At 34.6% G+C, this 65,888-nt stretch overlaps 4 protein-coding genes across 6 annotated transcripts in view; 2 read left to right on the forward strand and 2 right to left on the reverse strand.

The window, feature by feature from the left end:
* Positions 1-16,780, forward strand: part of ints8 (integrator complex subunit 8) — a 27,882-nt gene extending 11,102 nt beyond the window's left edge. The window contains exons 13-28 of the mRNA XM_055017600.1: positions 389-564; positions 647-777; positions 2,275-2,385; positions 2,480-2,684; positions 3,961-4,082; positions 5,503-5,687; positions 5,786-5,819; positions 5,917-5,976; positions 6,470-6,531; positions 8,008-8,126; positions 8,405-8,508; positions 14,410-14,460; positions 14,576-14,649; positions 14,728-14,792; positions 15,175-15,218; positions 16,556-16,780. Of these exons, the coding sequence (XP_054873575.1) occupies positions 389-564; positions 647-777; positions 2,275-2,385; positions 2,480-2,684; positions 3,961-4,082; positions 5,503-5,687; positions 5,786-5,819; positions 5,917-5,976; positions 6,470-6,531; positions 8,008-8,126; positions 8,405-8,508; positions 14,410-14,460; positions 14,576-14,649; positions 14,728-14,792; positions 15,175-15,218; positions 16,556-16,672 (1,660 nt within the window). The 3' untranslated portion in view covers positions 16,673-16,780. The remainder of the gene's footprint in view (positions 1-388; positions 565-646; positions 778-2,274; positions 2,386-2,479; positions 2,685-3,960; positions 4,083-5,502; positions 5,688-5,785; positions 5,820-5,916; positions 5,977-6,469; positions 6,532-8,007; positions 8,127-8,404; positions 8,509-14,409; positions 14,461-14,575; positions 14,650-14,727; positions 14,793-15,174; positions 15,219-16,555) is intronic.
* LOC111569250 (zinc-binding protein A33-like) lies at positions 8,700-11,268 on the reverse strand. Its single transcript, XM_023271277.3, has one exon. The coding sequence runs from the start codon at positions 10,910-10,912 to the stop codon at positions 9,488-9,490; it is 1,425 nt and encodes a 474-aa protein (XP_023127045.2). The 5' UTR covers positions 10,913-11,268; the 3' UTR covers positions 8,700-9,487.
* LOC111569251 (G1/S-specific cyclin-E2-like) lies at positions 16,698-26,086 on the reverse strand. The gene is made up of 12 exons (XM_023271278.2): positions 26,033-26,086; positions 25,049-25,080; positions 23,900-23,957; positions 23,748-23,801; positions 22,970-23,106; positions 22,611-22,740; positions 21,967-22,113; positions 21,686-21,781; positions 20,212-20,346; positions 18,939-19,050; positions 18,559-18,716; positions 16,698-17,400 (listed from the first exon to the last, which is right to left on the reverse strand). The coding sequence occupies exons 2-12, from the start codon at positions 25,060-25,062 to the stop codon at positions 17,329-17,331; spliced, it is 1,113 nt and encodes a 370-aa protein (XP_023127046.2). The 5' UTR covers positions 25,063-25,080; positions 26,033-26,086; the 3' UTR covers positions 16,698-17,328.
* Positions 26,087-30,255: 4,169 nt separating this feature from the next.
* LOC111569253 (T-cell differentiation antigen CD6-like) lies at positions 30,256-60,076 on the forward strand. 3 transcript variants are annotated; one of them, XM_055017604.1, is made up of 14 exons: positions 30,256-30,386; positions 31,649-31,738; positions 37,477-37,761; positions 39,708-40,022; positions 42,051-42,362; positions 44,330-44,392; positions 44,488-44,625; positions 46,688-46,807; positions 46,968-47,090; positions 47,216-47,287; positions 48,755-48,928; positions 49,501-49,578; positions 49,663-49,691; positions 59,595-60,075. In XM_055017604.1, exons 1-14 carry the CDS (start codon positions 30,335-30,337, stop codon positions 59,841-59,843), a joined length of 2,100 nt encoding a protein of 699 aa, XP_054873579.1. In that variant the 5' UTR covers positions 30,256-30,334; the 3' UTR covers positions 59,844-60,075. The 3 variants fall into 3 exon arrangements, with proteins under 3 accessions (XP_054873579.1, XP_054873580.1, XP_023127050.2); XM_055017605.1 differs by lacking the exon at positions 46,968-47,090 and having other exon boundaries at positions 59,595-60,076; XM_023271282.2 differs by lacking the exon at positions 59,595-60,075 and having other exon boundaries at positions 49,663-51,213.
* The last annotated feature ends 5,812 nt before the right edge of the window (positions 60,077-65,888 follow it).

The raw sequence follows: 65,888 nt of genomic DNA on the forward strand, positions 1-65,888 counted from the left end.
TTTTTGGATCTTTTTCAGACAAGGAAACAGTATTTTTTGATTCCCGTAAATGAAGACAACAGGAGGATTAAACTTTTTAACCGCCTTCGCCACCGTGGAAAAGCCAAGTAGAATCCCCCTTGGATGACATGCATTAAATCCATCTGCTGTCTTTCAGTTTGTCCATCCTTCTCGTCCACTGAGGAGTCCCAGTTCAAGTCTTTCTTCTTTCGACAAAGCCATATTTAATCAGTGGAGGCAAAAAAATGACAGTTAATGAGATTTGTTAGTGTCCAGACTTTAGGGACACCCTGTACGATACAGAATGGGTTGGCTAAGCAGATTAACATTCCCTAATTGAATTCTTTAGTCTAAGATTGTGAGGTTTCTGTTTTCTCTGGTTCTGCAGGACTCTGTGTGAAAGTCTGGAGGATTTGTCTCTGGTGTTCGTGGTTTCGTCTCATAAGCTGTTCATGGAGCTGCTGAAGGAGGAGGAGAGGAAGGTTCTGGTGGAGCAGATGAGGAAAAGATCAGCCACCATCAACCTGAGCGCCAAACCGCTGCCTTCCTTCTACGACATTCCAGGTAAAGAGTTTTCTCTCCAACCAGTGAAGCCACATGTTACTGCTCAGTCTAAAGTTGGACTTGTTTCGGTTCATCTCTGCAGCTTCAGCGAGCGTGAACATCGGACAGCTGGAGCAGCAGCTGATTCTGTCACTGGAGCCTCGAAGGATCAGACAGATCCTCATCGAACTGCATGGGATGACAGAACGGCCCTTCTGGAGGGTCAACAGCAAGGTCAGAGGTTAAACACAGCCACGCTGGGAGACTAATGCAGGCAGCTTTAATGTATCAGATTAGTATTTGACCTTTTTATATTACAATATCCATAAATAAACATCGTAATAACACTCCTGTTAGGACTAACTTACAATATATCTATATATGTCTCACTTAAATTAATACTTTGCAGAATGATGGACAGGAAAATTGTTGGAAATTTCCATGTTGAAACAGCTACAATCAAGAATCCACATTTATCACTGAATATAAAACATTACTGACACAAAAGCTATGTACAGAGGTAATACAAATAATTGCAATATATAATGTGCAAAATATACAGTACAGAAAATATGAAATGTGCAAAATGTAGAAAATACATCATGTAAAAGTAATTACATAGTATGCAAAATGACTTGTACATCTAAAATTACATAGAATAGAATAAAATAAAAACATATGGAACTGTCCAAAAATATATGTAACACATATATAGAAAAAACATTTGTATCTGTATGTTTACACAATAATTCCCTGAGAACATTAAGATTTAAACTACTCAGGTAAGTTTGTATAGTAAATGATATTGTACGGCCCTTAATCTTAATATTAATTATATAAACTTGTTTGGTACATTTGCAATATTGGTTTTATTTCTCTATTTGACAACACTTAAAATATTTTATAGAATAAATAATAATTTTTATGATAATAATATAAATACTTTATTGATCTTTTGCAGAAATTACTTTATTCCAGCAGCGAAAATCCCACTGAAGAAGTCAGATGTGACACTGAACATAAAACATGTCTGGTTACAAAAACTATTCACAGAATTACCAAAACATACTGAGGTCTTAGAGTGAGGTAATAAAAAGTATTTGGAATATTTAATGCCCAAAATATACAATACAAGCAATTATTCAGTGTGCAAAATGACTTTCATATCTACAATATCAATATAAGATAAAATGGGAAAAAAATCTAAACAAATCAGTACTATGTGTAACATCTGCTTAAAAATAATAAAAAAAATAAACTTTTTATCTGTATTATACATATATTATTCTTGTAGATGGAGTCCACCAGACTAGTTCTTATTTCTGCCTTTTAAACAGTCTGATGGCAGCTAATTTAATGAACCTACTGTAGTATGAAGTCAGGGTGGAAAATGTGACATTTACTATTAAATATAATGAAAATATCACGCTGAATTAATCTGTTTTTTATTTAACTCATATTCACTTCTTGCAGTAACTCCCTGTCTGTGCTAGAACAGTTACAGCTCTATTATTATTCGTTGCACTGTATACTTATGTTTATATTTTCCTAACATAATGTACATTCTACATTTTATTCTCATACTTTCCTACTTGTGTTTATATTTTTAAGAACTATTTAGTTTATCATATTTGTCTTATTTTAAAATTTCAATGATTTAAATGGGAGTAATAGTTTCCCCCCATTAAGTATTCCTGACTCTGAATATATCAGTGTCTGTCTGTGTTTCAGTGGGAGGTTCCTCCAGACTACATCAACGTGATCCTCGGCATCAAAGACAACTTGACCAAGGACCTGGTTTACATCCTCATGGCCAAAGGACTCCACTGCATATCAATAAAGGTCCTCAGAGCTCAGAGTAGCTAAACTGAACGCTGAATAATAATTCTGTGTTGAAATCTGAGCAGTGATCAACGTTCGTTTCCTGTTGTCTCAGGACTTCGTCCACGCTCGGCTGCTGTTCTCGGCCTGCCTGGAGCTGGTCACTGAGTTTTCCCCGAAGCTGAGGCAGGTGATGCTGAACGAGATGCTGCTGCTGGAGGTCCGAGCTCACGAGACGATGGCGGCCGAAGGCAGCAAGGAGAGACCCCCGCCAGACCTGGTCAGCAGAGTCAGAGGTTATCTGGAGATGAGGATCCACGGTGGGTGGACCATAACTCTGACGATTTACTGTACCAACTTGTACTGGCTGGTTTTATAAGGATAGACTGTTGGCTGTAGTTGGACGTCTACATTAATCTGATGCACAAACACAACCGTTCAAGAGTTTGGGGTCACTTAGAAATGTCCTTATATTTGAAGAAAAGCATTTTTATTTCAATGAAGATAGCATTAAATGAATGATAAATCCAGTGTAGACATTGTTAATGTGGTAAATGACTATTGTAGCTGGAAACAGCTGATTTTTAATGGAATATCTCCATAGAGGTACAGAGGAACATTTCCAGCAACCATCACTCCTGTGTTCTAATGCTACATTGTGTTAGCTAATGGTGTTGAAAGGCTCATTGATGATTAGAAAACCCTTGTGCAGTTATGTTAGCACATGGAGAAAAGTGGGAGTTTTCATGGAAAACATGAAATTGTCTGAGTGACCCCAAACTTTTGAATGGTAGTTGTTTAGTAGGACTAAATTGCTGTAGATTCTGGGTCAATTAGATCTTTTTTCATTCCATTTTTAATTGAATAACCACAATAAACCCCTCAGCTTCCTTCACTCTTGCAGAAAACCTCTACCTCCTTGATAAATTTCAAGTTTTTTTGGATATTTTACTGTGAAATTTAGCCAATAGTGTCACAAGAAGACTGTATTTATGTGGCAATCCCAGTCAGTTTCCAACACTTTCTATTCTGTACAACATTCTCATTAAACTACAAACTATAAGTTGTGTTTTTCTTGTTTTTGTCAGTCTTCTTGGCGCTAAGTTAGACTGATCTAAATGGCATAGTCTGGTCTAAAATGTCTGATGTGTTCCACTGTGGGGTTGAACATTTAGACTCTGGTGCTGCAAGATTCTAAATATTTGTTAAAAGAACATATTAAAATACTTCTGCAGTGGATAAAGGGTTTATTTATAGAGTTTAAAGTCCAAACGTGTGAAAATCGCCGTGTAAAATCTGTTTACTGACCTGAAATGGTGCAAACATGATATTGTTCATAAATAAAGCAGGAAAAAGTCTCAATGTGATTCTGTTTTTCTAGATAATACACCCTTCCATAGCATTAAAGTTAATTAATCAATCCTATGTATGTGCTTGACAACTGAATATCATTTCTGCATTCAGGCTGTTCCTTAATGTCACATGAACCTTGTTTTAAAGCTCCAACATGTTGTACTTTGGCTCCGCAAGCTCCAAATGACGGCATGGCTCAGTTTCTGGAGGTTTACTAACCTGAATCCTGGTCTTTGTCTCCAGATCTTCCTTTACGTCAGGTGGTTGGAGAAGAATGTGTCGCCTTCATGTTGAACTGGAGGGAGAACGATTATCTGACTCTGCAGGTTCCTCCGTCTCTGGTCATGAACAACCCATACATCAAGGTAACACGACGCCATTTTTAAACACTTTCGAGCATTTTAGTTCCTCTATGAAGAGCCTGTTATGCTCTCTTACACCATGCTTGAGTAGCTATCTGTGTTTTATGTTTACAGATTGTTAGCATACAAGAAAGCAAGAGAACTTTTTTATTGCATGTTTGCATGTTGTCCCTGTGCCTGGAAAGGATAAATGTAAATAAGCAAGACAGGTTAACTTAAACATCTTTCTTATTATTTAATAACCCTAAATAATCCTTTAACCCTCGGTTTCACAGAGCTTAGAGCTTCACTGTTCATCGTGTCTCACAGGTGCTTAAATCTGTCGTCACTATTTCAGTTATTTCAGATCTTTACTTTCTGTTTTAGTTTCAAAAATACTGATACATTACAGTCCTGGGAGACCGACGTCAAAAGCTTTTCCTCCTCTGCAGGTTTAAAGATGGAATTATTTATTGTTCATGTTTGCCATGGGAACTAATTTAAAGTAACACACTATCGGGTGGTTTAGAGGTTTTCTGTTGAAATTTTGAAAGAAACTGACACAAATTTCTTTATGTTTTCTGTTCACTTAAATTCAGCTCCTCCTAAAATAAGACGATGTTCAAAGTCAGAAATATAACAGATAGTTTTGTAGTAATAAGTTCTGTGACTATTAAATTAAACATTCATCTTCTATTATGCAAGATAAGACTGAAATAGTGTTTAGTTTTAGATAAGATAGGGATTTTTTTTTCCAGATTTTTCCAGATTTGTTTTAATGAATTTTTTAGGAGTTTGAATATAACACAAATAACTTGTGCTTGAAATGATTGAAAATGACATTATATCAGAAAAAAAGTTAATAAATAAAATAAATAAAATAGACTGTATTTGGAATAAAAACTGCTAAAAATCATATCTTTTAACTTTATACAATATGCAAATTAACTAATTTTACAAAAGCGATTGTCTTTTTTCTTTTCAGATGGCATGAATTACCTAAAAATCTCGTTGTAAGAAGAAATAATAAAATGTTTGTTACAGTAATTTACTCCTGTATGTTCAATACTCATCAAATCCTGTACATTTATAAATTAGCTGCAGCAGTAAAGTTGATTTGTTTAGATGCAAATCAGTCCAGTAATTGACCCAAAACAGCAAAAATTTGAACATTAACACGGGAAATTTAGTTTTCGTACATCTTTTTTTAAACCATTAAAGGTTATTTATTATTTTTTGCTTTTAATCAGGATGAAATTATAGAGAAAACAGACACTGAACAAATATCAAGATCTGAATTCTTGAGCCTCATTTTATTCACATTTTTATTTAGTTCAACATATTTGGAGACTCTAAGATCATCATTAGAGTAAAAACAACATTCTTCACTTTGACGTACTTTGTTTTTCTTTTATAAATTCATCTTTCTGTTCCTTCCCGGCAGCTCGGTCAGCTGCTGGCTTCAACATGCAAAGAGCTTCCTGGTCCTAAGGAGAGTCGTCGAACAGCCAAGGAGCTCTGGGACGTTGTGGTTCAGATCTGCAGCGTTTCCATCCAACACAAGAGGAACAGCGACGGCCGAGTGGGTTTAATCAAGCAGAGGGAGTCGTCCATGGGCATCCTGCAGCGGTACGATGCAAACATCACTTTTTACAATCACTACAACACAATAATATGATGAATATACAACCGAATTCTGCTTTGTTTTCATCGTCTCAACCATTTAGGAGCAAATTCATCACATTTGTCAAGAAACTCAGAGTAAGTATTGGTGCTTAAACACTCAATGTGGGAATATGAAACACATTTAAATTAGCTAAAGCTGCTAATATGATGAGTTTTATCTTGTTTCTTTCAGGAGCCGCTGGTGCTGACGACACTCATCTCCCTGTTTGTGAGGCTCCACAGCATCGTGAGGGTGAGTCTTTAATGGATCTAATCAGTACACGGTAGAATATGGAGAACAAAAAGGACTCCTATGTGCTCCACTGAGGCCCAAGCAAGAGCAAAAACTGTTGTGATGGAAGTGGAGTTGTTGCTGCATCTTTACTGCCCATACTACCAATTCCTACTTCTGCACTTTGTATTTATTTCTAAAACACAGAGAGATTAATTCTGTTGCAAATTTGCTGTGACAATAAAAGATATTCTAAACAGCACAAAAAGTAAGGGAATTTGTGTTTGGTAGATTATTTCTTTGTTGCAACGATGCTTCTTGGTCCACAAACGCATGTTCTTTACAAATGTGGCACCATTTAAAAGGGAACTAAACAGTCCTTCCAATGGTGTAAGATTAATTACCAAGAAGCAGCGTAGTTGCAACAAAGAAATAATCTACCAAACACAAATTTCCTTACTTTCTGTGCTGTGCTTACTTGACTTCTTGTTTTGTGGTTTTTCTTCGTCTTCAGGATGACATTGTGAATGAAGTGACGGCTGAACATCTCTCCATCTGGCCGTCTACTCTCCCCAAGTGAGAACTACTTTTATATTTTATCTGTTAATGAAACCACTGAGTGACTTTATTTATACTGCATCTTTCATACAAACATGCAGCCCAAAGCGCAATAAAACAGCATGGTGCTTGTAGAATCATAAACTATGAGCAGAGTACCAGCTTTACACCAACTCCTCCGTTAGATAAAAGAAAAAAAGGTGTTTTATTTAATGTGCTTTCCGTTGTACAAAAGTAAACGTGGTACGTACATGTTTTAACCCAAAATGATGACGATTGTGGATGAGTTCGGTGCATCTTTTGGAATGCAAAATCCAATATCACTCAAGTTTTATAGCTTTTAGTTTCATTAGCAGTGAAAGTTCTACCTTAGATTAGATTCTTTATTGTCATTGTATAAACATATAATGACATTTTAGGTGCACCGTGCTCAATGAATATATTAAAAATAGAAGTGGTGTCCAAATATTCGGATCTCTAAATTAATATTTGGATACCACCACAACGACCAAATATTTGGATATTTGGTTTTTTGGGTCCAGCCCTAGTTCACTTGTTGTCATAGTTACAGTGATGCTGTGCTGCTATCTCACAACGATACAGAAATCTTTAACAAATCCATGGATCCAGACTATAAGCTGCATCACTGCCAGAATCTAATCACTTGGTCCTTGTGTCATTTCTGACCTTCCCTGAAAATGTCATCCAAACCTGTTAGTCTGTTTTTGAGCAACGTCGTGCACAGACGAACAGATTAGCAGACAAATGTACACTGATTGTTACATACCTCTGCAACGTTCCTTGGCGGAGAAATAAATAGCACACATTAAGCAACACGCATCCAGTGTGACACACTGCAGATGACTTGGGTTGAGAGGAAGGTTTACTGACATCAGGAGAAGTGACACCAACAGAGCAGCAGTTCATGCCAGCATCAGCTCTGATGATGATCCTCTGATCTTCAGGTGTATTTTGTAGCTGGGAGAAGGTCAGATTTAGACTAGAGACCAACATGGAGACAACTCGTCTGCTTAGTCACATCAGAATAGACGATATCCAATCTTAACCAGAGCAGAGAGTCCTGGCATATCTTCCTCCTACAGCATCTATCTGTAGGAAGATAATTTAGGATGATGTCAGCTAACCGCTGCAAGGAAATACCTTAGAAAGTCATTTTTTCCTTCACAGTAATTTAATTATTATTCATGAATATGAGTGAGAAGTTCATCTGGTGTTGTAATTTTCAGCTCTCAGTAGCTTTCTAACTGAATCTCTGAAGTTTAGTTTCAGGTATCAGCCTCATTTTACTGTTTAATGAAGCTTCTGAGGCTGTTTCACAATAAAACTCTTCCACTAGCACCGGAAATGCAGGTTTTCTTGTCTGAAATATGAAGCGGTAATCAGAGCTGATCGTTCAGGTTTGTCTTTCTGAGCGGTTCTGATGTGACACTGAATGGAAAAAACACCCTAAAAGTGAGGTTTTGTGTTGATCAGCATCCAGGCGGTGGACGTGGAGGCCGTGGCCGTGACGGTCAAAGAGCTGGTGTCTTACGCCTTAACTCTGAACCCAAACAACCAGTCGTGGCTCATCACACAGGCTGACATCTACTTTGGTAAGAAGCACCTCTGACTCAGGAAATACACTTTTCCCCCAAATATGAATCAGATTCTACTTTTTAAAAATGCCTGAATGTGTTCAAGGCAGACTTTGAATTCTCCCGACAGTAAAAGGTTGGGTTTTTGTTGTTCAAATTAACATAAATGACTGAATTAAAGTTGCCTTTTAACAGTTTATAGCGGATATCTGTCACTTCTTTGCTCCAGAAAACAAGCTGTGAAGGTGTTTGTGACCATATTTATTGAGTATTTCCTCTGTTTTGTCTCTTTGCAGTGACTAACCAGTACTCTGCAGCTCTGAACCTTTACCTCCAGGCTGGAGCTGTTTGTTCAGACTTCTTCACCAAAGCTGTTCCTCCTGACGTCTACACCGACCAGGTAGAAGAACAGGCTACTGTCACTATCATGTTAAAGCTCATCAACACACCCTGTACAGTTTTTAGGGCTACATCCACACTCATTTTCAATTTAAAACACATCATTTCTGCTACTTTTACACCTACTGGTCATGCTATTCTGACATTTTAGTACCTGAAAGAGGACATTTTAGGAGCTCTGTGGACCCTGTTTTAGTTTAAAATCTCATAGTTTGCATTTTAATCTGTACAGACAGAAAATTTCACATCGTTGTCACTCCAAACACAGAGGTTTCTTGTCTTACTTGTCATGATAGCCATTCTTCCTACATAGTATTTTCTAAAACAAAACAACCAACATCTTAAATCCCAGTGTATAAATATGGATTTTGTTTTTTTTTTTACTATTTTCTAGACCCCACTTTATAGGTATAAACCTTAATTTAGAGAAGAATTGTCGTGTAGAAAAAACAGCTAGAATTTCAGGTTTTTGTCTTTAATAGTTCCTTAAAATACTAGAATCAAATACAGCCTTAAATTTCAGTGTGTACTAGAAGTAGAAACAGTTAGATTTAAAATGTTCTGTGATGCTAAACAACAAATCAGTTCCACTGTAGAACAAAACAACAAGAGAATGAAAGCTGTTTGATTCACTGATCCTCTGACTGTAAAATGTAAATAAATCACATTAAAACATTTTCAAGACTAGAACACCTCAACAATAAATGAAGACATCTCACAAACTTACAAACATGACTCAAACAACCAGAATCAAAGTATTTTATATAAATGATAAACCAAGATTAAACATTTTTCACTTTTAAACTGATGATATTTCAGTGTTTAAAAGATCTTTAACTTCTCTGGATTATCGGTTCTTTACCCTGCTTCTCCAATTTAATTTAAACAGACACTGAAAAGTATATACAATCTAGTTTCAGTGAAATACTTTTTATAGTTGTTGGGTAAGGGTTTGGAAAATGTATTAACTTTCCTGATCATCACAGGGAAATCTCAGTGTGACAGATTTTAATATCAGTAGTTTTGGCATCACCAGACTGTCCAATATTAAAATATGGGAAGAGTTTCTCAGTAAAAGTGTCTCTGTAAGTGCAGATGGGAGTCATGTCTTCAGGGTCGTAGAAGGAAACTTCCCCGCTGTCATAGTCCAGCTGGACTCTGATCCTCTGGAGATTCTTCCTCACTCTGACAGTCTGACCATCACCATCAGTGTATTTCCCACTGCGATGCAGCAAACACAATAATCCAGATTTTGGTGAAGCAGATTTTTCATTCTTGTCAGCTGACTGTTTAACCAAACCTATAATCCAGAGAGGATGATCTCCCACCTCCACCTCCCAGCTGTGTTTCCCTGAGCTGAAGCCCTCAGAGCCCAGAACAGTGACTTGATAAGTGTATCTCTCTAGATTATCAGGAAGTTGCTGCTTTGTGCCTCCATATCTCACACTGGTCAGATCATCAGACACATAGAGACGGAGGTTTGCAGTGTTTGGGTCCAGAATGACAGGACTGAAGTGGACCTTCTCCTTCATCTTCTCCCAGACTCTGAAGGACAGGTTGCCCAGATGTTTGGCCACATCTATCAGAGCTCCTGAGAGCAGCTGTGGGTCTGACAGTGAGTTCTGGGCTCTGGCTCTGGTCTGAGTGTCTTTATAACCTCTGAGGAACGACACGTTGTGTTTCTGCAGCTCTTCTTCAACAGCAGAGATGCTGTCTGACAGAGAGGAGATCTGCTCCTGAATGCTCTTCATCTCTCTGCTGATAGTCTTCCTCTTCTGCTCCTCTTCCTCCCTCAGAGCTGCCAGTCTGGACTCCTCTTCCTCTTTCAGGAACTGGTGGAGCTTGTTGAACTCTGCTCTGATCTGCCTCTCTGTGGACAACAGCTGCTCTTTGGAGTGTTGATTCACTTTGTTGTACGTTTCCTCCATTTGTTTGTATTTGTTCCTCTTGTCCTGCAGAGACTTTAAGTCAGATTTCAGCTTTTCCTTCAGTTCAATGACTGCTTGTTCTATAGGAACCACTTTGTGATTCTGGTGGAGAGAAAACTCACAGACAGGACAAATAGCTCTGTCTTCATCTGTACAGAACAATCTAGGTTCTTCTGGATGTTTACTACACACCAGCTCCACTTTCTTTTCTACTTTTTCTGCATCACATGATCCAGTTTTCTGTCTCCCAGCAAAGGAATCAGCCAGTTCCTTCAGTGTAAAGTTTACTGCTAGCTTGTCTTTCGAGGATTTTCTTTTGCAAATGGGACAGTTTTTGTTTTCAGCTTGTTCCCAGAATTTTTGCAGGCAGCTTGAACAGAAACTGTGGTTGCAGCTCAGAGACACAGGATCTCTGAAAGTCTCTGAACACACATGGCAACTCAGGAAACTTTCTAAAAGAGCAGTGTTCTCAGCCATTTTGACCAATTTCCAAATTTCTTTTCAATAACAAGACTCACCAAAACACAGTCCCTTTGACTTCCAGTCCTCCTAGTTAGTGTTCTTCTGAACAGATCCCACAGTTTCATGTAATGGCGTCTGTTCTCTGATCAGGAAAGTAAACTTCGTTTCCTTGTCTTGTGGGTGGAGCTGGTTTCAATAAAACTTCCAGTTAACTGTGTCTCCACAAGTTGGTGGTGTTTGAATGAATTATCCTTGAACAGTCAGACTCACCAAACACCGGTGTTGTAGAATTGCAGTTTACAGTCTTTCCAGTTCATGTTTTCTTTAGATATTCCGCAAAGGCGTTTCACCTCCAATAATGACAAAGTGAACTTTCAGTTTCATTTCACTTCCTTTTAACTAAATGATCAACAGCTGATGTCTCATTTTCTCACCAGCAGAGGGTGCCATTTGACTTATGAAATACACTGGCTGTCCAAAAAAAAGTTGCCACCTGGATTTAACCAAACAAATACATAAGAGCCTTCCACTGGATAATTACTGCAGTGATGAATACGTTCCAACTGCAACAACTTATTTAACTCTAGCTGATGCAGTGAGGAGGTTCTCATTTCTTATACAACCATGTAGGAAGACATGTCCTGTGGTCATGGAAAGGATGTTAATCTGTCTCAGAAGGGTCAAATTATTGGCCTGCATCAAGCAAAGAAAACAACTAAGGAGATTTCTGAAACTACTAAAATTAGGTTTAGAACCATCCAACGCATTAATAAAACCTGAAGGATAGTGGAGAACCATCATCTTCCAGGAATGAATGTGGTCGGAACAAACTCTTGGATGATCCTGATCAAAGATCACTTAAACGTTTGGTGAAATCATATCATAGGAAATCAACAGTAGAACTCACGACTATGTTCAACAGTGAGAGTAAGAGCATTTCCACACACAATGTGTGGGGAACTGAAGGGATGGGACTAAACAGCTGTAGCTCTAAGAAAACCACTGATCCGTGAGGCTAATCAGGAAAAAAGAATTCAATTTGCTATGGAGCATAAAGATTGGACTCTGGAGCAATGGAAGAAGGTCATGTGGTCTGATGAGTCCAGATTTACCCTGTTCCAGAGTGATGGTGGCATCAGGGTAAGAAGAGAGGCAGATGAAGTGATGAACTCATCATGTCTAGTTCCTACCAGTCTGTGGAGGTTAGAGTTATGATCTGGGGTTGGTCAGGTTCACCAACATTATGTTCCCAAAGAATGAGGTCAGCTGACTACCTGAAGATACTGAATGACCAGATCTTTACATCAGTGGAGTTTTTCTTCCCTAAAGATTGTTCCCTCAAGATAAGGAGTTTTTGGTACCTAAAGGCATGGTCATGTTCCAAGACAACAATGCCAAGATTCATGGGGCTCATATTGTGAATGAGTGGTTCAGAGAACATGAGACGTCATTTTCACACATGGATTGTCCTCCATAGAGTCCAGTTCTCAGCCCTACTGAGAATCTTTGGGATGTTCTGGAGAAGACTTTGTGCAACGGTCCGACTCTCCCATCATCAATATACACACGTTGACAAAATTGTTGGTACTCCTCGGTTAATGAAAGAAAAACCCACGATGGTCACAGAAATAATTTGAATCTGACAAAAGTAATAATAAATAAAAAATCTATGAAAATTAACCAATGAAAACCAGACATTACTTTTGAACTGTGGTTTAACAGAATTATTTTAAAAAATAAACTCATGAAACAGGCCTGAACGAAAATGATGGTACCCCTAGAAAAGACTGAAAATAATGTGACCATAGGGACATGTTCAATCAAGGTGTGTCCTCTAATTAGCATCACAGGTGTCTACAAACTTGTAATCAGTCAGTCGGCCTATTTATAGGGTTACAGTAGTCACTGTGCTGTTTGGTGACATGGTGTGTACCACACTAAACATGGACCAGAGGAAGCCAAGGAGAGAGTTGTCTCAGGAGATTAGAAAGAAAATTATAGACAAGCATGTTAAAGGTAAAGGCTGTAAGACCATCTCCAAGCAGCTTGATGTTCCTGTGACTACAGTTGCACATATTATTCAGAAATTTAAGATCCATGGGACTGTAGCAAACCTCCCTGGATGTGGCTGCAGGAGGAAAATTGATGACAAATGGAAGAGACGGATAATAGGAATGGTAACAAAAGATCCCAGAACAACCTGTAAAGACATTAAAGATGAACTCCAAGGTCAAGCTACATCAGTGTCAGATCACACCATCCATCATTGTTTGAGCCAAAGTGGACTTCATGGGAGATGACCAAGGAGGACACCATTGTTGAAAACAAATCCTAAAAAAGCCAGACTGGAATTTAACAAACTGCATGTTGACAAGCCACAAAGCTTCTGGGAGAATGTCCTATGGACAGAGGAGACAAAACTGGAACTTTTTGGCACATCAGCTCTATGTTCACAGATGCAGAAATGAAGCATATGAAGAAAAGAACACTGTCCCTACTGTGGAACATGGAGGAGGTTCTGTTATGTTCTGGGGCTGCTTTGCTGCATCTGGTACAGGGTGTCTGGAATCTGTGCAGGTACAATGAAATCTCATGACTATCAAGGTATTCTAGAGAGAAATGTGCTGCCCAGTGTCAGAAAGCTTGGTCTCAGTCGCAGGTCATGGGTCTTTCAACAGGATAATGAGCCAAAACACACAACTAAAAACACCCAAGAATGGCTAAGAGGAAAACATTGGACTATTCTGAAGTGGCCTCTATGAGCCCTGATCTAAATCCTATTGAACATCTATGGAAGGAGCTGAAACATGGCGTCTGGAGAAGGAACCTTCAATCCTGAGACAACTGGAGCAGTCTGCTGATGAGGAGTGGACCAGAATACCTGCTGAGAGGTTTATTGTGGTTATTCAATTAAAAATAGTATGAAAAAAACCCTAATTGACCCAGAATCTACAGCAAATTAGTCCTACTAAACAACTACCGTTCAAAAGTTTGGGGTAACCCAGACAATTTCCTGTTTTCTATGAAAACTCCCACTTTTATCCATGTGCTAACAGAACTGCATAATCATCAATGAGCCTTTCAACACCATTAGCTAACACAATGTAGCATTAGAACACAGGAGTGATGGTTGCTGGAAATGTTCCTCTGTACCTCTATGGAGATATTCCATTAAAAATCAGCCGTTTCCAGCTAGAATAGTCATTTACCACATTAACAATGTCTACACTGGATTTATCATTCATTTAATGTTTTCTTCATTGAAAAGAAATTAAGCTAAACAAAAAAAATCAGTTTTGTACAAAATATCTCCAAGCAGACGAATGCAAAACATACTGAGCCAGTCTACATCAATATGTCAAAAACCAGAGAGAACCATTCTGCCACTTCATAGTTTTACTAAATATTAACGTGGACGAGGCTTTAGAATAAGTTCAAACACTGGAACACATCAGAGTCTCTGCAGTTTCATCCCATTAATCCCTTAATGACCCCAGGACTTTTACTTTCAGGTTCTCAAGAGGATGATCAAGTGCTGCTCCATGATGAACTGTCACACCCAGGTAGAGTCCAACCACACGTCTGACAGTCTCATTTAACTACCAGCTGATAAAAATCACAATTTAATTAACACGACGCTCCGAAATCCTTCTAAACGAGGCTGTGTTTGATCATCAGGTGGCCGTTCTGTGTCAGTTTCTGAGAGAAGTCGACTACATGACGGCGTTTAAAGCTCTTCAGGAGCAGAATAGGTAAAGAAAGACACATTATAATACATTATATTACCAGCAGAGTTATTTCTAACTACTGGAACATTCTCCTCTCTGCAGTCACGACGCCATGGACTCTTTCTACGACTACATCTGGGACGTCACCATCCTGGAATACCTGACTCGTATCCTTTCTTACTCATGTTACCAAGTACAGATCTTGAAAAACAGTAAACATTTCAGAGTCATTTCAAACAGGTTTTGTATAATTCTAGACAATTTCAAACAATTTCATTGTCATTTACAACATATTTTTGTCATTTTGGTAAATTTTTTGTGTCATTGTAGACAATTATAGTTTTATTTTTGACATTTTTTTGTCACTTGGAACAAATTTTTGTAATTGTGGACAATTTCTACCTCAATATGCACAACTTTTGGGTCAATGCGGACAGTTCTAAACTCATTTTAGACCATTTTTGGGTTATTTTGGACAGTACAATTTACACTAAAACGCTTACAGGAGATAACTTCAGAGTCTGTTTTGCTTCCTGACTGCGTCGTCAGATATCCACCACAAACGGGGAGAAACTGAGAAGAGACAAATAGCGGTCAGTCGTCAAAACCTCACAATAAATACAAATACAAACGTATACAAATCACAATGTAAAGTCATCTCAGGCCTTAAGATTATGTTTCTAACAACTAATTTCCTAATTGCTTATACAGAAATCTAAATTCAAACTAGTGGAGTTGCAGCCTGAACCACCTACAGGTCACTGATCAACTGGCAAACTCAGGTTTAATTCTGTTGCAGTTCAATTAAAATTGATTTCCGCATTACTCTCATTATTTTATAGCCACACGCCTGTTTTAAGTTGCACTTTAAAATGTGTTTTTCAGGCATACTGTACAGTCATCACTTCATTTTATCTCATTAAACATTTGTGTAGAATTCTGTCATAACGCTTTTATTCCGACAGGCTATGTGGTTATTTTATTGTTTTTGATGCACTGTATTTTAGCTGTTGCTCCCTTGTTTTAACAATTTATTACCTTTATCATTATTGTTAAAGCACATTGTGATTTTGTATCTGTGAAAGGTGCTATATAAATATATTTTACTTTAACCCTCCTGTTGTCCTCATTTACAGGCACCAAAAAATATTGTTTCCTTGTCTAAAAAAAATCCAAAAATTCAGAAAAAAAAAATCCCCAAATTTCTGAAAATTTGCAAAACCTTCAGGAAGAAAATTCCAATAATTCCTTAAAAGTTTCCCTTAAAAGTTTTATTTATAAAAAAAAAAAAAAAAAAAAAAAATCCCCCAAGTTTGGCAAGAAAACTCCTGTAAATATTTTCAAAAAATGAGTAAAAATCTTCCAAAAAAAATCCTAAAGGTATCTAAAGTGATTCCTTATATATCAGTAAAACTTCTAATATTTTCTTGAAGAACATTCACATAAAAATCCAGCGAAATTTGCTGGATTTTGGTTGTTTTTTTTGTGAATGTTAAGAAACTTTAACATTTCCCAAAAATGTTGAAAATGTGGACATCAGAAGTTTCATTGTGAAAATATAAATTTTTTCCACATTTTTAAACTTTAAAACGAGTCAATTTGACCTGCAGGACGACATGAGGGTTAATGATGACTGTCATCCACTATACCCGTTTTAAATGAGCAAACTGCACAAAAAGATCTTTTATTTCCAAGAAACGCAGTCCTATTTATCTATTATTACGTTATCAGCTGCTGGTTTTACATTTACAAAGGATTTTTTAAAAAGATTTAATTCTAGGCCACCAACATAGTAACTTATTACATTATTGGCTGTTATTACTTCACCCGTTGCTCCAGCATGTAAAAATACAATGAAGAGACATTAAGCGAAGGAACAACCTGAAACATAAAACCCAGTTTTAACCTGCCGTTTCCTCGCTTTTTTCAGATAAAAGCTATCGGACAGACGGAGCTGAACACCAGCAACCCGGAGGAGGTTCTGCAGCTCGCAGCCCACAAGAGGAAGAAGAGATTCCTGCAGGCGATGGCCAAACTCTACTTCTAGTAAAAAATAAAAACACAAAGCAGCGTTTTGTTGAGGTGGGAATTTAAATTTTTTTTATTTTGTGGTAGAAAATAAACCTCTAAATAAATACAGCTGTTCATTTGTTCACTTGAGGTCATTTGTAATGCAGTGAAATATAAAACACCCTGAGTTACACAATAATGCATCGGTTTTAGCAGATAACTGACCCATTACTCAGCTCTGTACAGTATGTTTTCAAGTTATTGTTCAGGTCATTTAAAATAGCAGGCAGCTAAAATCATCTGACCCTGAAGGAAGCAAAACATTTCCTCTGAACATTTTAAAAGTAAAAACGATTGCACATCACATCATCATTTCCCAGAAATGGTTTTCAGCTTAAACCTTGACACTTGTATTTTTTTGTTGTGACAGTTTCTCATTTTCTGCAGCATAAAGCTAAAAAAAAAAAAAAAAAAAAATCAAAAAAACATTAAGACAAAAAAAGCTTTGGCCAAGATTTAAGTGTCTCTTAAAACACAGAATCGTCATCCTGAATAATGCTGAAGAGTCAGCAGTTGTGACGTTTTCTCCCGGTCAGACTGGCTTTCATTTTTCTTTCTCTAGTAAACAGAATCAGTGTTTGTGGTTCTTTAACGCTGTTCGTTCGTTCGTTCGTTCATCCGTCTTCCTTTGGTTCAGTGGTTTTTCTCTGTGCTGTTGGGTGGAGTCGGAAACTGGCCGCTCAGGATCTTTTCACTGGCAGCGTCCTAAAACAAAACAAAAAAAGACAGATTAAGATCTTTTTTCTGTGAATTTCTTAATTTGTGTGTTTAAATGTTGCGTTAGCATTTTAATTATTCAAACAACATTTTTCTCCTGGATTTTATAAAACATGAATTTGATTGATGACTACATTTTATCGTGATAAGGGTCATTCCACAATTGGAGGACATTTCACACGTCAAATTTCAAATAATCCACGTACAAAATACAGAAACATGCAGTTGTTGTGTAAATGTTCTTGTCAAGAGACCAAATCTAAAACAAAAAAAAAACTAGGAGAAAAGAATGTTTGAAAATATTTTTTTAAATACAGAATAAGTCTAGAGTTCCTCCTAAAATACCATTTTTCTTTTGTCTCACCCCCTGATGACCAAACTGAATCTCAAATAAACAGTAGATGTTTGGATTTTTTAGCCTATTTGGTGACTTCTGAGAACACAGCTACTCCACAAGGACAGAAACATGTCGTTTGTTGTCTTCTTCACAAGACAAAAGCCCTAAAATGAGTTCTACAGAAGCAGTTCTTGGGTTGTTCCAGAATTAGAGGACATTTTACATCCCACCCATCAAATCTTGATGATTTAATTCTTTTCAAATAGAGTTATTCAAGTGAAAAGTCCTGAATTTTTTTTCATATTGCAGAAAAATACCAATGTTAATGTATAACAACCCTGTTGCCACTGACATTTCGTTTCTCAGAAAATCCTCAAAAAATACTCAAAAAAATCCACCGAAATTCGCTGGATTTTGGTTGATTTTTTTTGTGAATGTTCTCAAAGAAAATATTAGAAGTTTTACTGATATATATGGAATCACTATAGATATTTTTAGGATTTTTTTGAAGATTTTCTCATTCTTTGAAAATATTTACAAGAATTTTTTTGCCAAATTTGGGGGATTTTAAAAAAAAAAAAAACTTTTAAGGGAAACTTTTAAATAATTATTGGAATTTTCTTCTTGAAGTTGTTGCCAATGTTCAGAAATTTGGGGAATTTTTTTGCAGAATTTTTGGATTTTTTTTCAGACAAATGAGGACAACAGGAGGGTTAACTTTACATTAGATTTTACCAGTGGGAATCACAGGACAGGCTCTAAACATGACATTTTTTTCCTTTAACTTTGTGGGATCAAACAGCACTAACCAGCATGGCCATGTAGTCTGAGTGCGTCTGGATGTTGTGTCTGTCTTCCATCTTTACGTTGGTAAACTCCTTCAGCACCATGCTGCCAGTACAGCCGACCGTCTCCACGAAGGGAGCCATCCAGTTCAGACAGGGCTGGAGGACGTCTTTGGACAAGCCTGAAGGAGAAAAACAAATGAATGAACTTCATCAGGTTTAGATCACAGCAGAGCCACTAAATGTGATGATGTGGATTGACAGCTGCATTTGGACATCAATATGTGATACACGCACTTAAATATTTAAGAATGAATTGATTTTTTTGAGCATTTTCGATGTTATTCTAGTTCTTCAGCTCAGGTTTTCCTGCTCTCGTGAAGGTTATCGATCCAAACTCTAACCTGAAGCTTTCTCAACTCTCTCCAGAGGTATGAAGTGACACAGAACCGAGGCAGCCAACACTCGATACTCGAAGTCCAGAGCCTCTATGTTGAGGATGCACAGATCTAAAAGCTGACAAACAACATTTAACATGAGCCATGGGACATAAATTTATTTATCTAGTACCGTTAAGAACAACGTTCACAAGGTGCTTTAACAGTTTAAACATGCAACACAGACAGTCAAGCAAGATATAGGAGACAAGTCAGAGCAGTCAACTAACAAATGGTAAAAATGATAATTAAATGAATAATTAACCCTCCTGTTTTCATTTACAGGCACCAAAAAATATAGTTTCCTTGTCTGAAAAAAATCCAGAAATTCAGCAAAAAAAAAAAATCCAAAATTTCTGAAATTTTGCAAAACTTTCAGGAAGAAAATTCCAATAATTCCTTAAAAGTTTCCCTTAAAAGTTTTATTTCAAAAAAATCCCCCAAATTTGGCAAGAAATTTCTTGTACATATTTTCAAAAAATGAGTAAAAATCTTCCAAAAAATCCTAAAAATATCTAGTGATTACATATATATCAGTAAAACTTCTAATATTTTCTTTAAGAACATTCACATAAAAATCAACCAAAATCCAGTGAAATTCACGGATTTTGGTTGATTTTTATGTGAATGCTCTTAAGAAACATTTTTAACATTTCTTTTTTCCCAACAAAAAATGTTCAAAAATTTCCCAAAAATGTTGAAAATGTGGACATCAGAAGTTTCACTGTGAAAATATATTTTTTTCCCCACATTTTCAAATTTTAAAACGGGTTAATTTTGACCTGCAGGACGACATGAAGGTTAAGAAGATCAGCCCTCATGTTAAACAGGGCAATTAGGGAGTTTCAAAATTAAAGTATAAGAAGAATCAGGCAGCTACAAGTAAAATAAAACAGAACATTTAAAATAAACAGGATATAATGTGAAATAGAACATTAAAACTAAACAAAGCTAAAAGTAAACTTCACATAAAAGCAAGTCTATAAAAGTGGGTTTTCAGAAGTGATTTCAAAGACTGACTGCAGGTCGTTCCAAAGTCGAGGTCCTGATGGAGAACACTCAGTCACACTTAGACCTAAACCTGGACTTTGGAAGGCCCAGCTGAAGATCTGAGGCTGGCAGCAGGATCATACGGCCTCAGGACATGATTTCACCGTCTTAGTAAGATCTGATACAGCAGCTCTGAGTTGAGTCCATTTGTGAGGCTTTAAGTATTAAAAAGCTGAATCCAAACACCTACTCGTGTCATCAGCAGGTAAGTGTCTTGAGGAAACTGCGGCTCCAGCAGGTCAGAGTTTGGGCTCATGGATGCGATCTGGAAGTAGAGGTTGAGCCACGACAGCGCCGTTTCAGGACAAAGGTTCCACTTCAACGTCTGCAAGACCAACAAGAAACTCAGAAGATGGTCAAGCTTTTTTATACATGGCTCAATATGTACTTGAAGGCCTTTTGAAGTCTATGGAATATAGCTTTCATACATTTTTATTAAAAGTACAAAACCTAGTATTTTTATGTTCATTATGATCATGTCTTTACAAATTCCATAATTATTTATTATGGAAACAATCACTTATTAATAAAAATGACTGGATATCACTATAAGGTCAACTATACAACTGTCTGAATTTAATAATAACCACCTTCTAATGAGCTAAACAATAATAAAATCAGCTGATTCAGAAATTGCTTTGATTGTGTTCTTTTTATTAAGTTGAGATAATCATGACAGATATTTCTTTTTTGCAACATATCAAATTTTATATGGAAAGTTTGTTTTTGGTCATTTTCAGTCCGTTTTGTGGGCATTTTAGGTCTTTTTGTGGTCATTGTGTGCATTTTTGTGACCATTTTCAGTCTGTTAGTGATAATTCTGGGTGTTTTTGTGGTTAGTTTGCAATTTTTTGTAGTTATTTTGTGTCTTTAAATGATAATTATCTGTCTCAGTCATTTTGTTTTTCTGTGGTTGTTTTGTGTGTCTTGGTGCTCATATTGTGCATTTAGGGTCATTTCCAGACTTTTGTGGGCATTTCAGGTCATTTTGTTGTCATTTTGCGCCCCTTTATGACCGTTTGCAGTAAATTTAGGTGGTTTGTGGTCATTTTGTAACTTTATATGATAATTATGCATCTCTTGGAGTCATTTTGTATCTTTCTGAGCCTTTTGTGGTCATTTTGTGTTTCTTGGTCAGTTTGTGTCTTTGCTCGTTTTTGGTCATTATCAGTCTGTGATCGTTTTGACTCTTTTTATGATAATTTTGTGTCTCATTGAGTCATTTTGTGTCTCTGTGGTCATTTGTTATTTTGTATTATAAAATAACACAAATTGTATCTGTGTCTGAGAAATGACTTTCAACTAAGTTCCCCATTACAGAAACAGCTCACTTAAGTGTGTTGATTCCAGATCACATGACCTGCTCCACATGATGTCATTTCCTCCTGAAGAAAAGTCTGGCAAGACTCCAAGGCTTTCTGACTTATTTAATATAAAGTAATCAACAGGTTTACTGCAATATCTTTAGAAATAACTTTCAATGTTACTCAGTTGTATTTATAATATTTAGAAGAATCTTTCTGTAAAAATGCCATGTGGTGTTTGGTTGGAGGCAGCCATGTTGATTTTAGACCTGAAAACAGTAAAAATGTCAACTATGATACAAAAAGTCTCTCAATTCTATATATCGACTCTAAATGTTAATGTGCTTTTGACAGCAGTACCTTCAAAATAATGAGCTCCATCTGAAGAACTTCCTCTTCGTAGTAGGTTCCTGCCGTCACATAGGCCATCTCAGAGACCTTTGGAGGACAAGTTTCCTGGAAGGAAATAAGATCAACTTTATTGATCCGTCATCAGGGAAATTTAAATGCTGCACAACTTATCGTTTCAGCATCGATAAACATTTTTTAAATTCTCTTATCACTGCTGAGCTTAACTTTATTTATTCTTTAGATACTTTTGAGGAAAAACACACTTGATCCCTTCCAGTTTTCGTTCTTACCTCCATCTTTGACGCTATAAACAGGCAGGTGATCCCGATGAGCTGCAGAATTCCCTTTTCTATGTTGTTCTGCTTCAACATGAAGCGGTCGAGGTAGTCCTGAGCCAGGTAGAAGGTCTGTCGGTGGAGAGTGTGGGCTTCACTCACCTGGACAGACAAACACGTCGTTAAATAAACCATCAAAGGTAAGGTACGACTTTTTAACTTATACTCCTCACAATATATACCAAAACTCTGTCTAAAGGGATAAAACATTAAAGCATGCAACGCCTGAATAAAGGTTATTTTGTTTTATATGACATTTGGTTTTGGCAACCAGTGTTTTATGCAATTTTTTTTATAATATAATAGAACTTTATTGTCATTGTAACAAGTACAACTAAATTAAAAATGCAGTTCACAGTTAGGCCTAACTAATATAAAACCAGGGTGGAAAAATAGCTTCATCAATAAACAACAGATAAAACACTAGAATAAATTAATGAAACAAACATATTCACTTCCTATATATTCTCATTATTGCACTTATTCCACAGTTTAACAGAGCTGAGAGTGAGTACTGCTGTTTTTGCTGCTTCTGTTCTCCTCAAACACAAACGTAAACTGATCTCTGGAGACGGAAATAGTCCAGCTGAAAGATTTACCTCGATTAACCAGTCGAGGAGGATGGATCTCATCCTGATCTGGAGGCTCGGGTGTTTCAGCAGGAAGGCTGTGCTGCGTCGCTGATCCTGCTTGTTGACGAGCATCAAAACGTCATCAGAAGCTTCCCAGCTGTAACACAGAAAGAAATAAAGCTGCTATGGTTAGACTGGGAAAAAGAAATCTGCAACTGCTTCTCAAAATGTGACAATTTACTGCTTTTTCTTGGTCTTAAATGGAAGTAAAATGAATACTTTGGTGTTCTGAACTATTGTAAATGCAATCCTTAATCAGCAGAACGCTGATTTCAGCGTGAGATCTTGAACGGTGTGAAACTACAGCTGACTAATGTGATAATTACCCGTTATGAGGCTGAATCAGTGATTGTGCAGAACTGATAGCCGGACAGTTGGGTTTGTCAGAGTCGATTACTATTGGCTTCTCCGAAGAGTTGATGATGATACAAGCTTCAGAGACGTCTTCAACAATCACCAGGTTCTGACGAGGAAACCAGAAATTACACTGAGAATTAAAATGATATAAAAACGTGCGTGCAGGGACTCAAAACGTGTCCGAAATGCTCAAAATGGGCCCAGAATGACAAAAACACATCCAAGATAAGATGAAAATTTGTCCAAATTTAGTTCAAATTAGTCTAAAATGGTAAGAATTGGCTGTAAGAGTGAACACAACAGTCTTTGTGCACTCAACCTTGTCTAGAATGACTCAAAACTAGTTGAAAATGAATTAAAAGTTGTCAGAAATTACAAATATTTATCCAAAATTCAATGAAAAATTTGTTTGCAATGACTCAAAATGGGTCCAAAATGCTCAAAATTTGTCCACAATGGCAAAAATTTGGCTGCAAGAGTGAACACAAGAGTCTTCATGCACTCAGACTTGCCCAAAATGACTTGAAGATTGAACATAATGAAAATCAACTGAAATGTATCTAGAATGAGTTGAAAATCTGTCCACAATGACTAAATACTTTTTGGAACCCGGCTAAGACAAAAGAGTCAATGAAGAAAAAGGTTCAGAGATGCCTTCAAGAGTCACCAGGTTCTGACGAGGACACCAGGAATTTCACTGAGACACTAGACGGCAGACACAGTATTTGCTTTAAGAAAGAAACAAACCTTCTCAAGCTGGAGCTTCGCCAGCGGCTGATCCATTGTTCTGCTGTTGTTTGGCTGCAAAGAAAAGTTGGTACAAGTTTTAATAAAAGAGCATCTAGAAAAATCTTTACATGCTATTTAAAGCTATAAAGTACATCATTAATCCATCTTACCTTTGTTCCTTTTCCTTTATGTCTAGAAGCGTTTTCAGATCTCCTGCGCTGGCGTCCGCTGCAAACACATCACAGTACGTTCAGTTTGGAGTCTCACAACAACCAAAGCAACCTCATGATACAATATTTACTTTATGAATTAACTGAAAACTACTTAAAATTTGTCAAATGTTCAAAAAATTTGTCTAAAATTCAATAAAAATTTGTCTGCAATGAATCAAAGTGGGTCTAAAATGCTCAAAGTTTGTCCACAATGGCAAAAATTCAGCTGTAAGAGTGAACACACGAGTCTTCATGCACAGATTTTTACTTTTCAATGGTGCTGGAATGTGTCGTGATGTGCCGAGCTGTTGGGAAATTAGCCAAACTTGACGCCACAATCACTGTACTCTATATTTCTCTTCTTTTTAAATGCCGGAAAACATCCATTTGCAGCAGATTCTGTCAAAAAAAAAAAAAAATAAAATAAAATAAATTAAAAAAATCAAAATCGGTGCTCCAGTGAAATTCACTGGATTTTGGTTGATTTTTAAGTGAATGTTCTTAAAGAATATATTAGAAGTTTTACTGATATATATGTAATCACTTTGGATATTTTTAGGATTTTTTGGAAGATTTTTAAAAAAGGGAAAAAGGGAAACTTTAAAGGAATTATTGGAATTTTCTTCCTGAAGGTTTCACAAATTTTCAGAAATTTGGGGAATTTTTTGCTGATTTTTTCAGACAAGGAAACAATATTTTTTGGTGTCCGTAAATGAAAACAGGAGGGTTAAAGTGATTTTATTTTATCTCTTTTTATCTGAGTCGTACAATTTCATGAGGATTTTATTGTTTAATTTTGTTTTATTTCTAGGATTTTAAGGCATGCTTTTAATGTCTACCTTTTAAATCATCCTTGTAATTAATTTCTTTGCCATCGTAAAGCACTGAATTGCCTTGAGCAAGAATTGTACTATATAATAAACTTTCCTTGCCTTTCCTATGTGGGATTGTAATCAAAAAAATTGCATTTTTCTTATATTTTGCAATTTATGCCAATGTAATAAGATTTTTTAAAGTTCTTTTTCCTCCTAGTTGTGCTGCTTTCCAAGAGGTACATGACTTTAAATTGCAGTAAAATGAGAGTAAATCAGCAGGCGATGTTCTTACCTTCTTCTAGTCATGGCAGTGGCTGCTGTTCTCTGTGAGAGAAGAGAGGAAGTAGTGTCAGTATTTATAGGCAGGTCTCCAGGTGCAAACGGGAGCAGAAACTACGAGCTGCAGCCTGTCTGGGTGGCATGAAACCCGCAGCTTCAGGAATAGTTTAACCTCATCAAATATCACAAAGAAGCGCGTTAATTGCTCCCATTGTGGAGCCACACAGAAGGACAATGTTGCTGCCTTGCATCAATCTAAGCTTATTTCTGCAGAGATTAAGGGATATTTGCACCTCATCAAATGCGCAGACATCAAAAAGAAGCGCTTTGATTGTTCCCATTGTGAAGCCATGATCTACTCAACAGTGCTGCTTTGCCTTGATGAGGTTATTTCTGCTTTATATTTTCTGCATTTGCACGAAGCAAGATGACCCAGAACAACACAAAGAGGCAGTGGAAAACTCCACAAGTGCTGCCTCCGTGCAGCCACAACACAAAGGCCCAAAGAGGACATTTTGTACCCAGAAACACGTAATAAACGCTTTGAGTTTGATGCAAACCCATCACAAGCGACCACTATTATATCTCCTGTCAATTCTGCTCCACGTTCGGTGTTTAGATGAATTAAACCACGAACAAAGTATTTAAAAAGCGCACTCAGTGGAAAGTTTTGCTTTACTAATAAATGCTCAGAGGATGCAAACTTTGCTTCCCTGCCTCTTTTAAAGTCTTTCTGCTTTATTAATAAGTCCGAACTGTCAACAAACTAATCTTTCATCGAGCCAACGTTAGCTAACCTCAACGCTCGACACAAGCGGCCAGTTCGAAAACAACCCAGTTCACAAACTAAAGCAGCAAAATAACAAACAACAGGCTGCTTTAAGTGAATCCCAGTTAATCTAATGCTGCACACGAAGGTTGCCGGAAAAGTTCAACAGTAAAAATACGATATAAAGAGGTGAAATAGCCGATTTAAAGTCTAATTACTGCGGCTTACCCGCCTTGGTTCCGAGCCCAAATGAAACCTGTTTCCGCGCTGGCGCCAACGTCTCAGTGTTTATGACTCATTGCGCATGTGTATAAATACTCCCGTCCGTAAACCGTTTAAATTAAAGTTTTTTTAATTAAGACATAACATTTATCTTTTAAAGTGAAGCGGCTCCGTTTGTGTTTTTGTCGATATTTTAAATGTGCTTTGCTTTAGTTTCAAAAAGTAGTTACGCTAATTTATAGCAATAAACAACAAGAAAGTCGCGAAAAGTTCTCACAGGAAGCCGAACGCAGCTTACCTGAATCTTATGTTTCGGTTTAAGTGTAATTATTTCTTTATTGTTTGAGAAAACGTCTGAAAATCCCATAAATTTAAATTCATTTGTCTTTTTATTTTTCTGTCAGTTGAATTTTCCGGTCTGCCGGTGGTGGGCGGAGCTACGTGTCAGACAGCCAATAGGAGACGAAGCTGAGCTGAGCGCGTGGTCCTGAAGCAGGAAGTAAACAAAGCGGCTTCCTCTTTTTTTGTTTAAACTTTATGAACAACAGAAAACGTAATTAATGTCACTGAAAAGTTGTGCAGACGGTGTTAAAATGCGTCTGTTTTTATATTTAACTATAAGAATATGTTTTTATTAGCTAACGTATGTGAATTAGAATTAACTTTGAGTTTATTTGAAGCTTTTGTACAAACTTTTAAAGGCTGTTTGGACGAAACCTGCTTTAAAGAGTTCTGGAAACAAACTGCTTAACAATGAGACTGAACCAAAACCTGCAGCCAAAAGAAACAAACAAGACTGGATGGATGTGAAGCCTTTTCAGAGCATTGCTGACTCCATCCATCTCTGACGGTATGCCTTCAGAAAGATGAAGACCACTGTATGGTACGCAGCTCAGTTTATTTCTGAATTCTTAAACTATGAAACTGAAAGTTCAGGACCTGCAGCTGAAAACTGAGACTGTATGTGACAGTTTACCTGTCTGACGTGCACAAAATATGCATTTTAAAAAGTATGAAGGATATATATATTTCAGCAGCTTAAACTAAAGCATAATGTGGTCCAACTCCTATTTTTATCTTTGTAGTTGCATCAATTTCATTAAAAAAATATTTTCTTGTAATAATTTAGGGACTGAAAATAAATAGTACAAACAAGTCTGGTTTCGAGATGAAAAGTCACTAATAATGTTATAGATTTGTTGCATCAATTTCTATTAAAATTTTTTTTCTTGTAATAATATAAGGATTTATAGTCTGGTAAAATAAACAGGACTGGTTTCAAATTTTAAAAATTGCTAATAATGTTATGAATTTGCACAGATTTGACATCTTTAAACAAATTTCTAATTGTTAACCTTTAACTTTTATTCTGTATGTTTCATTTTTCACTCTCATCTTCCAGCCCAGTCTTATAGCTGGAATAACAATATATTTGAATCAATTTAATCATTTGTTTTGTGCACTTTGGTGGGAAACATAAAGTTGATTTTAAAGGCCGACAGAGTAAAAATTCAAGAGTTCTAATTTACTCATACAGTGAAAACACAAACACAAGTGACCAGTGTAAAACATGCTAAAAAAAACATTCCTTAAACATAGAAAAAAATCGTAAATAATGAGGAGTAAAGAGACTGTGAAACTAAAGTGCAGCATCTACAGTAAAACGTCCTGTTAGATCCATTCTAGTCTCCAAGACAGGGCTAATTTGTGATTAAAACTAATTAATGAAGTCACTGCCTTTGCTCCATGTGGAAAAGCACATCTCTTTAGAGACACTCATATTGCTCCTGCTGCTTTTTGACAGTATTTAAGAAAAGATAAGATAATCCTTTATTGTGCCCCACGCCAGGGGAAGTTCACATTGTTACAGCAGCAACATTTTTACAGCAGAAACAAACATATGCATAATAATAATATGTACAATATGTACAAGGATGAAAATGAATAAATACAGTATTAACACACTGTAGACTGTAAACAGAAATATATTTAAGGAATAATAATAATTTACACTAATTCATTTAATGTACAAGTATCTGATAAATAAAGGAAATAGTCCTAAACAGCTGGAAGCAACAAATGAAATTGGGATTTGAAGACAAGCAGTCTAACACAGTGTGGATCCTGGCCTCTGGGATAATATATCATTATAAGAATATAAAAACTTCTTTCTTTCTTTCTTTCTTTCTTTCTTTCTTTCTTTCTTTCTTTCTTTCTTTCTTTCTTTCTTTCTTTCTTTCTTTCTTTCTTTCTTTCTTTCTTTCTTTCTTTCTTTCTTTCTTTCTTTCTTTCTTTCTTTCTTTCTTTCTTTCTTTCTTTCTTTCTTTCAATAAAACCCTGATATTGGCCCTTCAATATCCATCCCATACATTTGAAAACTGCACTGTTAACTCCACCAAAATGGATAAAACAGGCAAATTTTAAGATAAATCCTCCAGGTGAATCTAGTGTATATAAGGCTGGATAGCAACATGTAGATATAAAGTGAATGTGTATCGTTTTTACAGGTTAACATGAGCTAATGTCGCCCCCAGCTGGGTAAAGACAGAATTACATTACTAGTCTGATGAACAGTGAAACACTACTATCATATCTTATGTTTAATATAAATACAAGCTGTTAACATGACAGCGTTTATCACATTATTGACATTATTTACAGAAAAAAATAACAAAACAAACAAAAACACAACCTTTCACATGTTAGAATATATTAAAATGACTATTATACATAACAGTATTACAAATATCCTTAAAACTTTTGTAATGTGATTTAGGGTCATGCATTATAATCACTGAATTATAACATACAACATAATGTACACACAAGTACTGCCATGTGAATGATCTTTTAGTATTTTATTCATACATCCTGCATTAAACAGTATTTAGTGTTTCAGTGTGTTATTCTCTCTTTTTGGTTATGTTGACTTTCTCTTGGCGTTTTCTTTTAGCATTTAAAGCACATTAAGTTGCACTTTTTGCATGAAATGGACTTCACAAGTAAACTTACTATGATTAATAGTTTAATTAGGGCAAGAAATTAGGCCCAAATACTCGAGAATTTCCTCAATAGACAATCATTAAATATTAAACATTATAAAAACAACTAAATTTTAACAGTTTCATGTGTGTATTTTAGCTAAACTCCTTGTAAAGCTTATAGTGAATACACTATTGTTCAGAAGTTTGGGGTCATCCACACAATTCCATGTTCTCCATGAAAACTCCCACTTTTATCCATGTACTAACATAACTGCACAAGGGTTTTCTAATCATCAATGAGCCTTTCAACACCATTAGCTAACACAATGTAGCATTAGAACACAGGAGTGATGGTTGCTGGAAATGTTCCTCTGTACCCCTATGGAGATATTCCATTAAAAATCAGCTGTTTCCAGCTAGAATAGTCATTTACCACATTAACAATGTCTACACTGTATTTATCATTCATTTAATGTTATCTTCATTGAAAAAAAGCTGCTTTTCTTTCAAAAATAAAGACATTTCTGAGTGACCCCAAACTTTTGAACAGTAGTGTACATGAGTTGAAGTTGCTCTATATTTGATAAAGTTGCTCAAAAACAAATTGAAGTTGCTCAGTATTAATTAAAGTTGCTCTATATTAATTAAAGGTGCTCTATATTAAAGTTGCTTTACATTAATTAAAGTTGCTCTATATTTGCTAAAGTTGCTCTATATTAATTAAAGTTGCTCTATATTAATTAAAGTTGCTCTATATTAGTTAAAGTTGCTCTATATTAATTAAAGTTGCTCTATATTAGTTAAAGTTGCTCTATATTAGTTAAAGTTGCTCTATATTAGTTAAAGTTTCTGTATATATATTTTTTCTACAGTTTTTTTCAATCACTGGAACACATCAGAGTCTCTGCAGTTTCATCTCATCAATCCCCTGATGACCCCAGGACTTTTACTTTCAGGTTCTGAAGAGGATGATCAGTGATGAACTGTCACACCCAAGTAGAGGTCGAAGCACACATCTGACAATTTAACTACCAGCTGATTAAAATAACAATTTAATTAACATGAAGCTCAGAAAACCTTCTAAACGAGGCTGTGTTTCAAAAATAAGGACATTTCTAAGGGACCGTAAACTCTTGAACGGTACATTTAGAGCAGAATCAGTGACGAAGAGCAGGCTTCACTTCCTGCTGTTATACATGAAATGGGAAGTTTGTCAGTGTAATATGAAAGGATCAAGAGAGGAAACTCTCACTGTGCACACAGACTCAGTAGATTGAAGGTCGATATTTGAGTAGGTTGGACTTTTTTTCTCTTTCTGGACGACATGAAGCTGCTGAAATACATTTTAATCGTCCAACTGAGCTGTTTTTGTCGAGGTAACGTTTGCACATTTACACTTTTACTTTTAATAGTAAAAGCAAGTTTTTATAAGATTTTTAGAAACTAATTTGAACTTTTCTGACTATAGACTGAAAATGAGACAATTATAGATGCTTTTATAACTTGCTTTTACGATGATTTTATGCCATTTTTTGTACATATTTCTAACTCTGCAGTAGAAATAGTAGCACAAAGAGAAGTTATTTATTGTCAGTGAAATGAAATAACATAACACAGATACTTTCCTCTATTTTACAGTTTTATTATAAACATTATAAATCATAAGAAAAGCATGAAGGGTAAATATGTCACAGCTTATTTAGGTAAAACTGAGGCATCATGTGGTCCAACTCCTATTTCTCTCTTTGTAGATGTAGAAATTTTGATTTTTAAAAGCTATTTTTATACAAATTCTTTCAATAAATGGAATAATGTAAGTATTGAAAACCCAGTAAAATATACAGGACCGGTTTCAGATTAAAAAGTCGCTAATAATGTTGTAGATTTGTGCAGATTTTACTTTTTTAAGCTGATTTTTCATTGTTAATCTTGACCTTTTAACTTTTCCGGGTAATTTTTCATCTTTTAGCACAGGTTTTATAGCTTCAACAACAATGTTTTTTGAATCATTTTTGTGCACTTTAGCAGAAAAAAGTTGGATTTAAAGGCCGACAGAGCAAAGATTTAAGAGTTCGTACAGTGAAGACATGATAAAAATATTCCTTAAATGTAGAAAATAATAATGAGAAAAGAGATTATAAAACTGAAGTGCATACAATTGTGCTCATAAGTTTACATAGCCTGTCAGAATTATTAAAATATGCACCACTATTTAATGAAAACAGGAATAATCAGAGCAAATACAATTACGTGACAATGAGTAACTTTATCTGACCGCTAACCCTAAATGAAAGAAGAAGAAGTTTTTTCATGATCAAGCATATTTTCTAAAAAAACAACAATATTTCACTTTTTTTTTAATTTACTTCTAAGCCCAGCTGTAACCACACCTGTATGTTTTATACCATATTTACATTCTGCTGCAGCTTAGAAATGAGCTGTTGTTGACCACACTAACATTCAGTGTAACATGTGAATTAGTGGTTTCTTCTCATGTTTCAGCCACATTACACTTCATGCAGACACAATAAGATCACACTTGGTCAGGCTGCTACTCCTCAGGAATCCCGTGGTCGTTTCAAAGAGCTGGTTTGTGCTGCACCGTTGCCGACGGAATAATTTCCCTTTTTCATTTCAGCTTTTCAGAACTCTTCCACTCAAACGGCCCCGACAGAGGTCAATGTGACAGCAAATGGAAATAACACACATCTACAAGAGACGCTCAGCAGTGAGTGAAACGTTTCCCTGTTTGTCTGTAGTTTATAATTCAGGAGGAAAAGCACATAAATGCAAACACGGTGGAGTTTTATTTGAGACTTTATGCCCAGAATCAGGACAGCCTCTTAGTGCAGGAGCTGCATGAAGCCTCTCAGTCTTCTTGACAGGATGTGGGGGTGACCTGCTTTGAAACATGAGTTCTGCAGGTGCAGGTTGAGCTGTGAAAAAAGCGAAGCCCCCTCCCACGCAGACCCTGCTCTGCTCTGCTCTGCACCCAGGCTTTCTCGCTGTTTGTTTGCTGTTTGTGTGGCTTCGAGCTCAACGGCATCCTCAACAACAGAATATACATGACCGATCAGAAGTTTAGTGTCACTAAGAAATGTCCTTATTTATGAAAGAAAAGCAGCTTTTTTTCAGTGAAGATAACAATAAATGAATCAGAAATACAGTCTAGACAACTCATTTAGAGCAACTTGAACAAATTTTTGATCAACTTTATCTAATATAGAGCAATTTTAACTCATTAAGAGCAACAGTAATAAATATAGAGCAACTTTAACTAATAATTTCAACTTTAGCTAATACAGAGTAGCTTTAATTCATATACACTACCGTTCAAAAGTTTGGGGTCACTTAGAAATGTCATTATTTATGAGAGAAAATCTTTTTTTTTTTCAATGAAGATAAATGAATCAGTCTAGACATTGTCTAGAGAACTCATTTAGAGTAACTTTAACTCAACTTTAATTCATTTAGAGCAATTTTAGCTAACATAGGTCAACTTTAACTCATTTTAGAGCAGCTTTAACTAATATAGAGCAACTTTAAATCAGTTTTAAGCAACTTCAATTAATATAGAGCAACTTTAAATCAGTTTTGAGCAACTTCAATTAATATAGAGCAACTTTAATGTGGAGCAACTTTAAGTAATATAGAGCAACGTTACATAATATGGAGCAACTTTAGGTAACAGCAACTTTAACTCATTTTGAGCAACTTTAATTCTTATACACTACTGTTCAAAAGTTTGGGGTCACTTAGAAATGTCCTTATTTTTGAAACAAAAGCATCAATGAAGATGTCATTAAATGAATCATAAATCCAGTCTAGACATTGTTAATGTGGTAAATGATTATTCTAGCTGGAAACAGCTGATTTTAATGGAATATCTCCATAGGGGTACAGAGGAACATTTCCAGCAACCATCACTCCTGTGTTCTAATGCTACATTGTGTTAGCTAATGGTGTTGAAAGGCTAATTGATGATTAGAAAGTCCTTGTGCAGTTATGTTAGCACATGGATAAAAGTGGGAGTTTTCATGGAAAACATGAAATTGTCTGGATGACCGCAAACTTTTGAATGGTTGGGTATTTTTTCCTGCAAACATCTCGATAATTTTAGCTTCAGAATTGTAGAGATATAGTTGGAATAATAATGACGGTATTCGCTTATACGGGCACAAAAAAGATTCAAATCTTAGTTAAAAAGATGAAAATATGTAGATTATTTTCTTGCATTTTCACTCTTCCTGTTCCAGGTAAGACATGAGGGTAAAAGAGGGAAGGTTGTGACCTGCAAGAGGAGTTTCAGTGTTTTGTGGTTTAGTGTGCATGTTAACCAGAATGCTAACCTAAAGTAAAATAAATACAACTGAGAGTCACATTTTGGATCCTCACAATGAATCATGATACCGTTACAAACAAACAATCCTAAAATGTCTTCCGAGTGACAGAACGTGTTAAAGAATGTTTAAAACAATCCGGTTAAATCACAGATTTCAGTTTTTTAAATGATAAAAAGGCAAATAATTTAATTTCAAAACCTTTTAAGAGCTCAATTTTTCTTTTAAATGCTTGAGCTACTTAAGTAAGATGTTAAATTATTGTTATCAGTAACAGAAAAAAGTAAAAGCTTGCAAAATGATCGACACCATCAATACTCCTGAAGCTTTGTTATTTTTTTCTATTTAAGATACAGGCAAAGAATTGTCGAGTTTATTAACAATAAATGTCAAAAGAAACACTACTTTAGCAGATTTCTTCCATTTAAGGGCATCATTTTCATTTGCAGAGCCTTTTTTATCTCACTAAATAACTTCTTATGTTCTACACACAGATTCTGAAGAGATCAAAAGAAATAAAAACAGAAAAATGCACAGTTAACGATGGCATTTTACTGTCAAAGCCTCTAAATTAAATTTTAATTGTCAAAGCTTCGTCCTGGATGAAATCCTGCTTAAATAAGAAGAAACAAAGCACAAGACTGTATGATAAATGTTCCTTATTTGTTAGTTGTAGATTTGGCGTCCCTCAGGGCTCTACTTTGGGACCAGTTTTATTAGTATAAATATTAATTCCCTTCCTACAGCGTGTCCAGATGTTGCTGTTCAACTGTACGCTGATGATGCTGTGATTTTCACTCGATCAGCACCATCTAAAGAACAGCCAAACTAACAGCTGCAATCAGCAAAATGTCTGATTCTTTGGCTAATTCTTGCTTGACTCTTGATATACTTCAAGCAATAACATAAGATAAACAGTTTGCATGTATTTTGTATAGAGGAGCAATTATATAGTTAATCCTGATGTTTTCATTAATAGTGAAATTATCAAACCTGTAAAACGTTTTAAATATCTTATTATAACTGACACAACCTGTCTTTCCAAAACAAACCAGTTCACCCCTACTGTTAAATTGAATTTAAGTAATTTTAAAAGCATCAGGCAGCAGTTGTCCCTCTAATTTTTTTTCTATCTGTCTTAGTGTATTTAAGCCTCACATCTTAAACAAATCCTGAAAGTATTACGTAAAAACCCAAGATATCATCATCACTGCTTCATCCTAAAAAATGTTTAATTTCCTCAGTTTAGACCAGAGGTGTCAAACTCATTTTAGGTCAGGGGCCACATTCAACCCAATTTGATCTCAAGTGACCAGTAAAATCACAGCATAATAACCTATTAATGACCACAACACCAAATTCTTCTCTTTATTTCAATGCAACAAAGTACATTCTGAAAAATTCTGTCTTACAAAACATTATGAACAGCCTAGAATTTCTTAGAAAAAAAATATGCAATTTTAAAAATAGTAGTAATATTTGTAATGTATAAATGATAAACTGAGGCATAATGTTTTTGAAACTGAATTTATTTTTCTTAAGAAATTTCAGGTTGTTCATAATGTTTTGTAAAAGATAATTCCTTAAATATGAACATTTTTCAGAATGTACTTTTTTACATTAAAACAAAGGAAAAATTAGGAGTTGTGGTTATTTATAGGTTACTATGCTGTGATTTTACTGGTGACTTGAGATCAAATTGTTATTGTTATTGTTGTTGTTGCTGCTAATTAATCACAAAGGGTGATGGAATAAAGAGTGACTCTAGGGGTAGGAGTGACTGTGACAAAAGGATTGTTCATCAGCTCTCAGTTAAAGCTGTGAAGAAGTTATTTTTATCCATACGAACATCAGAGATTCAGGAAGCTCTGCAGAGTTGAAACCAGCCTCAGCTTTGGACTGAATTGCACTGTGTTGTGTTGTGCACTTTTGGTTTTGTGGTTGTTTTTTCTGCACAGCAACAACGGGGTAAATTAGATAACCGCAGTGCAATTAGTTTTAAGTGTGTCTGCAAAAAACAGACAATAAAATCAAAACAATTAAGTAAAATTCAGTTTAAAGCTTGAGGAAGGGAAAGTTTTTAGAAGTAGTTTTCATCTGAAAGAATCTAAAAGGTGACAAATCACTGATGAGGTGTTTTTTTTTTTACTCTGATAAACGTGTTTAAAGATGAAAATCCGGCTCTTCATCAGTAAAATACTTCATCAGTGATGTGGTACAGATGAATAAATAGATCTGATCGTGTGTCTCAATCCTGCTCAGTAAAGATCTGACAACTAAAACCCACTTCAACAAATCGCTGCTGTGTGAGGAATGATGCTACAAACCACATATTAGTGTCGTGTTTTTATAATTACAGAGAGATTTAAATGAGATCAAGCAGTCAGAGAAAGATTAATGTTTAAATATTGCTTTAAGGGAACTTTTATCAGTTTGCTCTTTTGTCTTGTAGCGACAGTGAAATGTTTTTGTTCCTCTGATTTCAAATCAAGTTAAAGTTAGCAGCACATGGAAAACACGAGATCTTTAACCAAGCTGCTTTCCAATAGAGAAATTAAGACAAAATGTATTAAATTTAAATTTTATAAATAGTAATTCACTCTTTTAAGGCTGACTGTATTTAAATCAGCTAAAATATGATTATTTTACTGATATTTGCTGTTATTTCAAAGAAAACTGATGTATATTAAAGATTGAAAAGTGGTGAATCAATTTTTTAAACTGTTATTTTTCTAGTTTTATAAAATTACACATAATATTTAATAAGATCACAGAAAAATTATTAATTTATGATGACAACAACAAAAAACAGACCAAAACTGTAAATAATCCGCATTAAAATTAATATTTTAATTGTTCTTTTAATTTTGCATGTGACTTTTTTACTGTCTACATTACTCAGATTAGTTCAATTAATTTCTTTTAACAGTTTAAATTCTAAATAAATCTTTTGCTTAAATATTTGAAAAAATGTTTAACTTAAAGTGTTTAATACGTTTCATGTGCCTGTTTCCAGAGATGTTTCCTTAATATTTATGCACTACCAGATCTGTTTAACTGTTTAAAATGCAGTAAAAAAAAAAACTAAAACATTAAATTATAGAACAAGTTATGGTTTTATGAATTGGAAATATTCATGCAAAAGCAGCAACATGTGACAAATTCTAAATATATTAAATATATTTGAGAAATCAAGGGAAAATAATTCTAATTTTGTAAAAATCTATCAAATGACAGCCAAAAAAGTCATTATTGTACAGATATTTGCTGTTATTTTCACATTTTTTACAGTTTGTGAATGTTTTCTTTTCCACTATTTTTAAAAATATTTTTCTAGCACATTTGCTGACAGATTTTCACTTTTTTTTTATCAGTATCGTGCCTGAAAAAACACATCAATCGACTCTTAAACAGCATAAAAGCACTCTAAATAATTCAACATAATATTTATTCGTGATCAGCTGTGTTAAGTCAGATTTAATCATAATTTATTGGTGTTTCAGGAGTGTCAGAGAAGTGAAGCCTGCTCTGATTTTCATCCTATAAACCAACATAAATCCCATTAAACCTCGTCTAGTCTGCTGTATGTTTCATGTTCCTATTTACAGAGATGTGTTTAATATTTGTGAACTACCAACTCTATATAAAAATGCACTAAAATAGTAAATTATAGGACAAGTTCTATTTTAAATAAACATTTATGCAAATGCAGCAATTAGAAACCATGGATTTATTGTAAAAACCTGCCAAATGACAAGTCAAAAAAGACATTATTTTGCAGATATTTGCTGTTTTTGAATGTTTTCTTCACCACTATTTTTAGAGATATTTTTTCTGGCATCCCTGCAGCCAGATTTTCGCTATTTTTTTTGCGGAGTTTTTTTTTTTTTTTTTTTTTTTTTATGAAATTAGTATCGGCCCTGAAAGAACACATCGGTTGGCCTTTAAACAACATGACAATGCTCAAAATAATTCAACATAATGTGTATTAATTATCAGCTGTGTTAACTCAGGTATAATAACAGTTTATTGGTGTTTCAGGAGCATCAGAGAAGTGATGTCTGCTCTGACTTTCATCCCATAAATCAACATAAATCCCATTAAACGTCGTCTCTGTGTTCCTCAGATGCCCCCCTGGTTCAGCACCTCTCAGGGAAACGCTGCAGCTGGACGCTCAGGCTTCCTGCAAACGGCAGCAGAGACCCGGTGCCTCTGACTTCAGCCTCTGTGGACGTTTTGGCCGAACAGATCTGTCGGGATCTGAACTGCGGTGGAGTTTATCGTGTGAACAGAAGCAGCTTGGCTCCAAACTCCAGCTGCTTCCACCGGTGTTCGTACCGAGAGCGACGGCTGCACAACTGTTCAGTGATGCAGGGAGGAAACTGTACTGTGATCTCTGCAGCCGTCTGTGGTGAGGCTCATCTCTGCTGTCTTATTCTCACCCAGAAACCTTAGTTTAACGGATTAAATCTGAGCTTTGAACGACTGCGTGTTAAACTTCCTAAATAATTCAATATTTGCACATAAGATGAACATAAAGAGTGTTAAACTGAACTTCTATCTGCTTTGTGACTTCAGATTGCAGCTTTAATGTTGTAAAATTAAACAAAAGTACATTTTTTTTTACTGTTTTTGATAGTTATACCTATATATCAATGTTTTCTACAGAGACTCAGGCTTCACATGGTTGTAAAGAATTCCAGAATTATTCTGAAAAATGAGAATTAGCATGCAATTGAATTAAATTTGTCCAAATTAAGTTTAAAAAGTAATAATAATGTCACTGGTTTGAGGTAAATCTACCTAAATCAGTTGATACTACTTAAATGAGCAGTGCTGCTGCTTAATTTTAAGGAAAATCTTCTTAAAAATATCCATTTTTTAACCGAATTATTCTCTTTACGCAAACAGAAATTGCAAAACTTGTTGTTCTTTCATTTTCTTAATTCTGTATCCATGATAAAAAGAAAAAAGTGGTTGAGTTGTAGCAGAAAAATCTGAAAAATATCAGAAACATGGATGTCATGATGGTAAAGGAGCAGCAAACGTAATGTAAACACTTTCGCTGAAATTAATTAAAACTAAGGTTTTTCCAGACAGCAGAAGTTTGAAAATTCAGATTTAAGGTGATTAAATAATATAGTTCGACCAAGACCTGCTGTTAATGTTAAGAGCAGCAAGAAATCTGGATCCAAAGACTCACTGAAGAAACAAAGAGTTAAATTCTAGTTTTTCTTAAATAAATGAACACAAAGGCCACAAAAACAGACACTAATGTGAGTTTCAGAAGTTTCTATAAACCTCTTTAGACCAGACTCATGACGAATTATTGTAATTTACAGAAACAGTTGATTGCTGTAAAATAGATTACAGCACATTCTAGTAGAATATGGGGTTTAATACTTTAACTAGACTTTAGAATTAGTACAAAAAAGAGACATAAACTGATTAAAATGAAAGCAAATGACCACAAAGAAGTGCAAAACTATCAAAACGACTCATGAAATGACCAAACTGTGACAAAATGCAACCATAAAGACATGTAAAATAATTCAAATATGACCTAAAATCTCCCAAATGTTACACAACAGACATGTAAAACCCCAAAATGATATATAAACAACCATAAAGAAATGCAGAATAACTAAAACATGACATAAAATCTCCTAAATATTACACAAAAGACATGTAAAAACCCCAAATTATATACAACCATAAGGAAATGTGAAATAACTGAAATGTGACGTAAAAATCCATCAAATGTTGTACAAAAGACATGTAAAAACCCAAAATGGTAAACAAATAACCATAAAAAGATGCAAAATAAATAAAATAGTACATAAAATCTGGCAAATGTTACACAAAAGACATGTAAAAACACCAAATTATATACAAACAACCATAAAGCGATACAAAATAAGTCAAATATGTCATAACGTTTCCCAAATTATACACAAAAGACATCTAAGAACCCAGAATTATAAACAAAAAAACATAAAGAAATGCAAAATGGATAAAATGTGTATTACACGGTGCTTGGTTCTTCTGTATTTTCACTTGTGTTTTTTGTAAAAGAGGTTTTGTGTCCATAAAATCAGGAAATGACGGCACCGGAATGATTTAGTAAATTGTTCCAGAACAAATGCTGTCAGAAAGTTTTCCATTTTAACTTTACACATGATACAAGCGGTGAAAGAAAGTGTGTTTCTGAAGTTGTTTCATTCAAACCTGTTTGTGCAAAAGATAAGAAAAGGAAGTGAAAGTGAGTGTTTTGGAAAGTACCAGTGAGGTTTGTGAAGCTGGTTAAACAGACTCATGGTGTCAGGAATGAAACCAGACGTTGATGATCCTCCTCAGGGCACCAGGCGGTCCGGTTGGCCGGAAGTTCGGACCGCTGTGCCGGCCGGGTGGAGGTGTGGAGGGACGGCCGCTGGGGGACGGTGTGTGACGACGGCTGGGATCTGAAGGACGCCGCTGTGGTTTGTGCTCAGCTCGGCTGTGGCTTCGCCCTCAGCGTGTCGGGTCAGGGAGGATCCTTCCCCCCCGGGACCGGACCGGTTCTCCTGGACGAGCTCAACTGTACGGGCCGAGAGCAGAACCTGTGGAGCTGCCCGGCCGCTCAGAATGAGTCCGACTGTGGACACAAGGAGGACGCTGGGGTCGTCTGCTCAGGTTAGAGTCACAAAACTTTATCAAATATAGAGGAAAAAAAGTTCAGGGTTCTTCATTCTTGTCCACTGCGGTTTAAAGCTACACAAAAAGGAGGTAAATATAAAGTTGAGATACAGAATGCTGGTATCCACGTTCTGTTTGTCACAACTGTCACACATAAACACTCCATAAAATGTTAAAATCCTCTCAGAAATGATTTTATCATGAGTAAATGCATGGACAGATTACTAAATAGTCTTTTCAGGCATAGACCTAGGAGCCAAAGGAGTCAGGGGCCACTTTTATTATCCAGGATTTATAATATACATTCCAGAAAGAAACAAAAAACAACCACAATGAGACAGACATACAGAGACGTTAATAAAAAGATATAAAATGACCACAAACAGATGAAAATGGCACCAGAGAGATGTAAACTGAGCCGAATGAGATAGAAAATTTCCCAAATGCGACACAAAATTATTGCAGAAACACAGAAGTGATGTAAAACAACCAAAACACCACAAGAAATGACCAAAATGAGGTACAAAACAGCCATACAGAGACACCAGAAAACCACAAAGTGACATAGAATTGGTACAAAGAGATGCAAAATGACCAATATGAGTCACAAAATGACCAAAAACTAACGTAAAATAACCAGTGACCTAAAATGGCCATAAAGAGACAAAAAGTGTCTGTAAAGATACATGCAGTGGCTACAGACAGACACAGAACAACTTTAAAAAAAAAACATGCAAAATGATCTAAATGAGGTATAAAGGATCACAACATGACACAAAATAGCTACAGTGGGACACAGAATTGCATGAAAGAGATGAAAGTCGACCAAAACGGGACATAAAACAGTGAAAATTAAAGCAATCGACCAAAAAGATATGGAAAAAACATCTAATATCAACATAAATCAAATAAAAAATGACCAAATTGTGCCAAAAAAACAATCATAAAGAGGTGCAAAATGACCATAAAGAGATGCTAAATGGCTACAAAGAGACATAGAATTGCTCTTAAGAGAAGCAAAATGTCCAAAATGAATACTAAGAGACATAAGATCATCAAAATAAGTCACAAAATGGTGAAAAAAGTGACACAACATTAACAATATGGCTCTTAAAATGACCAAAATAGGACAAAAATGATGACAAATAGACACAAAGTGATCAAAAAGGGACAAAAACAACCATAAAGAGGTGCAAAATGACCATAAAAAGACACCAAACAACCACAAAGTGACATAGAATGGCTACAAACAGATGCAAAATGAGACTTAAAACAGTGAAAATTAAAACAATCGGCCAAAAGATATGAAAAACAAATATCATAAATCAAATACAAAACAAGAAAAGCACTCAGAGAGAGCAGTACTCCATCAAGACTGTTCGTTCCTCAATTTGTGTATTCAGAAATCATACATACGTAGAATCTGGCCGTTTAATATAGATCGACCCACAAGCTAACTAAATAAATAAAAAATTACCTTGAATGAGCACGGGCAGGTGTTACACATGCATATGTTATGTACGGATACCGAATTGCGTGACCGAAATATGTAGCAGGTTGAGTGAATTGATGCAGGTAGCTGACACAGCTTTTACTTGATGTAAAATGATCAAAATAAGTCATAAAATTAGCAAAAGTAATAAATAAACAACCATAAAGAGGTGCAAAATGGCCATAAAGAGACACTAAATGGCTCTAAAGAGAAGCAAAATGTCCAAAATGAAAACTAAGAGATGTACAATGATCAAAATGGGTCACAGAATGACCAAAAACCAACAAATAAACAACCACAAGGAGATGCAAAATAACCATAAAGACGCAACATTAACAATATGACACAAAATGACCAAAATGGGACAAAAAAATTACAACAAAGTGACGCAAAATGATGTAAAAGATGGACAGAAATAACTATAAATCACATTTCTGTGGTTCTCAGTAATAATCTGTCCATTAGTGAGCCGTTAGAGGAATCATTTGTTGTTATTTCCATCATACGGTTTCAGACTGTGTGTTTTTGTGCAGAGATGCGAGCCGTCAGACTGAGCGGAGGTCTGGACCGGTGCTCCGGTAAGGTGGAGATCCACCGTAACGGCAGCTGGGGGACCGTCTGTGATAACTGCTGGAACAAAGACATGGCCTCCATGATCTGCTCCATGCTGCACTGTGGCTCCCAGGCCACCCAGTTCTCCCAGTTTGTTCCTCCACTGGCCCACAGCAACGGAACCAAGTGGTTCTACCAGTGCTGGTCCTACCAGAGTCTGTGGCAGTGCAAAGAGATCTTCAACAGACCTCACCTGTGTGCCTCCTCAAAGGCCTCTGGTGTCGTCTGTAATGGTGAGTTCGTGGTTCTTAATAAAGCTGTTTGGTTTTTGCAGGACGCAGAAAAACTGCGATTTGTAATAAAGAAAAATGTCAACATTGACTGAGCTGTGAACTAATATTTTGCTTTAATATTTGCATGAAAATGGAAATCAGAAGAATATTTTATCCACTACAAAACATGATATTTTCCAGCATATTTTTTTGCATTTTATAATAAGAAAAGCACTCAGAGAGCGCAGTCCTCCTCCAAGGCTGCTCAGTCCTTGGATCATTTCTGACGGCTGAAATCTTGAAAACATTTGTGGCAGAAATCACGGCACCATAGAATATGACCATTTATTACAGATGTACCCACAAACAAAATGACCTTGCGCTGAGCACAGGTGTGTGTTATGCCTGTGTATGTTATGTACGGATATGTGACCTAAATCTGTAGCGGGCAGCGGGAATTGATGGGACTCAGAAACACCCCCACAATTTAACCCTCCTGTTGTCTTCATTTACAAGCACCACAAAATATTGTTTCCTTGTCTGAAAAAATCCAAAAATTCAGCAAAAAAATTCCCCAAATTTATGAAAATTTGCAAAACCTTCAGGAAGAAAATTCCAGTAATTCCTTAAAAGTTTCCCTTAAAAGTTTTATTTGAAAAAAAAATCCCCCAAATTTGGCAAGAAAATTCTTGTAAATATTTTTAAAAAATGAAAAAAAATCTTCCAAAAAAAATCCTACAAATATCTAGTAATTAGATATATATATCAACAAAACTTCTTATGTTTTCTTTAAGAACATTCAGAAAAAAAATCAAACCAAAATCCAGTGAAATTCGCTGGATTTTGGTTGATTTTTTTGTGAATGTTCTTAAAGAAACATTTCTTTTTTTTTTTTAACATTTTTTCCCCACCAAAAAACGTTCAAAAATTTCCAGAAATGTTGAAAATGTGGACATCAGAACTTTCACTGTGCAAATATATTTTTTTCCACATTTTCAAACTTCAAAATGGGTCAATTTTGACCTGCAGGACGACATGAGGGTTAATCAGTTGTTCTTTGGATCATTTCCAACAGATAAGTCCCAAGAAGTCGACAGTGGTGGATTTGTAGTAGGATCACAATCATGTGAATATCAGCAGGCAGCTGATGTAGTGTTCACTTGTTGTCATGGTTACAGTGATGCCATGCTGCTATCTGGCAATGATACAGAAATCTTTAACAAATCCATGGATCCAGGCTATAAGCTGCATCACTGCCAAAATCTAATCACTTGGTCCTTGTGTCATTTCTGACCTTCACTGAAAATTTCATCCAAATCTGTTAGTCTGTTTTTGAGTAATGTTTCACACAGACAGACAGACAGACAGACAGACACACAAACCAACGCCAATCATCACATAACTCTGTGGTGGAGTAATAATCCCCCTGTGAATCTTAAAGCTTTTGGACATTTAGTTTAGTTACTCCGCCAAGGAACGCAGCGTAGTTATGTGACGATCGGTGTTGGTTTGTCTGTCTGTGAATCTGTCGTTCTGTTACCATTTTTAAATTCCTAATATGTACATATTTTTAAAATAGCAAGCAATAAATACAGTTTTTTTAAAAGTATAATTTTACAGTCATTACAGTCTTGGCTCGTTATTTAAGGTCAACAAGTAAATTAATTATTATTTTTTCTACAATTCTACTAGTTGTTATCTTTAATTTACCAAAACATGGGAAATTTAGTTAAAAATAATAGTTAAAAATTATTCACCATTTTCGCATTATGCATAATTTTTATTTTTATTTATTTTTTGCCATGTATATAAAAATAGACATTTTTGACCATTATGTATGTGTTTGTTTTTGGAGTTAACGTGTAATTTTAATATTTTTTTTTCTGTGATTTTTGCTTCAGTTGTTAACTACACAGAGTTATTTCAGGTTTATTCCAGCAGAAATATAAAATCCTCACACTGTTTTCAGCTTCTGTTTGTGTCTTTAGGTTCTCTGGGTTTTGCTTCAGTCACCACAGATTCAACATCTGTAGCAACCAGCTGGACCACTGGTGAATATCACATCTTTAATTAACTTTAATAAACTGTAAATGTCATTTAAATATTCAGTCTGATGTGTTTGTTGTGTTTGTGTTGATTCCTGCAGGTTCGACCGTCGTCACTGAAGCTGTGGATTCGTTTTTCTCGTCTCCGGAGCTCCTCATCACCATCTCAGTGTGTCTGCTGCTGCTGGTGTTTCTGATCACAAACACCGTTCTGTGCTGCCATTACAGACAACGACACGGTCAGTTTACCCACAGACTCGCTGCAATGTTAATTACACCAGATTACTGTGTTTAAATCTGCAGAAAAAAGTCTGATTTTAAAGATATTTGACAATATTTGAGAATAGAATGTGTATATTAAGGTTTGAAAAATGGTGAATAATTTAAAAATAGTTTTCCGATTTTCTCTGTTTAAAAAAAAAAAGTAAATGCAGATATATATCTAATATATTCCAGATATCAGATTGCTTGATTACTAATACTCTAAATCAAAAAAGTTTTTAATTTAATTTTTTTAAACAATTTACTGTTATTTTGCAGATTTTCCCTGTTTTGTTGAATTACAGATAATAACCAGTAAAATCACAGAAAAATATTAACATACATATTAATTTACATTTTAACCATAAAAAACAATCCAAAATATAATCTCCACCTCAAAAATCTCTATTTTTCTAAATGCTATTTTTACTGTCTTTAAATCAATAGAAAATATTTTTAATTTAAAGATATTTGACAATATTTGAAAAGGAATCCATATATATATTAAGGTTTGAAGAATGATGAAGAATTTAAAAATAGTTTGTTTTAAAGTTTTTTTTTTTTACTGTAATTCTTTAAACAATTTATTATTATTTTACATAAAAAACAGTAAAATCACAGAAAAATATTAATATATTAATAAATTTACATTTTAGCTATAAAAAAACAACACAAATCTAATATCCACATTAAAAATCTCTATTGTTTTTTAATAAATATTGATTCATTCTTTTACAACATTTTACAACAATTACACTATTTTTGAATGTATTTTAATAAAAATTTTAATTAAAAGATATTTGCCAATATTTGAATATAAACATACATGTTAAGGTATGAAAAATGGTGAATAATTAAAAAATAATTTTAAAGTGGTTTTGTTGTAATTCTTTAGGCAATTATTTGTTTAATAACAATTGTTATTCTACAGAGCTGTTCTGCTAAATTACAGATAACCAGTAAAATCATAGAAAAATAATATTATATTAATTAATTTACATTTTAACCATAAAAATCAACCCAAAAAATGTCAACATCAAAAATCTCTACTTTTATAAATATTAATTAATCTTTACAACATTTCACAAAAGAAATTACCATTATTTTATTTTATTTTTGCTATTTATTTATTTAAATAATGAAAGATAAACATATTACAGATACATATTCAGGACTGAAAAATAAACGATTTTTTTTTTTTTAACTGATTTTCTCATAAGGTTTTATTTTTATGGATTAAAAATGTTTATGCAAAAGCAGCTGCAAGTTTGATAAATCTTAAATATATTATATGTATTTTGGAAACCAAGGGAAGATTATTTAAGTTATTAAATAATGTCAATAATATTCTTTATTCTTCTTGAACACAGTGTTTTGTGAGCTGTTGTGCTGCTCACACCATCAGTTAGCTGTTAGCATCATTAAAAAAGCATCACATTTTACAGCATTTAACTGAATTTTGTAAAAACAGTAAACAACTGCTAGAATTTGTCTGTATTTTTGCAGACTTATTAAATTTAATGAGCTTTTTGCTGTAACTCGGGCACACAGTGTTTGTAGAATATAATGAGGATGCAGCTTTTATTTGTTTGGATTTTTCTGCAAAACAAAAACTTCACTTAACCCTCCTGCTGTCTTCATTTACAGGCACCAAAAAATATTGTGTCCTTGTCTGAAAAAAAAAGAATCTGCAAAAAAATTCCCCAAATTTCTGAAAATTTGCCAAACCTTCAGGAAGAAAATTCCAATAATTCCTTAAAAGTTTCCCTTAAAAGTTTTGTTTAAAAAAAATCCCCCAAATTTGACAAGAAAATTCTTGTAAATATTTTCAAAAAATGAGTAAAAATCTTCCAAAAAAATCCTAAAAATATCTAAAGTGATTCCATATATATCAGTAAAACTTTGAATATTTTCTTGAAGACCATTCACATAAAAATGTTGACACGAGGGTTAAAGCAGCAACAGTGAAACCAAAGTGACTCTTCTCATGTTTCTTTATCAGACTTCTTTTTCTGTTTATCTCGTTTTTCTTGTGCTCAGCTTTCTTAGTGCAGCAGAGTCGCTCCAACCCTCGATCGCTGTCCTCTGAGAACCACCACAACAACTACCAGGAGGCTGTAAATCTGGTCAAAGTCACGGCCAACCCTCCTCAGACAGCCGGTCAGTGGGTTTAACGCCTCAACGGCTCATATTCTGATCATTTCTGCCCTTTTCTTCCTTCATAGCCTGCATTTTGATGTATTAATTCCCCTCTGCAGTGGTGGGAAACCTGCTGAAAACCTGCATTCTCTGACGTTTTTGTTGTGTTTGTCTCAAAAAGTCTCCTCCGACCCTCGACATCTGTGGACGCAGCTTAGTAGCGTCGACAGCGCCTCAGTAGATACAGACTATGAGCAGTTTGACCCCAGCTCTGACCCGTCTGTCACTTTATCCACCTTTCGCAGTGAGACACCTTCTTTTACTTCTCCTCAGTTCAGCCTTTGTGCTCGTTTGGAGCTGGTTGCGGGTCGATGCAGGATGTCTTTTGTGTGTTTAAACTGCAGCGTCGTGTCGTTTTGTTGCTTCCAGACTCTCAACGCTACAGAACCGACGTCAACCCTCTGATGAGGCCGCCGGGGCTCGACCGGCTCTCTGAGGAAGGTGAGTCACCGTTTGGTTTCAGATCGGGAACAGAAACTTTCCCACCAGGTGACTCTGAGTTTCACTGGTTTTATTCTGTCATAAACAACCTGCAGAGAAAAACTAGAGGCGCTAATTCAACCCACAGTGGACAGAAAAGACAAAAAGAATCAATAGAATCACACAAACTTTTGTGCATAATTCAATTCAATTAATTGATTTAGGAAAATAAAATAATTTCATATTACTGGTAGTTGGTTCATATTATGTCTAATTTACACTCAAATTTTCTGTCCTAATTAACTCAAAACTACATTAAAGTTGAGATAATTTAATGAAATTGGCTTGAAAACTTTCAAAGATTTTCAAATATCCTTTTATTTTTTAACATTAAAATCAAAATTTAAATCCCTTTTGATTGTAGCACAATCAAAGGGATTTTTGTATTAAATTAAAAGTCATTTATTAGATGATATGATTTTTTTAGTTTAAAATAAAAAAACAAAAGACACCATGAATTCTGTTTTTGATTTTTATATTTCTGCATTTTATTTTTCCGGTTTCTAATAATTCTTTGTCTTTATTTTCATATTTCTTTCCTGTTTTTAATATTTTGGTCTTTTATTTAATATTTCTACATTTTATTTTCCCCTTTTAATATTTTTTTCTTTAATTTCATATCTTTATTATAAATATTTCGTATTTCTGTTATTAATAATTCTTTTTCTTTAATTTTATATTTCCTCCTATTTATATTTCCATTTTTCCTGTTGTTAATATTTTTCTGATTTAATTTCATACTTCTACATTTATTTTTCTCATTTTTAATATTTTAATCTTTTATTTTGTATTTTCTCATTTTATCTTGCCTGCTTTTAAAGTTTATTCATATTTCTTCAATTCAATTTTCTACTCTTGATAGTTTTTTTCTTTAATTACACATTTCTACTATTTTTTCCTGTTTTTAATAATTATTTTGTCTTTTTAATTGTATTGTCTTTCATTTTTTCAGTTTTGAATAATTATTTGTCTTCAATTGTATATTTCATTATTGAATTTTTCCTGCTTTTACTAGTTCTTTTTCTTTAATTTCATATTTCTAAATTACATTTTTCTAGTTTTTAATAATCATTTGTCTTTAATTTCATAATTCTACATTTATTTTTTCCTATTTCTAATAACTATTTTACTTTAATATTTTTACATTTTTACTTTCTCCTTCTTCAATATTTTTGTCTTTAATTTCATATTTCTACATTTTATTTTTCCTGTTTTCAACAATTCTTTTTCTTTAATTTTATATGTCTATATTTTATTTTCTTGTTTTAAATTTTTTTCATCTTCATTTCATACTTCAACATTTTATTTTTCCAGTTTTAAAATAGTTATTTTTCTTTAGTTTCGAATTACTACATTTTATTTTTCCTTTTTTAATTAATGCTTTAATAAATCTTTGTCTTTAATTTTATATTTCTGTTTTATTTCCAGGTCCTGAATCCACAGCCGAGCTGGCGGCAGATTTTCTAGGTTATAACGGCGTTCCTGTAGATCCTCAGTACGCCAGAGTGTCCAAGATCTCCGTCGACTCCTTTGAAACTTCGAGCACTTCGTCTGGAGAATGTTACGAGAACGTGACCAGCGGCTACACCAACGTCACCCCCCGTCAGTCCAGTCTTCATTTAATTTAATTTAATTTTTGTTTTTTTTATTATTCCAATTTATTCTATTTTGTAGTGTATGGAAGATAAAATCAGTGTTGTTTATTTTATTTTATTTTATTTTATAGTGTATAAAAGATAAAATCTGTGTTGTTTATTTTATTTTATAGTGTATGAAAGATAAAAATCAGTGTTGTTTATTTTATTTTATAGTGTATGGAAGATAAAATCAGTGTTGTTTATTTTATTTTATTTTATTTTATTTTATTTTATAGTGTATAAAAGATAAAATCTGTGTTGTTTATTTTATTTTATAGTGTATGAAAGATAAAAATCAGTGTTGTTTATTTTATTTTATAGTGTATGGAAGATAAAATCAGTGTTGTTTATTTTATTTTATAGTGTATGAAAGATAAAAATCAGTGTTGTTTATTTTATTTTATAGTGTATAAAAGATATAACCAGTGTTGTTTATTTTATTTTATTTTATAGTGTATAAAAGATAAAATCAGTGTTGTTTATTTTATAGTGTATGAAAGATAAAAATCAGCGTTGTTTTATTCTCTCCTATCACAGATCCTGAACCTGGTCAGTCGTCTGTCGGCATCTTCAACCCGCTTTATTCAAGACAGAAAACAAACCAGCAGAGTTCAGGTAAACCACAATAAACAGACACTTGTAGAAAATCTGAAAAAGTTTCAGAACATTTCCTGATTTTTGTCATTTTCTGATGATTAGACGAAGACGACGGTCACCTTTATTCTCCTGTGAGTCCCGACTGAAACCTTCATCTGAGGATAAGAAACATGAGAACAGATGAGGTTACTTCAGGTCATAGAGAGGAAGAGTGATGGAAGATCAAACTACATGTTTTTAATCTAATGAATGCCTCAAAGAAACATTAATAAGATTAAAACTGGCTTCAAGTTGGGTCGAAGCGTTTAAATGTTGTTTTAACAGCGTTTGCTAAGAGTTTCATCCCATCTATTTACTAAATAATGGATTCCTGAGAAGCATAATAATATAAATTTAATGTAGAGTTGTTTAGACCTGCTGCAGTCGATCCATCACAGAGAACAAACTGATGACATAAATTTCAGATTTTATTGAGATTTGGCTGCAAAATCATTTCACAGGTGCAGTTCAGTTTTAAATAGCAAACCCTGGAAACGAATGAAGGAAATTTACATGGACTGAAAAGGCAAATAGGTGATTTTGCTCAATTTCTGCATTGAAAAGCTGCATTTTATTCTGAAAATTCATCTTTTCCAAGCATCCAGGAGCTGAACTTTTAAAAACATTCTCTCCTTGCAGCTTTTAATAAGACTTAAGCTCCATGGAAATATAAAATAGTGAAATTTTCTCTGCAATTTTGACAGTTTGCTGTTTTTGTCACGTATTTCTGTTTCAGCCCACCTTCATAATCATAGGTCAGGTGTAAAATCAGGCTATTATTAATGTTTAAATCATCATTAATTCACTTTAGTCAACATTAACTGCACATTTTCATCTAGAATATCATTAACTTCACTCATTTTAACACAAAAATCACAAAATTTAGATGCTGTGAAAAGGAAAATATGTGATTTTATTTTATTTCATTTTATGCATCGAAAAGCTGCATTTTATTCTGAAATTCATCTTGTCTGAATATCCAGGAGCCGAGCTTTTAAAAACATTCTCTACTTGCAGCTTTTAATAAGACTTAAGCTCCCTGGAAATATAAATGAGTGAACTTTTCATAACAGTATTGACAGTTTGCTGTTTTTTTCACGTATTTCTGTTTCAGCCCACCTTCATAATCATAGATCAGGTGTAAAATGAGGCTATTATTAATGTTTAAATCATTATTAATCCACTTTAATCAACATGAGCAGCACATTTTCATCTCATTTTAACACAAAAATCACAAAACAAACTAACTTTATTGATACCAGTCGCCATAAAGCGAACAGAAGAACAAACTTTAACTGTTCTCAAGCAGTTTTCACGTCTTTTAAGTTAATTTCTTGAGCACACTGAGATTACATGAAATAAAACTAATGAAAGCTTAAAGATCATCAAATTATCTTTAGGTTTTCTTCTAGAATTAACTGTGATATATGTATGTTTTTTTAAAATGTGTAATATTTAACTGTAAAGCAGTTTGCTGTAACAATTCAAATGTTTTCTGTTCATATCCGCCTGTGGATAGAAGTACGATCAAACTATTAAATTCTGTTCTTTCTTTCAAAACCACAAATAAAACAAACACATCAGATGTCAGAATAGAAAAATATTTAAAAACCATTCAAGTGTGCTCCTTTTTTGTTTGTTAATGATTGATTTTTGGTTTGAAAACCAAAAATCTTTCTTTTTTTACATTTTAAACCAAAAAACCCACAATAATTTAACCACATGATGCACTTGTTTATTGTTTCCAAATACAAATCTCGAAAACTAAGCTTTAAAAATGCTCCAGTTTAGGCTCTGTGGAGCTTTTTTTAACTTCTTTAAGCTCATTACTTTAGTTTTACAGCACATTTATTGTTTATTTATTGTCTCTCAGCTTCATTTCCTGCAGCTGCTTTCAACAAACAACTTGCAAAGACAAAGTAGTGGAAGAAAAAACCAAATGTTTACAGTTAATGGATTAATCCTTGCAGCTGTAATGCGTCCACATACTTCTGACTGATAACATAAAGGACTTTTTAAAGTTTTATGTGCTTATTTTTCATAATTATGAATGCAACTTAGAATTTGACAAATTAAAAAAAAATATTGTGTCATTTGATAATTAATTAGAAATTCAAAAAACTGGGGGAAAAAGTTCTTTGTTTTGAAACTACAAATAAAATAAATATTTCAGGTGTCAGAATAAAAAAAATAAAAAACATTCAAGCATGATCCTTTTTTGTTTATTAGCGATTGATTTTCCATTTGAAAACCAAAAATAAAATCTTTTTTTTTGTCATTTAAAAACTTAAAAAAAACTGTAATCTAATCACATGGTCCACTTGTTTTAATCTTTAGAAACTCTCCCATTCGAGCTCTGTGGAGCTTTTTAGCTTCTTAATCTCACTGTTTCAGTTTTTTATAGCACATTCATTGTTTATTTATCGTCCCTCACATCTGTTTTTCCTGCAGCTGTTTTCAGCAAACAGTTCATACGAAACACCTGCTGTTGAATCAAATCGATTAATCCTTGCAGCTTTATTTCGTTCACATACTTTTGCCTGACTGTGCATTTTCTTCCCCTTCACCATCCTGCTGTCTTCATTTATGGACACCAAAAAGTATTGTTTGTTGTCTGAAAAAAATTTAAAAATTCAGCAAGAAAATTCCCCAAATTTCTGAAAATTTGCAAAACCTTCAGGAAGAAAATTCCAATAATTCCTTAAAAATTTCCCTTAAAAAAAAAACACAAATTTGGCAAGAAAATTCTTGTAAATATTTTCAAAGAAATTTGTCAAAATCTTCTGAAAAAAAACTTAAATATATCTCTCATATATATGTGTGTGTGTGTGTGTGTGTGTGTGTGTGTGTGTGTGTGTGTGTGTGTGTGTGTGTGTGTGTGTGTGTGTGTGTGTGTGTGTGTGTGTGTGTGTGTGTGTGTGTGTATGTGTGTGTGTGTGTATGTGTGTGTGTGTGTATGTGTGTGTGTGTGTGTGTGTGTGTGTGTGTGTATCCAGCAATATTCGCTGGATTTTGGTAGCTTTTTTTGTGATTGTTCTAAAGAAACATTTTATTTTAACATTTCTTTTTTTCCACCAAAAAATGTTGAAAAAATTCTCAAAAATGTTGAAAATGTGGACATTTTCAACATTTTCAAACTTTAAAACGGGTCAGTTTGACTCACAGGACAACATGAAGGTTAAAAGTGCATTTAAACTGCAGAGATCCTCCACCAGGTGGCGCTAAGAGCTTCTAGCTGACTGCAGATTCATGCATCCGACTGACATGTAAAACCACAGAAAAACCAGTTCAACCTTCACTGTTTTTGCAGCAGCGATTTTCAGGCTGCGACGCCTGAAAGAAAAGAAAGCAGAGACTCTGGAAGCTTCTGGAACCAGCAGAGCATCCTGATGATCCAGAGTTTGGTTTTTAAATCTGACAAAGGGCCTCAGAGTTCAGCGAAACTTTAAATGAAATAAACTTAGGTGAGGAGTCTGACTGACGATGCATCCGGCTGATAAACCAGCAGATTTGGGTGTTTTATTGGCGGGAAAAGCTGATAAAAAAGCATCTTAAGGAATCCTATTTTACACTGAGAGCCGTCCAGAGCTCCAGGCAGGAGAATTAATGTCCAGACCTGCTTAGGAAACTCCAAATCTCTCTCACATGTTGCAGAATTCAGCAGAGATGCGTCGCAGATCCTCCTCCAACAGTCTGCTTTTTGTTTCCCGTCAGAATGTGAAAGTCTGAGGATTTAGAGTCCCGCTCGACATCAAGGGGAAAGTTCTGGAGGAGCTGCTGGCATTAGCAGGATTAACAGCTCTGTTTTCACTTTGTTCATTAAATCAGTTACACACAGGAGGATTACGGCCGCACAAGTCCGTAAGTTGCTTAAAACGTCCCGACAACATGAGTTTAAACTTTTGAACCGGGTTTGGTGCCGACAGCTCCTGAAGGGAACGTTTAGGGCCGTTTGAAGGTTTGTTTTCCTCCAACAAAACTTCAATTACAGAACAACAAATAATAAGAAGAGTTTGGCAAAGCAGTTTTATGGGACTTTAACATTTCTTCTGATGAAATACTCACTAATCGAGCCTTTTCCAGTAAATATACACCAGAAATCAATTTACAAGCATTATTTGCCTTGCTGCAATAGAAAACTGAGCAAAATTGCTTTGTTTGAAGATGGACAAAGTTATTAAGCTGAAAAAACACGACTTATATTGAGCTGCAGGATTTTAGTTAAATATCAAAGCACATTAATTAGATGCGTTTTCATTTTTGGATGCAACATTAGCAAAAAAAGAAAAGGACTCAGAGCGCTCAGTACTGCACCAAGGTGATTTAGTTGTATTATTTCTGAAGGATGAAATCGTTAATATAAAACGACCTTTTGCCTACACAGGCGTGTGTTATGCATGTGTACGTTATGTACGGTTACAGAATCATGTGACCTAAATACACTATATTGCCAAAAGTATTCGCTCACCCATCCAAATAATCAGAATCAGGTGTTCCAATCACTTCCATGACCACAGGTGTATAAAATAAAGCACCTATGCATGCAGACTGCTTTTACAAACATTTGTGAAAGAATGGCTCGCTCTCAGGAGCTCAGTGAATTCCAGTGTGGAACTGTGATAGGATGCCACCTGTGCAACAAATCCAGTCGTGACATTTCCTCACTCCTAAATATTCCACAGTCAACTGTCAGCTGTATTATAAGAAAGTGGAAGTGTGTGGGAACGACAGCAACTCAGCCACCAAGTGGTAGGACATGTAAACTGATGGAGCGGGGTCAGTGGATGCTGAGGTACATAGTGCGAAGAGGTCGCCAGCTTTCTGCGGAGTCAATCGCTACAGACCTTCAAACTTCATGTGGCCTTCAGATTAGCTCAAGAACAGTGCTTCAGCAGAGAGCTTCATGGAATGGGTTTCCATGGCCGAGCAGCTGCATCCAAGCCATACATCACCAAGTGCAATGCAAAGCGTGGGATGCAGTGGTGTAAAGCAGCCACCACTGGACTCTAGAGCAGTGGAGACGCCTTCTCTGGAGTGACCAATCACGCTTCTCCATCTGGGAATCTGATGGACCAGTCTGGGTTTGGTGGTTGCCAGGAGAACCATACTTGTTGGACTGCATTGTACCAAGTGTAAAGTTTGGTGGAGGGGGGATTATGATGTGGGCTTGCTTTTCAGGAGCTGGGCTTGGCCCCTTAGTTCCAGTGAAAGGAACTCTGAATGCTTCAGCATACCAAGACATTTTGGACAATTCCATGCTCCCAACTTTGTGGGAACAGTTTGGAGCTGGTCCTTCCTCTTCCAACATGACTGTGCACCAGTGCACAAAGCAAGGTCCCTAAAGACATGGATGACAGAGTCTGGTGTGGATGAACTTGACTGGCCTGCACAGAGTCCTGACCTCAACCCCATAGAACACCTTTGGGATGAATTAGAGCGGAGACTGAGAGCCAGACCTTCTGGTCCAACATCAGTGTGTGACCTCACAAATGCACTTCTGGAAGAATGGTCAAAAATTCCCATAAACACACTCCTAAACCTTGTGGACAGCCTTCCCAGAAGAGTTGAAGCTGTTATAGCTGCAAAGGGTGGACCGATGTCATATTGAACCCTATGGATTAGGAATGGGATGTCACTTAGGTTCATATGTGAGTCAAGGCAGGTGAGCGAATACTTTTGGCAATATAGTGTATGTAGCGGGCGGCGGGAATTGATGGGACTCAGAAACACCCCCACAATTTAATCAATTGTTCCTTGTATCATTTCTGACAGATAAGTCCCAATAAGTCCAGAGTGGTGGATTTCTAGTAGGATCACAATCATGTGATCATCAGCAGTGACGTCGTGCCACTATCTGGCAATGATACAGAAATCTTTAACAAATCCATGGATCCAGACTATAAGCTGCATCACTGCCAAAATCTAATCACTTGGTCCTTGTGTCATTTCTGACCTTCCCTGAAAATTTCATCCAAATCCGTCGGTCTGTTTTTGAGTAATGTTGCTAACAGACAGACAGACAGACAGACAGACAGACAAGACAGACAGACAGACAGACAGATAGACACATAACTGCATCATGTTCCTTGGCGGAGTTATAAAAACTCACACATTAATGTTTTGCTTCCCTGGAGATTTTCCTCATGATTTGGCCTTTTTTGTCACATTTATTGGCTTGTTTTCAGCTGTTTTTTGAATATGCACGGAAGTGAGTGAGAATATGTCAGTGTTGTCGTTTGTTTTGATGATTTTCTGCCCCCTATTGGCCAAAAAGTGTAATTCTGATGTTTATAATTAGCATTTTTCCATCTCAATGCATTATTTCAGAATAAATGAATAACTATCATTTTTTTTGCAGCATCGTAGTCTTTTGTGGAACATTACAAAACCTCCAGCTGAGGTTTCTGGTTTATTGACAACGATGATAAAAACACAAACTCCCACATGTCGTTAGCATCACCTTGTGGATTTTGCTCATGGTTTGGTATTTGAGTCACAATTTTTAGGTCATTTTCATCACTCTTAAAGCAATTTCTTATTGTGCACATAAGCAACTGAATACAACTTTAGCTGTGGCAGCTTTATAAGGTGAGAATATGTCAGTGTTGTGGTTTGTTTTGGAGTTTTTCTGCCCCCTAGTGGCCAAAAACTGAAATTCTGACATCAATAATTAGCATTTTTCCATCTTAAAGTCTGTGTATTATGAATCTATACATCATTTAAGAATCAAAAAATGTTGCATTGATGAATAGGTATAATTTTCTCCAGTTTCTGGGACATTAGAAGTTCTTCAGCTGAGGTTTTTGTTCCATGACAACAATAATAAAAACACAAACTCCAGCGTGTCGTTAGCGTCTCTGTGACCTCTTATGTTTGCTCTTGCTTTAGTCTTTGTACCAGTGCTGCTGTGTGATTGTTGCGTTGTGGACGGCAGCCAGTAAATGCAGTGAGGTCATTGGTTTAGATGGAGCCCCAGATGGTTCCAGACCGGAGTGAAAAATCCACTTCAGCTCATTAATCACAGTCTTTTTCTCTCCTCTGAGATTTATACTGAAGCCATTAAATTCAGTGATTCTCCCCTCCGCTGATTAGTGGTCATAGTGTTGATTACTTTCACTTGTTGGGTTTCTTTGGGCGCAGCAGTTAAACCCTCATCAGCAGCAGCTCTGATCCGATTCACCTTTAAAGTTCAGTGGAGCTGAGCGGGTCTTTACGGGTCGACGCTCCGGTCGCCCACTGAGGCCTCATCAGCTCACTTCCTGCTCCTACTGTAGACCAACATCTGAGCGTCACGACCGGAGTGTGGAAAGTTTAAAGAGTAAATTAAACCTGTGATAAAAGACTTGTTGAGTTTATGTTTCTGGTAAAGAACAGAGACAAGACAAAACAGCAAAAACGAGTCACTAAATGATGAAAAAAATTAGACGCAAAACAAACAAAAATGAGACAGACAACATAAATGAGACACATCAGAGACATAAAACCACAAAAGTGAGACAAAAATGAGGCAAATGACACGAAAACAACACAACAAAGAGACACCAAACTGAACAAAGGAGACACAAGTGAGACAAAAAAAACCCAAAACAAGACAAGAAATGAAAAAACTCAAACAAAAATCAGATTTACACCCACACAGGTGTCGCAACTGAAAGACTAAATCTGGTTTTTGTTTCAAAATGAGTCAAAACCACACAAATGAGGCACGAGACAAAAGCAAGACAAACAAAACAAATGAGCCAAAAAAGACACAAATTGACGAAAACAAGACAAAAAATTTAAACACTGAGACAGAAATGACACTGAGTGACAAGAAATGAGACTAACGACACGAGACAAGACAAAAAAGAGACAAAACAGCAAAAACGAGACACAAAACAATGAAAGAAGCAAGACAACAAAAACAAGACAGACAACATAAATGAGACACATCAGAGACATAAAATGATAAAACTTTACAAAAGAGACAAAAATGAAAACAATGAGACACAAATGACAAGAAATGAGACAAACGTCATGAGACAAAACAAGAAAAGAGACAAAACAGCAAAAACGAGACACAGGACATTAAATAATGTGACAGAAAACAGCTTGAGTTTTAATCAAAAAAAAAAAAGAAAATTGAATTTGGTGTAAAATCAACACACAAAGATCCAAAACAACCAAAATGTTACACAAAAATATGCAAAAAGACCAAAACTGGATGCAAAATGAACAAAAACTGATTAAAAATCACCACAAAATGATGCAAAACCAAACAATTTCATCCACTCCGGGTGGATTAATCTAAACACTAAATATGATTTTTGTTCATTTTCTCTATAACCATCTTTGAGCATCAATATTATGGGATGTATTATAGTTTACAGCAGTTTAAGTGATGCAGAATGAACAGAAAAAGATGTAAAACAGCCAAAATGTGACACAAAAAGACTATTAATACAAAATATTAATAAAATAGAAAACATACACAGTAGAAAACATTTTAACTGTATTTCTAAATAATTAATTACTGTTTGTTTGTACATGTTAATACACATATTCTATTTTTTACATCAATTTAAAAATATCTTTTAAACAATAAAAAAACATTTTTGTGTTATTTCAGATTTTTTCTTTTCAATAATGGCAAATATTCGTAAAATAATAATATTTCTGTCTGCTAAATTAATATATAAATTTCATTTAATTTAATTAATTAACTAATTAATTTTTTGTGATTTAATAAACCATATTTTAATCGCCAATATATCTATTTTTTAATTATAAGAAAGAGCAAATACCTGCAAAATAATCTTTTTTTTTGCTTGCCAATATTAATAAATATTTTTTCATTCATGTAATTTTTTTTTTCTGATTTAAGAAAAGCATTTTTTTGAATTTAGAAAAATGGGAATATTATTTGTCATTTTTCAGTCCTTAATATGCATATTTTTCTTTTAAATAATGGCAAATATTTGCAAAATATTTGCCATATAATATTTATGCTAAATTAATAAATACATTTAACTAATTTAATTCATATGTTGATTTCTATGTTCTAAAAAAAATGTTTTGTAATTCAACAAAACTATTTAGCATTTTTCAGTCCTTAATATACATACTTCTGTTTTAAATAATGGCAAATATCTGTAAAATAATATTGTTTGCTTGTATACATAATGTAAGTTATTTAACACTGGACCTTCAAATTCACACTATTTTTTTACTGTCTTTTATACTGTATGTAAATAAAACAATAGTTATTTTACATATGTTTGCTGTCATTTGAAAAAAGTATATAAAAGAATAGAAAATATTAAGCAAATTTTTTTAAATCTGCAAAAATTATTTTATTTTACAAATATTTGCTGTTATCCGAAAGAGAATATATATATTTAGCACTAGAAAAAGGTAAAATATAAACATTACACAAATTATTTTCTGCATTTAAATTAGCAAATTTTATTGTTATTTTACAAATTTTTCCTGTAAAGTATTAATTTGCATGTTGATTGTAAAAAAGAACTAAATACGTAAAAAAGAAATCTATATTTTTATTATACTTTTTCTTTCAGAATGTGTGAATGTAAATTTACTCCATTTAAATCAGCTAAAAATATAATTTTACAGATATTTGTTGTTATGATCATTGTTTTTATGTGTATTTTGCCCACGTTTTAGCAGAATTATTGTTATTATTTATTTACAGTGTAGTTTCCTACATCTTAATGGTGAGATCTTGTTTAATAACCACTAATGTGAAACTAGTTATTAGTTATTTAGAACTTATCAGACTTATGTTCAAATGTAGAATTGGATCTGAGAATTCTACTTTATATTGTTGCTCAAACTGAAAAAAAGCTGAAACAGTTGATCTTTATCATGTTTTCTGCTCTGTTGAAGCGTCTCCTCTGTGTTTTGGTCTTCTAGGCCACCGTAGTTCCTCCTGAGACTCGTTTATTGGTCTGTACACAGAAATGAAAGCTGCTCATTAACCTTCTTTTTCTTCTCAGCGGTTTACAGTTTTTACCACCAACGTTCGGCCACAATTAAGCAGCTTTAAAGGTGTTCAGCGGAGCCTGGAGGCCATAAAAACTCTTCCGTTTGGTGAAGTTACAGCTGCATTCATGGCAGAAGACATTGTGTTAATGGAGGAGTCTGGTCAGGAGGTCAGAAGGTCACAACGTCTCCAGCTGGACGCAAGAAAACGGTTTGATTCTCTCAGCCAGCATCAAACATCCCAACACGCTTCCTGTTTTTAATGCAGCATTTATTTTCGAAAAGAGATTAGTAATCACACATTATTATGATTGTTATTTTTTGTTTTTCTTGTTCTTTTTCTTCTCATTAACATGATTAGCATTTTTTGTCCTTTAAAAATAGCCAAGTTTGGTTAATTAATTCCTTATAAATAGATAATTTTACTTTCAAATAACGACAAATATATGTTAAATATGTTTTTTCGCTTGCTATAATAATAAATATATTTAATTAATAATAAAATACACATCATTTTAATTATTATTTTTTAATATTATGGTTACTATTTAATTTAACAAAATATTTTTGTAACTTAATAAAACCAGAAAGGTAATTTACCATTTTTCAATCTTGAATTGAAATATTTTTTTGTTAAAATTTTATGTTTTATTTTTTATTTAAATATTATATTATTATATTATAAAAATATTTTTTAAATATATTAAACTTTCTTTTCTTTTAAATAAATAATAATAACATTTTTGCTACCTAATATAAATAAATATATTTAACAAATTAAATTAGTAAATTCTTTCTACGATTAAAAAAAGTTTATGATTTAAAACGTTTTTTACATATATATAATGTATAGTTATTAATTACTAATTATTAATGTACATTTATATTACTTAAGTATGGATTAAAAACATACACACACACATATATATATATTACAATTACAATTCATATATATACATATGCATATTTATATTTTTTACAGTTTGTATATAAACTGTGAAAAAATATAAACTTAAAAAAAATCTGACTTTAAATTACAAACATTAAAAATGTGTTTGTACATATGGTAATTAATTCTTTCACAATGTTTAAGCATAAAATTATAAAAATACATTTTTTACTGTGTTCAGTAAAACCATTGTTTTTTGTTTGTTTTAAAACAAACATTAGCTGTTATTTGAAAGAAAGACTATGTATATTAAGGATTGGACAGTGATAACTGTTTATACATTTTATATTTTCACCGTCTTGTTAAATTACATATAATATATAGAAAAATCTATAATTTATCTGTGATTTAAAATTTAAAAGTTCCCTCTGTTGTGTTGTAGCCATGGTAACAGAAGTTTTATTTAATTTCAGCAACAAATATTCAATAAGTAATCAAGAAATTTCCTGTAATTTTAAAGATCCTCAGGAGATTCATCCTGATAACTCTGATGATAGTTTTCATGAAATTTACAAAACTATCTGTCAGTGTAAAGTTCAATATTTCATTTTCATCTAATTTTTCTGGTGAAATGTTTCCACTGCATGTCAGAAGGTGAAAAGGTCAGCAGAAGAAAACTGATTTCTGTCGTCCAACATGGAATCTCTGAAGAATTTACGGACAGTTTGCTTGTTTGTCTGAGTTTTACGGGTGTGCGCTTCATGTTAGGCCTCATCAGTCCTCGCTGAATGGCGATTGGCTGCCATAAAGAGGCTGATTGCAGCGTTCGGTTCCCAGCGGAAGACTTGTTCCTGGAAACAAACCTGCAGACACAAACACCGTGTGGACGGACAGATATTTATCTTCCCTGTCAATTCCAACGTTCCTGCAATCACCGCAGCCGAAGCAACCGAGCTTCAACCAAGAGCTCAGCACAGATGGATGAAATTAGAGAATAATGATAGAAAACAGAAACAACTCGAACGCTGGAGGAACGCTGGAGGAATGCTGGAGGAACTCTGAAGACACCGAGATCACGGCCTCTGAGGGGATTCTGGGATTTTACAGAAAACAAACAAAAAACAAACACCTGGTGAATATTTTACAGCCTGATTCCAAGGTTTTTATCCAAATGTGGCTGTTTGCAATGGACAAAAAATAAGTAAATAATAAGAACAACAGCGAGAACAATCCTTTTTTAAAGATGAAATATGTAGCGAAAAAGTGCTTTGCAAAAAAACAAAATTCATCTTACAAGAAAAAAAACATCAACGGAGAGCGCAGTACTCTGCCAAAGCTGCTCAGTCGTATCATTTCCGACGAATAAAATCTTTAACAAAAAGTGACCTTGCACTGAATACAGGCATGTGTTATGCATGTGTACGTTGTGTACCTGACCTAAATCTGTAGCAGGCAGCGGGAACTGATGGGACTCAGAAACACCCCCACAGTTTATTCAGTTGTTCCTTGTATCATTTCCAACAGATAAAACTCCTGATAAGTCCACAGTGGTGGATTTGTAGTAGGATCATAATCATGTGATCGTCAGCAGGCAGCTGATATAGTGTTCACTTGTCATGGTTACAGTGCCGCTATCTCACAATGATACAGAAATCTTTAACAAATCCGTGGATCCAGACTATAAGCTGCATCACTGTCAAAATATAATCACTTGGTCCTTGTGTCATTTATGACCTTCCCTGAAAATCTCATCCAAATCCGTTAGTCTGTTTTTGAGTAATGGTTCACACAGACGGACGGATTCACAGAAAGACAAACGTACGTCAATCGTCGCATAACTCTGCCACGTTCCTTGGCAGAGTAATAATATAAATAAATAATAATTTGAAGAATAAAAACAACAGCAACTACAACAACATTAATACAACAACAATGATCTTTATTTAAAGAGCATTTTACAAAATTTAAGCTACAAAGTGCTTTGGAAAAAGGCAAAATTAGCCACACAAAAATAAAAAAATCAAATTAAGGAGCTGAAAGGAGTTTCCTGGCTGCAATTATGAACAAAGTCAACAAATAAATAAATATGAAGAATTTAAATAAATTAAATACAATTTATTAATAAAAATGTATTTTAAATCAACTCCAACCAAAAAGGCAGACAGACAGAAAAATATGTGCAAAAAAGAATAAAGATTTAAATTAATAAAATTAATAAAAAATAAAAATAACATGTATAAAATACATTTCGAAGATGAATATAAATAAATAGAAAATGCTAAAATATTAAAACCACTGAATTAAATCCATCAAAAAAGAAAGACAACCTGTAGTAATTAAAATGTAAAAACTCTATGTTGGGTTGGTTTGATGTGAATATTTCTTAAAAAAAAGTATTATTATTATTATTATTATTATTATTATTGTTATTATTATTATTAATAATAATAATAATAATAATAATAATAATAATAATAATAATAATAATAATAATAATAATAATAATAATAAAAATTATTTAACTATAAAAAAACTTTATATGTGTATTTAAAATGATGCATTACAGAATGTTTTATAAGAAATTAAAAAACACATAAAATAGTAAAAATATGAAAATACACTACAAAGATACTTTGAATGCAGCGAAGGAAAAATCTGAGTTTAACTGAACTCTCTCTGATGGTTTGCAGGCTGAGCTTTAATTAACAGGACGGATCAAAAAAATAAAACATCAGTTGATCAGAAACACTGAAACCTGATTCTTGTGTTTCTGGGCTTCAGGCCGAGTTAGAAAAAAAAAAAAAAAGAAAAACTGTGGAGTGGAAGCAGAGCAGCTGTTTAAACTGGAAGCTTTTCTGCTATTAATGGTTCCAGAGCAGGAATCTAAACTTCACACAGCAGATTTTACAGCAGAACTCTGGATAAACTCTGCATGTTTGGCTTTTATGGCTCCGTGTTGCAGCCTTTAGATATTAAATAAGACGTCAAACTGAAGGTTTAAACACAGAACAGCTTATTAAAGTGAATCAAAGAGGATTTAGACGTTATTGTGTGTCTCGTTAGCTTGATTTTGAATTGTCTCTACAAGTAAAATACAAGTATCGCTTTATCTTGTTTTTAGTCCACATGTTTTAACATGTTTATTCTTGCCTACACTGTAAGAAAATACAAAATAAAAAATCTGAAAAAATGGGAAAATTTGAAAGAAGGTGTTCATGTAAAAAACATGGAATATTTTTATTTTCAAAAAATGTAAAAACAATGAACATAACAGCAAAGATTTGTAATACAATTTTTTTTTGCATGATGCATGAGTATATTGCAAAACAATCTTTTTTCTATATTTAGACCTCTCATCCACATGCAAAGAGCAGTAGCACAGAATAGAATAGAGTTTTACTGCCATTTGCATGGGTACATTACAGTACAGGTACATTAGAATTCTCTGTGGGTTTTCTCTCAGCTTCAAATAACAGAAAAAGCAAAATAAAATTAAATGAAATAAAATAAAATAATGAAAAAGGTAAGAGCAGCAGCAATTAAAAGGGAAATACAAACATACATTATAAAAATAGATTCAGTACACAATACAAAAAGAGCATTTTATTTTTATTTTATGTAATTTACTTTTACGTTGTTGCTTTTTTACTTTTTAGGCTTTGCGGTCCGTGTACGGATCTGGTAATTTGATTTTCCGTCCTGAAACGGGTATTGAAAAACAAAAAACGAGTGGATATTTGATTTTCGTTTTAAAATACAAAAATTAAAATTGAAATATAAGACGTTTTTCCTTTTCATGATCAAAAAGGGATATACGATTTTTTTTTTAAATGCTTTGATTTTAGTTTTATATTTAGAATAACAAGAAAGTAAAATCAGTAAGAGACAGAAACGAAAAACGGTCCGTTTTTTCATTTTCTGAGACCGGAAGTGGTCATCAGCAAGTGTGGAGTCAAACAGAGTACGGTGCATAGACTGTACATACATTTTTTTCGTGAGTTTTCATGGTCAAAATGAGAGATCAGGTGGCCGATCTTAAAATAAATCAATATTGATTTTTTTTTATAGAGCCTTAAAGTTTTGCGAAGCCAGGGGGCGGGACTACTTGATTGACAGTCTGGTCTGGAATGATTGACAGGTCCTATGGAGGAAGCAGCAGAAACTCTGCTCTCATCGTTTGGATTAATTCTGATATAATAACTGTTGGTTTATTTATCGGTGCAGCAGCAGAACATTTTCCACAGACAGTTTTCCTGCCCGTTGGCTTGTTTTAACCAGTTTTCTACCTTTGGCTGATTCTACCAGCAGACACTGAAAGGACTCTGATAGTTTGGTAAGTAAATGTTTATTTTCGTATCGGTGCCGCTTTTAAAGCACTTTATATGCAGCTTTAGTGTCAGATATAATGTGTGCCATGCACTCCAGATGTTGGTGGAGTTTATTTCAGTGTGTGTTGACCAGAGAAGAAAGTTAGCATCCAGTAAATATTAGCTTTAATGTTACCGATGCTAACCGAGGTAGCTGCTCAGTCGTAGCCTGATTAAAGCTAACGTAGCATCAAGCTAACGTAGCATCAAGCTAATGTGTTGAGTTTCACGTAAACAGCTAAAGTGTGTTGTGTTCCTGCAATGTGGTTCATTAAGTTCATAAAACTGTGGCTGGTTGACATTAATGTAACGTTCAGGAAACTTAAATGTGATTAAAACAGTAACGTTAATGTTCTAGTTGACAGTAGTCAGCTTTAATTTGACACTAAAACAGACTCTGATAGTTTTAAATGACATCAGTTTCATGAATTTGTTGAAAATTGTCTCATTTGTTGTTGTGATGTTGCTGCTGATTCATTAAAACCAGATGATCTGTGTTGAAGACACGTTTAGTTCTAGTATCAGAAGTACAAGAAGGAAAGTGGAAGTTTAGTTCTGTTACGTCAAAGATTTCAGGAATAAAATGACTAATTGAGTCTTTATTCCTCAAACTTGATTTTACAATAATGAAATAATGAAATAATCACAGATAATAAAAATATAAATAGCAGAGAAAACTTGAGAGAATAATTTCCTGAAAAGTCTGTGAAGGAAAAGCAGCTTTGTATCCTGAAAGATCAGAATCAGCTCCAACATCTGCATCTGACAGCATCAAGTCAACCAGAAAGAAAAGAAAAAAGGAAATGACTTCTTTCTGATCGCATCTGTTTCACTGCTCACAGGCTGCTGCTGCTCACATTCTTCACATTTATAGTCCACTTTTAAAAGTTCAGCAGACAGGTGCTCTGCTTTGGAGTGTGACGATGTCGTCTGTGATGTGGAGAGTGAAGTTTCCGTTCCACCCACAGCATGCTTTAGGGCAGCCGGGTCGGACTTGATGTTTGAAATACTGACCGACAGCTCAGATTTAACTGTCTGTAGTTCCGTTTTGA

The sequence above is a fragment of the Amphiprion ocellaris genome, chromosome 15 (genome assembly GCF_022539595.1).
Source record: "Amphiprion ocellaris isolate individual 3 ecotype Okinawa chromosome 15, ASM2253959v1, whole genome shotgun sequence".
NCBI classification, from domain to species: Eukaryota; Metazoa; Chordata; class Actinopteri; family Pomacentridae; genus Amphiprion; species Amphiprion ocellaris.

Bases quoted from the DNA above. Each gene is read 5' to 3' on its own strand.
- LOC111569250 (XM_023271277.3), bottom strand. From the start codon at position 10,912: ATGGCTGAGAACACTGCTCTTTTAGAAAGTTTCCTGAGTTGCCATGTG.
- LOC111569251 (XM_023271278.2), bottom strand. The intron at 23,107-23,747 runs GTTTGTTTCTTT...TTTCCTCGTCAG, and splicing joins CGAAGCTCCAGCTTGAGAAG to AACCTGGTGATTGTTGAAGA. The intron at 21,782-21,966 runs GTAAGAACGAAA...ATTTCCTTCCAG, and splicing joins TTATAGCGTCAAAGATGGAG to GAAACTTGTCCTCCAAAGGT.
- LOC111569253 (XM_055017604.1), top strand. From the start codon at position 30,335: ATGAAGCTGCTGAAATACATTTTAATCGTCCAACTGAGCTGTTTTTGT. The intron at 30,387-31,648 runs GTAACGTTTGCA...TTTTCATTTCAG, and splicing joins ACTGAGCTGTTTTTGTCGAG to CTTTTCAGAACTCTTCCACT. The intron at 46,808-46,967 runs GTCAGTGGGTTT...TGTCTCAAAAAG, and splicing joins CAACCCTCCTCAGACAGCCG to TCTCCTCCGACCCTCGACAT.